Genomic DNA, 70,255 nt, shown 5'->3' with positions numbered 1-70,255 from the left:
GTGCACAGGTTCATGCCAGGAGGCTGGAGGGTGTGGTAGTTTTGTTTATATATGTTAACTCAGAGGTAAACTGAGTTATCTGTCTGAATGACATTTTTATGTTTATCTCCTATTTAAAATCCTGCTTTTGTCATTTTAAAAGATAAAAATGAAATAATAATGATGATAAATGTTATTTTGATTCCACAAACATGCTGTTGGCTGGATACAAGTGAGTCGGTAAAAGTCAGGTCTCAATATCATTGTAACAAAGACATTTTAAATGTCTAATTCCACAAAATTCTTCTTAAATAGGTAAGATTGTGAGTAATACAAATTTTCTCATTATTATTCTCTTTTTATGGACCGAAACCAACACTGTGCTTGCTGCTCATATTTTCATGTGTTTACAGAACAAACAGGATGTCGCTTCTGGAAGAAGAACCTTCCCACAAAACACGTCAAAGTCCACAATGTTTAATTTTTTGGTCACTGTAACAGCACAAGTTCTCTTTGCACACATTTGAATACAAACACAGTCTCGGTCTGACACATGGCAAACAGAGTCTTCTTAGCCGATAAATGTTTGGAAGGTGTGTGTGTGTGTGTGTGTGTGGGGGGGGGGGGGGGGGGGGGCTTGTATTTGTACCCTTGAAGACCGGATTTGGGATATTTACTAACCTTCTTACGGCCGATGGTCCTTGTTAGGACCAAAACCCGATCCTAATGCGGAGTTTTTGTTACTGATAACTTTAGGAAAACACTGGTTAGGGTTAGGGTTTGGGTTTGGGATAGGCATAGTGGACTCACTAAAATGAATGGAAGTCAATACGTCCTAACATGGGTACAAATACAAGAACGTGTGAGTGTGAATCTTTACTCGAAAGAAACAGACCAGACAAGTCTTTAGTTCTTCAAAACAGAAAATAACAAAGAGTTAGATTTATTCAAAGACTGACCTCACCAAGGATTTGGCTGTAGATGATGCTAATGTCATTATTTCTACTTTTATGTTTTTTTTATTGCTGTTTAACCCTCTGGAGGCAGGCTTTGCAGATTTGCAACTTTAAAACCTACGTACCTGGTTACTCAACATACGTATTTCTTTAGCATTTTTTAACTCAGAAGTATCCCTGAAGGACTTAGTTGCTCGTCCTTTTATCAAAATTTATTTAGAGCCTGAGAGAGTTAACTTTTTAGCTTATATTTAAAATTTGTGAATTTTGTCTCCTTGAATGGAATGTAAGTAGCTTTGCTCACAGATTAATCTCAGTTTTGACTCATTTATATGAACAGTACCTGATATTAATAGTAAAAGTACCTGAATAAGTAATAGTTTTCATGTCGTCGTTGTAGCTGTCTTCGTCTTCGTCTTCCTCCGCTTATCCGGGTCCGGGTCGCGGGGCAGCATCCCAACTAAGGAGCTCCAGACCGTCCTCTCCCCGGCCTCCTCCACCAGCTTCTCCGGCAGGACCCCAAAGCGTTCCCGGACCAGATTGGAGATGTAACCTCTCCAACGTGTCCTGGGTCGACCTGGGGGCCTCCTGCCGGCAGGACATGTCCGAAACACCTCCCCAGGGAGGCGTCCAGGAGGCATCCTGACCAGATGCCCAAACCACCTCAACTGACTCCTCTCGATCCAGAGGAGCAGTGGTTCTACTCCGAGTCCCTCCCGAATGTCCGAGCTCCTCACCCTATCTCTAAGGCCGAGCCCGGCCACCCTACAGAGGAAATTCATTTCGGCCGCTTGTATCCGTGATCTTGTTCTTTCGGTCATTACCCAAAGCTCATGACCATAGGTGAGGATTGGGATGTAGATCGACCGGTAAATCGAGAGCCTGGCTTTCTGGCTCAGCTCCCTCTTCACCACGACAGATAGGCTCAGCGTCCGCATTACTGCAGACGCCGGACCAATCAGCCTGTCGATCTCCCGATCCCTCCTACATTCACTCATGAACAAGACCCCAAGATACTTAAACTCCTCCACTTGAGGTAGGACCTCTCTCCCGACCCGGAGTTGGCAAGCCATCCTTTTCCGGTCGAGAACCATGGTCTCAGATTTGGAGGTGCTGATCCTCATCCCAGTCGCTTCACTCGGCCACGAACCTATCCAGCAAGAGCTGAAGGTCAGAGCTGGATGAAGCTAGGAGGACAACATCATCCGCAAAAAGCAGAGACGAGATTCTCCTGCCACCAAACTCGACACACTCCACACCACGGCTGCGCCTAGAAATTCTGTCCATAAAGGTAATGAACAGAACCGGTGACAAAGGGCAGCCCTGGCGGAGTCCAACCCTCACCGGTAACAGGTCCGACTTACTACCGGCAATGCGGACCAAATTCACGCTCCTCTGGTAAAGGGACTGAATGGCCCTTAACAGAAAGCCACCCACCCCATACTCCTGGAGCGTCCCCCACAGGGTGCCCCAGGGGACACGGTCATAAGCTTTCTCCAAATCCACAAAACACATGTAGATTGGTTGGGCAAACTCCCATGTCCCCTCCATCACCCTTGCAAGGGTATAGAGCAGGTCCACAGTTCCACGGCCAGGACGAAAACCACATTGCTCCTTCTCAATCTGAGATTCAACTATCGATCGGACCCTCCTCTCCAGTACCTTGGAGTAGACCTTTCCAGGTAGGCTGAGGTGTGCGATCCCCCTATAGTTGGAACACACCCTCAGGTCACCCTTCTTAAAGATGGGGACCACTACCCCAGACTGCCACTCCACAGGAACTGCCCCCAATGACCATGCAATTTTGCAGAGACGTGTCAACCACTACAGCCCTACATCATCCATAGCCTTGAGATACCCAGGACAAATCTCAACCACCCCCGGTGCTCCGCCGTTGTGTAGTTGTTTGACTACCTCAGCAACTTCTGCCTCCGAGATTGGACAGTCCATCCCCAGGTCTCCCGGCTCTGGTTCCTCCTCAGAATGTGCGTAGGTGGGATTGAGGAGCTCCTCAAAGTATTCCTTCCACCGTCCGACTATAGCCCCAGTTGACGTCAGCAGCTCCCCATCCCCACTGTAAACAGTGTGAGCGAGTTGCTGCCTCCCTCTCCTGAGGCACCGGACAGTTTGCCAGAACCTCTTTGGAGCCAATCGATAGTCTTTCTCCATTGCCTCACCAAACTCCTCCCACGCCCGAGATTTTGCCTCGGCAACTGCCACTGCTGCACCCCGCTTGGCTATCCGGTACCTGCCTGCTGCCTCCGGAGACCCACAGACCAGCCACGCCCTGTAGGCCTCCTTCTTCAGCCTGATGGCTCCCCGAACCTCTGGTGTCCACCAGCGGGTACGGGGGTTGCCACCACGACTGGCACTGGCCATCTTGCGACCACAGCTAGCAACAGCCGCCTCAACAATCGCAGAGTGGAACAAGGCTCACTCGGAGTCAATGTCCCCCACTGCTCTCGGGATGTGGTCAAAGCTCTGCCGGAGGTGGGATTTGAAGACAGTCTTGACAGGTTCTTCTGCCAGGCATTCCCAGCAGACCCTCACTATGCGTTTGGGTCTGCCAGGTCTACGCGGCATCTTCCCTTGCCATCTGATCCAACCAACCACCAGGTGGTGATCAGTTGACAGCGCCGCTCCTCTCTTCACTCGGGTGTCCAAAACATACAGCCGCAGGTCAGATGATACGACTACAAAGTCTATCATCGACCTGCGATCTAGGCTGCCCTGGTACCAAGTGTACCGATGGGCATCCTTATGTTCGAACATGGTGTTCGTTATGGCCAAATTGCGGCTTGCACAGAAGTCCAATAACGAAGCACCACTCGAGTTCAGATCAGGCGGGCCGTTCCTCCCAATCACACTCCTCCAGGTCATGCTGTCAATGCCCACGTGAGCATTGAAGTCCCCCAGCAGGACAATGGAGTCCCCTGATGGAGCACTATCTAGCACTCGTCCAGTGGCGGCTGGCCAGTAGAGGGCGATAGGGCGCCGCCCTCCCAGTTTCCCCAGTGTTTTTAATTTTTATTAAAATAAATAAATAAATAAAATTAACAATAATCACATATTCTAAGTTAATTGTGTGTTTTATAACAAAAATAAATCATATATATATATATATATATATATATATATATATATATATATATGTATATTTCTATATTGGTCTCTGCCGGTCTCTGCCGAGCTCTGCCGAGCGGTGGAGGCTGTGGGCTGTGTTTCAATCGCCCAAACGGGACGAGACCAGTCGTCCAATTGCTGACAAGAAAATCAAAGGGTAGGAATGGGAATGTATCCAATCAGCGTCGACATTGTTTCAGAAGCATGATGGGCGATAGAGCTACCGCCAAAGGCTTTCGTTAGTGCTCGGTAGAACTCGGAGATTCTCGACTCCAGCACGTTTTTGGTCGTGACTTGTGACGGTCGTGATGCAGACGTAATAGACATGGACGCCAGTGCGCCTACAACCAGCAGCAGCATGGATACCGGATCTCAGCAGCCACTGAATTCAGTTCGGTCTCTTCTCCAGTATCCGTTCGAGAGGAGAACTATGGTGGAAAAACTTAATGTCAAAGAGCTTGGACCAGATCAGCCCGACGTAAAGATAAGCCAGCAGGAGGAGGAGAGAGGTAAACTGTACACACGAGGCTTCTGGGAAGGCTTGGCTAGCTGGATGCAATCACGCTAATGCGTTATTTTGCTTTCCAAACGACTGTGACAGATGAGGCATGGATTGAGTCAGGAGTTAAGGACATGAAACATTTTTCTGAGAAGGTGAAGAAACATGAGTTATCCCGGGCGCACATGGACAACACGGTGAAGCTAGCTATGCTAGGCAGAGCTAACATTGCCATGCAGCTAGAGACGAGGGACGCAGGCTTGCAGTGAATAAACACAATGAAGAAGTGGATCAGAACCGGCACATTTTGTCCAAGAGAGAGATGTCAACACAGTGTATGAGCACAAGGATGACCTCCTCAGATTTTTCCAGCTGATCAGAGACTCGGATGACTTTGATCCAGTTACTGAGAGAGAGGCAGGAGGCTTTGTGAGAATGCTGGAGGAAGAAGATTTAGGCTTTCTGCAGGCATTGTGTCACAAGATCATGCCACATGTGGACATGCTGTTCAACCAGCTGCAGAAGAGGAACATTGACTCTGTCTCCATCACAGGGGTCATCCAGAGCTTCACCAACAGTGTGCAAAAGATCAGGTACATACTTGTTTATTTAATATTATTGTGATGAAATTCTCCAGTATGTTAGTTTCACAAACAGTAATGTGGATGTGGACCATATATGGTCATGTTATTTTATGTGCAATTTAATGCAGTATTTTTCAACCTTGGTCCGCAAGGCAGTGTGCCAATAGTCAGACACACGTGGATTAATCCCTTTGTCCAATAATGTAAGACAGGAAATAAAAGAGCTGTGCTTAATTCAGGAAATAGTGAAGTTGTGCACAAAGCTCAGAAAGCACAAGTTTGTTTAAAAAAAAAAATAGCACAGCCCCACCAAAAATTTTTTTCACCAGCCGCCACTGCACTCGTCCCAGGGAATCCAAAAAGGGTGGGTACTCTGAACTGATATTTGGCCCATAAGCACAAACAACAGTCAGGACCTGTTCCCTGACCCGAAGGCGCAGGGAAGCTACACTCTCGTCCCCCGGGGTAAACCCCAACACACAAGCTTAGAGTCTTGGGGCTAACAAAAATCCAACCCCAGCCCTCCACCTCTCACCCGGAGCAACTCCAGCAAAGGAGAATGTCCAACCCCTCTCAAGGACTTGGGTTCCAGAGCCAATGCTATGTGTCGAGGTGAGTCAGACTATATCTAGCCGGTACTGCTCAACCTCTGCCACAAGCTCCTGCTCCTTCCCCGCCAGCGAGGTGACGTTCCATGTCCCAAAAAATAGTTTCCTTGTCCGGGGATCGGACCGCCAAGGCTCCCGCCTCGGTCTGCCACCCGATCCACATTGTACCGGACCCTTCATGTTCCTCCTGTGGGTGGTGGGTCCACAGTTGGATGAGCCCATGGATCCAGTTCGGGCTGGGCCCGGCCATGGGCGAAATCCCGGCCACCAGGCACTCGCTCACGGGCCCCAACCCCAGGCCTGGCTCCAGGGTGGGACCCCGGTAACCCTCCTGGCCGGGTACTCAGACTCCTTGATTGTTCATCCATGAAAGATCTTCTGAACCGTTCTTGATCTCACCATTCACCTAAGACCAATTTGTCATGGGAGACCCTACCAGGGGCTCAAAGTGCCCCAGACAACATAGCTCCTAGGATCATTAGGACACTCAAACTCCTCCACCACGATAAGGTGACGGTTCAAGGAGGAGTTTTCATGTCTTTTGGAATATATTTTCCTCATTCTTCTTATTCTGTGGTGAAGACTGAAGTGCATGGTGACACGTTCCTGTCTAAAGTTTCTTACTTCTTTGATTTAATTCATATAACATTGAGACAACTTTAAAGGGAAACACATTTTATTTAACAGCGGTCCTCCCTTCATTCTCATGCCTTTCATCATGAATTAGTCCAACCTGTGTGTCTTCCCTGAATAAACACTTAGCTCTTCATGAGATAGAAACCTTCCTTCCTCATCCAGCTGGGTGAGGTCTAAACATATGTTTGCCTTTGGAGGTGCTAATTTTGCTTTCATAGCTTGTATTCACAGATATTTCAACAAACCCTCACATATATAATATGAAGCTTTGATAATAATGTTCTGCTGCAGCTGAGAAGCTGCATGCTCAACCAAAATCTCAACAACTTCACAAACCACATGAGAACTCAAGAACAAAAAACATAGTTGCTTTTGGTTTACTCATAAGCGATAGGTTTTATGCTCAATTGTTGTTCTTTCAATAAAATATCTTGTTGGATGCAGAAAAACATAATTGTGATGATTAAAGCCGGACTGTTTTGGTCTCTCTCTGATCAACAACGATCAAGTGATTTTTTTTCTCAATATGAACATGTATTTAAAGGGATACTGGGTACATTTTCATATTTTTAAGTCATTTTGTTGATCCAGTATGTGCTAGAATGACCCTTTACAGGGTTAATGAAATGTCACTCAGACCACCACCGCCCTTTGTGGCCAGAATACTGCATTTGCAACTTCAAAGTGCCGATCCAGTCAGTAGTATTTTGTGCTGCAGTCTGCAAAAAGTACTAAACACCTCTGGGAACTCCTTCAAGACGGTTGGAAAACCATTTCAGGTGACTACCTCTTGAAGCTCATCAAAAGAATGCCAAGAGTGTGCAAAGCAGTAATCAGAGCGAAGGGTGGCTTTTTAGAAGAAAATAGAATATAAAACAGGTTTTCAGTTATTTCACCTTTTTTGGTTAAGTACATACACCACATGTCTTCATTCATAGCTTTGATGCCTTCAGTGAGAATCTACCAATGTAAATGATCATGAAAATAAAGACAACACATTGAATTAGACCAGTGTATTACACTAATATTTCAATGAAAGTTTCCTTTGTGCTTTTACCACATTCTTCCTGTTAGTTTTGTTTGATGTCCGGGATTAACCCTTCCTGCAGGAGTTAAAGATTTGCTAATAGGACCTGAAAACCAATGATCGTCAGCCTACAGATGAGTTCCTCTCTGTCATTTATGTAGAAGCTCAAAATATTCATTGTTTTTACCAGGTGACAACGGTAATCTAGATATCTTTTTAAAATATTTGTTTCCTTTCAGTCGATTCATTAGGTACAACGAAGGTACTATGGGACATCACGCCCTCGTGCGGCCTGGCTAAAGACACATTTAATCACGCCTTGGCAAATGAGCGTGACGCTGGGTGATGGTCCCGCCCTCCACCTACAAGCCCCTCAGCGTCACCAGCATTTTTCAGTTCTTGTGCTCTTCACCTCACTGATAACACGTGAGTACAAATAAACTATTGTTAGCTATGCTATTGAAAAGTTAGCTTAACTGCTCGTTGGTGTTGCCCCAGGTGGGTGAAAGTTGCACTGGTTCAACAGTTTTGAACAATGTTTCATGAAGACTGCAGTTTGCACTCAAATGAATGTCAATTTGACGTGTCTGAATGCTGCATTTCAAACTGGTCACATAAGGCTGTGTCAGCCCGCTTTGCTGCCAACTAATAGCTTAATTTTCAACACAACTCCTTTCTGCAGACAACTTCAAACAAGGAAGGGGAGTCCGTTTTCTCTCATTTGGCTGGAAAACAGTGGCTCTACACTGTTTGCAGTCATTGAGCTCAGAATGTGTGTCATCAATCACGGTGCCAAGCCCTCTGCTAGAGGGCAACTGTGCCATCATGACACCTTTGAGCAGCCAGCTTATGGCAAAGCTTGCTCTGGCATGCATTGCGCGGTGTCCCCTTGGTTCAGTGCATAGTTGTCGTGGGTTACTGCCGGTTACAATTCCAGGTCTGACAACCCAGGTTTACTGCTGTTGCGTGCACTGTTGTGAATGCAGATGCAGTGGTCATGCTGAGAGAGGAAATTCAGGCTGTTATCAAAAGGAGCTGTTCGAGCAGTCCCCCTCAAGGAAACAAACAAGGGTTGGAATGACCATTACTCTGTTGTCCCCAAAAAGAGGAGGAGGGCATCGCCCTATTCTGGATCTGTGTATATTAAACAAGTATTTGTGCAGGTAGTTTTTTTTTCAAAATGCTAACGCTCAAGAAGTTGCCAAATGTCATCAGCGCTGGAGATCGGTTTGTTGCAATCAATCCCATGGATGCATATTTTAATGTGGGGATTCATCCCAATCACAGGAGTTCCTGTGCTTTGTGTTTGAAGGGAAAGCCGATAAATAATTGGTTCTCCCACTCAGATTAGCCCTAGCTCCCCACACCTTTTCCAAATGTGTGGAAGTTGTGCTAACACCTCTCAGAGAGGGGGGTATCTGCATTATTTTCTACTTCGATGATTGGGCTCTGGTAGAAAGTTCTCAGGTGCATGTGGAGGCTCACATTTCCAAAGTTCTTTCTCATGTGTGAGCCCTGGGCTTTCTTCGTAAATTACAAGATGAGCTCCCTAGATCCGAGCCAGAGGGTTTCGTTCCTCGAGCAAGAAATATGCTCTCAGTCGGCTAGAGCGTGCTTCTTGGATCACGGGATAGCCACATTTTGCAGCAACATGACCCATTTCCAGCTGGGAGCCAATCTAAAGCCCTTTTCAGATAGACATTCTGGAATATGTGTGGACAATTCAATCCAGTTTTTAACCGGAACTGTGTTTTCAGACACACCACTTTTGTACCGGAACTTGTCCTTTCGGTTGCCTTCACACAGCAGGGAAAAGTTCCAGATGTCTGCGCTCACAAAGATGCATAAGACACCTGGATGATGAAGCTCAATGGTTAAAGGAATCACTGAAGCGGTGTGAAGCGCTCCGTCGCACGTCTAGACGGTACCGTAGGAGGCGAGCTGCAATGGTTCGCCGCATGCTACAGCAGCGGGCTATCTAGGTGCGCACAGCGTCCCCCGGTCCCCTCCTTCTCCTCCTCCTCCCTGTCCAGAACTTGACCTCACCAGTCTGAAGCAGCCACCTTCTCCGTAACAGGTCCGGACCTGTTACTAGGGGCGTCGTCCGGTTAAATTACGGAAAACATTATCCGGATGTTTGTATTCAGACACAAAGGTCTTACGGACAGAGTCCGGAACATTTCCGTTTTTCATGGCCTGTCTGAAGGGGGCTTAACACTCCTAACAGCTTTAGAGCTGTTGGGCATAATGGCTTCCACTATAGCCATGGTGCCTCTCGGTTAGTTATAGGTGGGGTGCGACACTTCCAGCATTGGGTAGACTCCCTCGTGTCATCTTCACCGGGAGTTGTCCATTCTTAGGACCTGTGTAGTGGCTCTTCTCTGGAGAGAACCAGGTTGCTCCAGCAGGGTTCAATTGAGAGGGTGTCCTAAAGGTGCGGTGGTGCCCACAGATGCTTCCCTAAAAGGCTGGGGGGGCTCTGTGTGGGTTTATGACAGTGAGGTACATATGGTCCCTGACCCAATCGGGGTTTCGTATGTTTCTGGTCCTGAGGATTTTCAGTCATTACCTGTGAGGTCAGAATTTGCTAGTATGCACAGACAACACAACTGTTGAGTCATATCCCCAGTTGCATGACCTACAGGTTAGACCTGCTCTCCAGGGATGGTCCCTTGGCAAGGTAATGGAGACTTCCCCCTGTTCTGGTGTCTCAGACCTGGACATGGTCTGGCAGGATGGCGGTGGATCTGTTGCAGTCACACGCAAACACACACTGCTCTTTGTTCTTCTCCTTGACAGACCAGGCTGCTTCATTGGGGACAGACACTCTGGGCCCAACATTTTCCTCCACCCCCCCTACCCCCCACCCCCCGCGCCCAGTGGAGCTGGAGAGGGTGCACAGGATGAGCATCTCTATGATTATGGTGGCTTCTCAGTGGCCCAAAAGATCTTGGTATCCAGAAGTGATTGATCTGGAGGCGCTGCACCCTCAATCTCACTTGTGGGAACTGCAGGCCTGCAAGTCTTCCCCTGTCTGTGGTAAATGCTTTTCAGAGCTCGCACCGCTAAGGTTCTATATGCCTGTAAGTGGAAAATATTTGGGAGTTGTGTCAGAGTAGGTAAGTGGTTCCTTCGCAGTAATCCGCTGTGGACATTGTATATTTATGTTTAGACTTTCTGTCCAGAAGGTCCTGCGTTTTAGCCAGTTGAGTCGGTCAACATGAGGGTCCTGTCTTATAAGAAAGCCCTGCTCTTAGCCCTGGCATGGGCTAAGTCAGGCCTATGATTACTCCGTGTCCAAACGCTGTATATATGCCCAAGGTCATCCCGCTGACCTACGGTTCTATGACCATAGAGCTTCCGGAGTTTCAATTGTCCTCCTTTTGTCTCCCAAGAGCAGAGGAGGTTGCATTGTCTGTGCCCTGTTCATGCTCTACAGGTTTTTGTGGACTCAGATTTTCCACCTGTCAGACCAGCGGTTTGTGTGTTTCGCCAAAGCCTCCAGCTTTGTTTCCCTGTAGGTGCTTTTATAAGACACACCATCAAGGGCGTCAGTTTGTTTTCAGAATTGCTGGGGACAATAGCCATACACTTGAGTGGGGCTTAAAAATTGCTGGGGACAATAAAGTAGGCTAGCACAGGGGTCGGCAACCCGCGGCTCTGGAGCCGCATGCGGCTCTCGGTGCTTGTAAAATAATGAATGGATATTTAAATAAAATGCTTTATATTTTACTGCATTAATTTTACATCTGTATGCCAATTCTAAATGTAAAGATTGTCTGCGTAAACCTGAACAGGTCCAACCCGGTCTGTGAGACCGGGTTGACGCGTCACGCTTGTGCGTAATCATGCGCTTCTGAGCTGCTTTCCGACCTTCCCCACCTACAAAGTTTAATTACAACAATCAAACGTGACAGAGCCTGGATTTGTATTCTGAACAGTCTAAACATGTTTTAAAAAGAAACGTATGACAAAAGTGGCACCTGCTCAGTAAAACCACCAATAGGGTGAATATTGAAGGCAGAGACGGGCTACAGCTTCTGGATCCACTTTATTTAATCGTTTTATTGATTATCTTTTTATGAAAGATAACTTTGACGTACACGAGCGACCAGGCGCGTTGCAAGCTTTTCAAAAGTGTGGGGGATGTTGTCTGTGCCTAAAATAATTTCATGTTATTCATCCTGTTAGTTTAATTTCCATAATAGCGGAGCAGGTACGAATTTTAGACGCGTCACGCACGTCTCCGTTTTAAACATGTTTAAACTGTTCAGAATACAAATCCAGGCTCTGTCCCGTTAGATTGGTGTAACTAAAGTTTGTACTGAATGAAACTTTACATTAAACCATGTTGAAAAGAAAAGGATCCCATTAAATCGTTTCCCCCTCATTTACAGTCACGGACTACAGCGCAGTGTGCGTGGCTCTGGGGTTAATCAAGTTTAATTGTTTCTCGTTGCAACAATCTTCACAAGAAGGCAAAACAGTTAAATGACAGGTTACAGATATTTCCATTTGACTGTTTATTTTGACGGATAAACTCAAGGATGTTGGTTGATTTCCTCCCACTGAAGCGGTCTGGAAACTCGGTCTCTCTGAGGGATGTGTCACTTGGAAAAATGTTATTTTTATGAAATTATGAAAGTTTGGCTGAATAGCGCTTGTTCCCGTCTCTAATATGGAGACGCATGACGCATCCAGTCGCCTCTTCAGCTCAGAAAGCACCTGTAGAGACATTTGATCACGCACAAAGTTTATGTGGAGCAGAAGCGGTCGGGCTACGGCAGGTGAAATGTTCCTAGCCTACATGAAGTGAAACTGTTTAATTGTAACATTAATATGTTACTGGACACACTGGTCTGGTTGGTTAGACCAGTGTTGGAAGTGGAAAACACACACACACACACACACACCAATTAACATAATGCTGATAGCGTGGACTAGAAGACAGGTGATGGTTTACGTATTTAGATGATGATCAGGCTGCTGTAAAATGTAATCTCCATCCACATCCAGACAGAATTATCCTCTATTCTTTCTCTATTTGTTCTGCTCTTGTCTGGGCTGACAGCTGACGGTGCGCGCAGTGCGCCTAGTGGCTGTGATGCACATTTTACGCATTTGGAGAGGTGGGCTGGATGCTTTTCTTTCACTGGAAGATGGTCCACTTAACGCAGGGGTGTAGACTACATATTAATGACAAATGAATGAAAATTAAATTGTGAGTTTTTACTTCATATTTTAGAAATAAAAATGACGGGGGAAAACATTTATGACGTCTTTTTAAACGAAATTTTCTAGCGCGACCTGCCTGCTTCACTTAAGTCACTGCTTATTAAGGTCCGTCCAAAATTACCGTGGCCCACCCAAAAATGAAAACCTGGCGCTGCGCCAGTTATAAACCTCTGCAAATTATTGTTCTTCACTTGATCAAACTCAGACTTTGTACAGCTAATGTCAAGATGTAAAATTATGAATTCAGTCGAGCTCTAAGTCCCTCCCTCTCCTGCTCTCCTGGAAACCCGACATCAGCTGTCAGAAGCGGAGGTGAAGAAGGAGATGAGGCAAACAGAGTGAGTGCGACCTAAAGAAACCAGACTGGTGTGGAGGTGAGCAAAACAGAAGGAAAATTGTGGGTGTTGAATCCCCCACGGGTGCGACGCCCATGCGAGCGACCGGTACCGGCTGCTGTCACCTGGTTGTGAGCAGCTCTCTGCTGTCTGAGGGTAGGCCCTGCCCACAACGCTGCGGCTACTGCGGTGTTTTCTTTACTGTGGGAAAAGGGTAATAATGGCTCTTTGATGGGAACAGGTTGCCGACCCCTGGTATAAGATCTGAGCTGGTAAAACAAAAATCCTCATCAGCAGGCTTTTTTGAAAGTGGGGGGGACACAGCTGCCAATCACAAATTTTGCCGGGGACATGTCCCCGGCGTCCCCGGTTAAAATGACGCCTATGCACACCATGCCGGCAAATTGGTGTAATGTTACCGCAATGGTATGTCTATAAACGCGCCATGCCGACATGGCGTTGCGCAAATATTGCGGCATTCGTTCCGCCCGGTTCCGCCTCGCTTGGTAGTAATATTGCGTTAATGGTCTGTCGTATGCGCCCTGGCGCAACAGAGGCAGATGCCATGATGACGTAGAGAATTGATGCCGAGCTCCGGCCGATAACTATATTGAAAATGAAAGTAAACACAGGCTGTAAGTTTTGCTTTTTGAACAAAATCAGCTGACGTGACAAACTGGAGCGTCGCAGTGCTCCATGAGCCTCTCTGTTAGAGCTGAAGCTCAGATCACCAGAGACTGCACAGGGATTGATGGGGACAGACACCTTTAGGAGCTGCTTGTTAAAAAAACTTAACAATCACGGCTTCAATTGCAATAAAAAGCAAGTTATATCCAAGATTAACGTAAGTCTGCGGCAGCGCAGAGACAGCCCCCATACCCCCTTTATGCCGCCATCACCTAATCTTTTATAAAATCGCCACGATTGCGCCACATTACCGCCATGGTCTGATCTTATAAACGACCTTTTTCCTCCCCAGGGAGCCGCAGCAAATCCCGTTTTCAAAATGCTATGGTCCTATAAAAACAGCTTGTGTAACAGGGGTAATGTTTCTCAGCAGGCTGAAAAGATACGAGCGCACTCTATTAGAGGTTTGACTACTTCAAGGGTGCTGTTTTTAGGGTGCTTCATTTAATGACTTTTTCTCAGTTGCTAGCTGGGCTGCACCCCACACTTTTGTGGGATTACACCGTCTGGAATTCATGGCCCCTTCGGTGGCTCATGAAGTTTTTTCTGCTGGGTCTGAGTTGCCATCTTAGATGGCATTGTCGGCCCAGGTTTGACAGCTGCTTATGGGGCGTTTTTACAGTCTCATAGTACCTTTGTTGTACCGAATGAATCGACTGAAAGAGAACGTTAGGTTATGCATATAACCACTGTTCCCTGAAGGAGAGGAATGAGGTACAGTGCATGGTTGCCCCCTTTGCAGCCTCGGTGAAGAGCGGCTGTAGAACTGAAAAATGCCGGTGATGCGGGGGGCTTGTGTGTGGAGGGCGGGGCCACCACCAAGCGTCACGCTCTTTTGCCTTTACAAGCGTGATTAAATGTGTCTTCAGCCAGGCCACACGAGGACGCGATGTCCCATAGTACCTTAGTTGCACCTCGTTCCTCTTCTTCAGGGAACAGTGGTTATAACATTTCCCATCTCTCTGCTTGGACAGGTTGTGGAAGGATTCAGAAAAACTCTTTGAGTAACAACTATTTCTAACTGACCCCTCTTTTAGTTGACCCTATAGGGCCAACTAGAAGACCCAGGCTCCTTTGTTGACCTTCTCACAATGATGCTACATAATCTGGGCTTGTTAGTGAGACGTTAAAGCTAAAAGCAAACTAGTGTAAAACGTGATTAAGCCCATCGGCTCTGTCAGGTAATCCCAGCTTTTCAGTGATTGCTTACCAAGGACTTGTCCTTAATTTTCTGAAAAAGATTCTGTAAACACCCGGAATGTATTTAAAAAATTCTGTCTGTTTGGTGTAAATAAAAAAATAAAATAAATAAATAAATAAATAAATAAATAAATCTGGTTTTAAGACAGAGGTGTTCCAGGACATATTATTTAGCTCATTGATTTCAACCTAATTATCTCCAAAATATTACATCAGTATAGTTTAGCATACAAGACACTTTTCTGCTTTTGTCAAGTTTTATGTTTTAATATGATTTTTTTATATGAAAAACACTTTCCTGGCGTTGATCAGCTGTCTTTGAGAGCTGGAGGCAAAAGCCACATTTACCAGCTGCCATGTGGTTTGAAGGCAAACACAAAGTCATATCATCTGGAACATCTGTAAGAGCGTATGTGGCAGTGAACCTTTTGACGACACTGCCTGGGAGCTTTCTGGGAATGAGCTCAGTCATATTTCCACCTAAACCGGTTTCTGTTTGTTTTAGCAGAAACCTGGAGGCTCATCCCATTATCACATCAAAGGGATGATTTTGGGATTTGTAACGCTAACTTTTACACTGAATGCTGTCACATCCACATAACATGAGCCATCGTAGTTCTGAACATGTTTGCTCTCACAGGCTTTCAGATGTCACTGTGTTGCAGATTGAAATAAAATAAATCCTGGAAATCAAAATCTTTCAGATGACAGGCATGGTGCTACCTGCTAAGTAAACAACTGGTGACTTATTGATGAACTCATAAGTAAAGTTACAACTAGAGATAGATTTTAGTGTTGACTAAGAACATTTCTTTGTAGAACTATAAAATGGAGTAAAGGATCTGAATGAATAAGCATGGGTAAAAAGTCTAGGTGGGAGGAAGTTTCCAACTAAATAAACCATTTCTCTGCACTCACCACATAAGCAGAGCAATAAACTAACAGCTGACTCCCAAATCATTATGAGAGTGTTATGTTGTGACTGTGTCACTGTTAGCATCAAAACAACAGGTTTGATTGGTGCCATTTTGTTTTATTCCTCTTGAGATCGTCATTTACTTAAGAGCATTACAGACAGAATCAAAATGAGGTTTCTGTTCATAGTCAACAAAAAGTCATACATTTTACTCCTGATGTCTGTCCTAGACATCCAGCCTTTCTCAGAAATAATTACCCACACACTGATAGGATGTCTTGGCTCTAGGTTAGCTGGGACAAGCAACCATCAGTATGCTAGCTGCCTCTGAAACAACCCTGCTGGTAGAGAGTATTGTTTGGAGTTTAGCTATGGGTACTCTGTGTGTCACACCTTCAGTTGATGAGTCAGTCTCATCCTGGGCTATGAAATCCTCCTGGTGTCTAAATAGGTTCCTGCACACTTCTGCATTCAAACTTTTCTCTGATAAGCCTAAATCAGTTGTTGATGGTTTTTTCTCCACAAAGAACACAAGCCTGGAAAAGTTCTGCCACTTTGTGGAGTTGCTAATGCCAATGGTTAGCTTCTACTAGCTGAGGTGTTTTCTGCTGTTTCCAGGATGATTAAACAACAACAGCCTTCCTTGTTGCGAGCCAAGATGGGCGAGTCCATGAATGTTAAGTGACAGTGTGACGTAGATCTGTCAGACTTTTCTAATCCTGGAGTTTCACAGTCTATTTTCTATCAGAAGCTAATGCAGGAGATCGGTGTAGGAGACTATTTTCATGTTCAGCCGATTATACTCTGGAATTAGATTTAAAAAAATGGTTTTCCAGTGTTCCACATCTTTAAACAATATCAACCACTTTTAATTAAGTAATGTTTGCTTGGGTGCACCAAACCTTTGAGTAAATCATGACAAGAAATAGGACTGAATTGCATCTCTTTATTTGATCAGTTGATGAATACTTCATTTCAATGACAATTACCACATTAGATTACAAGATTATAAGAAACACTTTCAGCATCCGTTAATGAGCAGAAGAATTACATCACACCAAAGCCAAGCTTCGTTTTCTCCGTGTATGTTGTGCACCAGGAATGGTGCACTCTGTGTTTCCACAGCCACACTCCTCCACATGCATGTAGGTGTGGGGGACTGTTTCTCCATTCAGGCACATCAGATCAACGGTGCGATTGCTGAAACGTGCCTCCTTACAGCAGGAGCAGGAATGCTGCATCGCAGCTGCTGCTTCAGAGTACCTGAAAAAAGCAAAATAAATGATTAAGAATCTACATCAGCTGCACCTCAAAAGCTTTTCTGTCTCTCAAAACGTGTATAAAGCACATGTCACAGTGTCCTTACTTGGTGAAAGTGTTGCATGATCCTTCACAGAATGGCATATCCACCTCCTGCTCAGACTGACAGCCCTGATGTGTAATACGTGTTTTCATGGTCATTACCTTGCAGGCCCTCTCCTTCTCCACACCTTTGGAAAAAATACTTCTATTTAGCTCATCTTCATGTTTGAGCTGCAAGTTAAAATGAAGGTATCGTACTCACAGATTCTACAGCAGCCGTTTGCTGCTGTCTGAATTGTATTCTAGAAAGAGAAATACACATGAAATCTGTTTTACCTTTAATACACATGCTATTAATTCAAATTCACAGGTTAAAAGTGAAACTTACAGGCTGACAGTTGCTCTCATGGAATGGTGGGCAAACAACGTGTGAACTAAAGGTGGAAAACGTTTCACCACTTTTAACACAGGTGTAATGCTCACACCTATTGTGAGGCGGTGACCATGTTTCTCCTTCCTGGAGGTCACACACGCACGCACACACACACACACACACACACACACACACACACACACACACACACACACACACACACACACACACACACACACACACACACACACACACACACACACACACACAAGAATGAAAACACCAAGGTGTTTAAGAATGTTTAATATTACGTTATTGAGTCAAAAAAATCTCCTACTTACATTCAAGAGCTGTTTGGTACCATTTACATTCAGCACACACTGTCTCTGCTCACACTTCCCGCAGCATTCATCAAGGCTGGTTTCCACATATTCATATCCCTGAGACGGAACGAGAAGTTCCCGTCATCATGTCAAACTCAATCAGACAGGTCGTCTATAAGTCCCTCATGTCTTCCTTACCATGTCACATTTCTCCTCACAATGCTGAAATTCACAAGTTATTTTGAATAGACCCGAATTTTTGTCGACCTCGTTGCTGCAAACACAGTCCTGACATTCGTATGCAGGAACGGAAGAGCCAGGCTGATAAAGAAAGAAGTTTATAGAGTTCACTCTTTTAACAACACAATACAAGACCACATCCACCAGAATGTAAGAAAGGATCATGTTTTATTTATATGTGACAAATGTGTTTCCTTGTTTACCTGGTATTCAACATCCTTGTGAACACAAACCCGTTTAGGATCTAAAAGGTGAAAAATTAGAAACAAGACATATTACTTAAAATAGTTTTTCTTAGTTTGTTTATTTTAAATTCAGTTTGCATAAAAAACTCACCACATGTGTGTTCTGGGCAGCATTTTCCTTCAGGAACACTGACAACTGGTTTGTAACCAGTTGGACAGTTTAGGCTGCTAACTAGACACCTGCTGATCTGGCACTCTGTGGAGAATAATTCATTTCAGACTTCAACAACAAACAAAACTCTATCATGGTTAAAACAACATTGACGATAGATTGATCTTACGGCAAGCAAGAGCAAAGCAGCAGGTGTCATCTGGGTTTGTTTGGTTCACAAGAACAAACCCAGGACCGGTGCAGTTAGCAATGGGTGGTGCTGGGCAAGTTTTAGGCTTGCAAATCACGGTTTTGGTGAGTTCATCACAGATGCAGTCCTGACATTTGTACTCAAATCTCTCGTTGAACTGAAAATTTTAACCACAGTAGGGAGTTTATCTTCTAATCCAAGAAAAAAAAATTATCATTTCAAGCATGATTGAAAATGTGTCTCACCTCACGAGGATTTCCGTCAGGATCAAGACATCCTGTTAGAAAAAAAAAAAAAACCTTTAGATTTTTACACAATTTAGCTCAGCAGCAACTCTTGAGGGCATGCAATCTACTTACCACACTTTTCAACACATATTCTAGACTCTTTGTTGAATAGTTTCATTCCATCAGGACAAAAGCAACCCTCAGTGATGATATTTAAGGATGGTTCATTAGGACTATTAAGGTAAAAAAAATAATAAAATAAAACAGCTCATCGGTGTTGCAATGGCAAAAATATCACATTGTACTGCCACTTATTGTTTTGAAAGAATTTTCCATAAACATATAGTGAAGGTCAGTTTTAGTGCAAATATAACATACTCATCATCACAGGTTGGTTGTTCTGCAGGACCACAAGGCTTGTAGACTCTGTCTGATGGACAATCACCAGCTGTTGATGAAAGAAAGACCATATTTTATCATATTTGACAATCCCATCCATAGTTGGCAGATATAGAACAGCCAAACATTGAGTGATTAGCTTACAGCACAGTTTGGTGTGGTTCCTCCAGTGGATGCAAGCTCCAACCTGAGCACAGGCAGCAGCATATGTCTGCAGACTTGTGCACTCTACTACTGGATTGGAAACATGGCAACTGTCAAAAGCACAGCCTCTGTAAAAGTTCTCTGGAGAAATCAATGGATGGCATTCAGCAAAGACACTGTAAAAGACAAATGCAAGTAAAATGATTATTACTGTGTTTCATTTCTATCTATGAAGCAGCTGAGTGGAAGAAACAATATCTACCTGCTCTTAAGCAGGTCACAGATGGAGTCTGGGTTGCACGGTGTTGGTTCAAGTGGAAGTTCAGGTCTATTTGTGGGTAGTACAGATGGTGGTGGGCAGTTAGGTTGGTAAATGTCATTTGCTGGCCAGTAGTCAGCCATCACAGAGCAACTTTCCACCAGCTGACCACTTGGAAGCTTGCAGTCATCAGTCTGGTTGTTGTTGCAGGTTCCTACAAAAATAGTTAAAAGTTAAAATTGTGCCTCTAAACTAATGTTTTTTTTCGCATATCAGAAAAAGGCTCTTACCACAATGGCCCTGTGTGTTCCTGCCAAAGTGCTGATATGGAAGGAAAACACTGAAGCCAGTCATGCCAAATTTGATGACCACATTTAGGAGAGGGATCTCAAATACTAAGTTAATGCCTGTGCTTATGACTTTAATACCAGGCTCAATATGTGGTAGTTTCACACTTTTCCCATTTTTCAAAACCTAAAAGAAAAAAGAAAACTTAAATAGGAAAATACAGCATGTGATTACACTTTTCAAAATGGTAAATGGCCTGTATTTGAATAATGTAAACAGCAGTAAAATGGTTAACTTTAAGTAACTTAGGCCTTTTTTTAGAAAATGAAAGTCAACATTTGTAATTATACCTCACCTCCAGCTTTGGAGCTCCAATGAGGTTATGATTGATGAGCGTAAGAACTTGCGATCCATAAGCTATGATTATTGATCGTGGACAAGAAACATCTTCAGTGGGATCACAAAAGACGTTGTCAATATAAATCTTCAGCTGATGCCTTGGTGTAATCTCCTCCATCAAAACATAGGTGCAATTTCCTTGATAACTGTAGTATAATCCATCAAATGTTGTGTAATGAGGATCTCCCCAGCCTTCACACTCACCTAAAGCATTTGTGTAAATAAATATATAAGTCAGATGAAAGCTGAAAGCAAATAAAAATGCAAATAAAGCAATAATAAATAAATAAATGTTGAGAAGAACTTACAGTCACATGCATAATGTTGGCAGCAGTAGTACTCATCATACACAAGAACTGGTTTCTTTTCATTGAGACAAGTAATGTTCTGAAGTGGTGGACACTCATATGGAATTATCTCAATTGTGTTGTTTTCAATGCATCTGGCCATGGTACAGTTGCACAAGAAAAACGTCTCATTTTGCTTTAAAACACAAATGAAATATTTCAGAACAAAAGGTCCTAATTTGTAAAAAAATAAAATAAAAAAAGACACACAAGCTAATGTGTGGATTTAAATAAATTTTATGATTTGCATTTGTACTTTTATTGTGTTTAACATACAATGAAATAAGTAATAAAAGTCTTACCACAACATCCCATTCAGGACAAATGGGAATATACGGAGTGGTACTAGGTGGAGTTGTAGGTGGATGTGGGGTTGTTGGACAAGCATCAGTCTTGTTGTGGAGTTCACAAATATCAGAACATGTCATTGTGAGACAAATGCCTAATCCAATGTGGTGCATATGAAAAATGATCTCCCCTAAATACATGAAAAAACACTACGTTCAGAATCAAGAGTGAAAATGACTTTGTTTAAACAAAACAAAAAGATGTTATTTTATGTTGTTTATTTTTTAATTACCTGGACGATAATGCTTGCCATCAACAATACAGAAGCATTCTGTTGTTGATCCTGGTGTGGTTGTTGTTGTCTCTGGGGTCGTAGTGGGTGGGGTAGTTGTAGTAGTTGGCTTTGGGGTTGTAGTGGGTGGAGTTGTATATTTTGTTGTAGTAGTTGGCTCTGGGGTTGTAGTAGGTGGAGTTGTAGTTGTTGGCTTTGGTGTTGTAGTGTGTGGAGTTGTTGTAGTGGTTGTCTCTGGGGTTGTAGTGGGTGGAATTGATGTAGTTGTTGGCTTTGGTGTTGTAGTGGGTGGAGTTGTTGTAGTGGTTGTCTCTGGGGATCTAGTGGGTGGAGTTGTTGTGGTTGTTGGCTTTGGTGTTGTAGTGGGTGGAGTTGTTGTAGTGGTTGTCTCTGGGGTTGTAGTGGGTGGAGTTGTTGTGGTGGTTGTCTCTGGGGTTGTAGTAGGTGGAGTTGTATATTTTGTTGTAGTAGTTGGCTCTGGGGTTGTAGTAGGTGGAGTTGTAGTTGTTGGCTTTGGTGTTGTAGTGTGTGGAGTTGTTGTAGTGGTTGTCTCTGGGGTTGTAGTGGGTGGAGTTGTTGTGGTGGTTGTCTCTGGGGTTGTAGTAGGTGGAGTTGTATATTTTGTTGTAGTGGTTGTCTCTGGGGTTGTAGTGGGTGGAATTGATGTAGTTGTTGGCTTTGGTGTTGTAGTGGGTGGAGTTGTTGTAGTGGTTGTCTCTGGGGTTGTAGTGGGTGGAGTTGTTGTGGTTGTTGGCTTTGGTGTTGTAGTGGGTGGAGTTGTTGTGGTGGTTGTCTCTGGGGTTGTAGTGGGTGGAGCTGTAGTGGATGGCTTTGGTGTTGTAGTGGGTGGAGTTGTATATTTTGTTGTAGTAGTTGGCTCTGGGGTTGTAGTAGGTAGAGTTGTAGTTGTTGGCTTTGGTGTTGTAGTGTGTGGAGTTGTTGTAGTGGTTGGCTCTGGGGTTGTAGTGGGTGGATTTGTTGTGATGGTTGTCTCTGGGGTTGTAGTAGGTGGAGTTGTTGTGGTGGTTGGCTCTGGGGTTGTAGTTGGTGGAGTTGTATATTTTGTTGTGGGTGGAGTTGTTGCAGGGGTTGTCTCTGGGGTTATAGTGGGTGGAATTGATGTAGTGGTTGGCTTTGGTGTTGTAGTGGGTGGAGTTGTTGTAGTGGTTGTCTCTGGGGTTGTAGTGGGTGGAGTTGTTGTAGAGGTTGTCTCTGGGGTTGTAGTAGGTGGAGTTGTTGTGGTGGTTGGCTCTGGGGTTGTAGTTGGTGGAGTTGTATATTTAGTTGTGGTGGTTGGCTCTGGGGTTGTAGTGGGTGGAGTTGTTGTAGTGGTTGTCTCTGGGGTTGTAGTAGGTGGAGTTGTTGTGGTGGTTGGCTCTGGGGTTGTAGTTGGTGGAGTTGTATATTTAGTTGTGGTGGCTGGCTCTGGGGTTGTTGTGGGTGGAGTTGTTGTAGTGGTTGTCTCTGGGGTTGTAGTGGGTGGAATTGATGTAGTGGTTGGCTTTGGTGTTGTTGTGGGTGGAGTTGTTGTGGTGGTTGGCTCTAGGGTTGTAGTTGGTGGAGTTGTTGTAGTGCTAGGCTTTGGTGTTGTAGTGGGTGTTGTTGTTGTGGTGGTTGGCTCAGGGGTTGTTGTGGGTGGAGCTGTTGTAGTGGTTGGTTCTAGGGTTGTAGTTGGTGGAGTTGTTGTGGTGCTTGGTTCTGGGGTTGCTGTGGGTGGAGTTGTATATTTAGTTGTAGTAGTTGGCTCTGGTGTTGTAGTGGGTGGTGTTGTATATTTTGTTGTTGTGGTTGGTTCTGGGGTGGTGGCGGTTGTGGATGGTTCTGGTGTTGTAGAAGGAGGTGGAGTTCCTGGAGTTGTGGGCTCACAGATAACTGGACAACACACTCTGATCATGTAGTCAAAGCACTTCCCTGGACGTTTAGGCTGATCTTCCTTTTTACAGATCAAACCGACACCTATGTCACATGTAACAACTTGTTTGTTTTCTTCTATAAAATCATCAAAGTCCTGTTCTGGTACATCTGCTGACCTACATTCAAGCTCCGAGGGATTGTCACAAATATGTAGACCACTGTTTGTGATGTTTTCATAGGTTTCCCAGTCACTTTTGTCAGTTTTAGGATCATGCACATTATACCAATCTGACCACTCACAAGTTGGAACACAAGGGGTTGTGACTGGAGGTGTAGTAGTGGATTGTGTTGTTGTAGTGGTTGGCTTTGGGGTTGTAGTAGATGGAGTTGTATATTTTGTTGTAGTGGTTGGCTCTAGGGTTGTAGTTGGTGGCGTTGTTGTTGTGGTGGTTGGCTTTGGGGTTGTTGTGGGTGGAGTTGTTGTGGTAGTGGGCTCTGAGGTTGTAGTTGGTGGAGTTGTATATTTAGTTGTGGTGGTTGGCTCAAGGGTTGTAGTTGGTGGAGTTGTATATTTAGTTGTGGTGGTTGGCTTTTGGGTTGTTGTGGGTGGAGCAGTTGTAGTGGTTGGTTCTGGGGTTGTAGAGGGTGGAGTTGTTGTAGTGGTTGGCTCTGGGGTTGTTGTGGGTGGAGTTGTTGTGGTAGTGGGCTCTGAGGTTGTAGTTGGTGGAGTTGTATATTTTGTTGTGGTGGTTGGCTCAAGGGTTGTAGTTGGTGGAGTTGTATATTTAGTTGTGGTGGTTGGCTTTTGGGTTGTTGTGGGTGGAGCAGTTGTAGTGGTTGGTTCTGGGGTTGTAGAGGGTGGAGTTGTTGTAGTGGTTGGCTCTGAGGTTGTAGTTGGTGGAGTTGTATATTTAGTTGTGGTGGTTGGCTCAAGGGTTGTAGTTGGTGGAGTTGTATATTTAGTTGTGGTGGTTGGCTTTTGGGTTGTTGTGGGTGGAGCAGTTGTAGTGGTTGGCTCTGGGGTTGTAGTGGGTGGAGTTGTTGTGGTGGTTGGCTCTGGGGTTGTAGTTGGTGAAGCTGTATATTTAGTTGTGGTGGTTGGCTCTTGGGTTGTTGTGGGTGGAGATGTTGTAGTGGTTGGTTCTGGGGTTGTAGTGGGTGGAGTTGTTGTAGAGGTTGGTTCTGGGGTTGTAGTGGGTGGAGTTATATATTTAGTTGTGGTGCTTGGCTCTTGGGTTGTTGTGAGTGGAGATGTAGTGGTTGGTTCTGGGGTTGTAGTGGGTGGAGTTGTTGTAGTGGATGGTTCTGGAGTTGTAGTGAGTGGAGTTGTTGTAGTGGGTGGAGTTGTTGTGGTTGGTTCTGGGGTTGTAGTGGGTGGAGTTGTTGTGGTGGTTGGTTCTGGGGTTGTTGTGGGTGGAGTTGTTGTGGTGGTTGGTTCTGGGGTTGTAGTGGGTGGAGTTGTATATTTAGTTGTAGTAGTTGGCTCTGGTGTTGTAGTGGGTGGTGTTGTATATTTTGTTGTTGTGGTTGGTTCTGGGGTGGTGGCGGTTGTGGATGGTTCTGGTGTTGTAGAAGGAGGTGGAGTTCCTGGAGTTGTGGGCTCACAGATAACTGGACAACACACTCTGATCATGTAGTCAAAGCACTTCCCTGGACGTTTAGGCTGATCTTCCTTTTTACAGATCAAACCGACACCTATGTCACATGTAACAACTTGTTTGTTTTCTTCTATAAAATCATCAAAGTCCTGTTCTGGTACATCTGCTGACCTACATTCAATCTCCGAGGGATTGTCACAAATATGTAGACCACTGTTTGTGATGTTTTCATAGGTTTCCCAGTCACTTTTGTCAGTTTTAGGATCATGCACATTATACCAATCTGACCACTCACAAGTTGGAACACAAGGGGTTGTGACTGGAGGTGTAGTAGTAGATTGTGTTGTTGTAGTGGTTGGCTTTGGGGTTGTAGTAGGTGGAGTTGTATATTTTGTTGTAGTAGTTGGCTCTGGGGTTGTAGTAGGTGGAGTTGTTGTAGTGGTTGGCTCTGGGGTTGTTGTGGGTGGAGTTGTTGTAGTGGTTGGCTCTGAGGTTGTAGTGGGTGGAGTTGTTGTGGTGGTTGGCTCTGAGGTTGTCGTGGGTGGAGTTGTTGTAGTGGTTGGCTCTGAGGTTGTTGTGGGTGGAGTTGTTGTAGTGGTTGGCTCTGAGGTTGTAGTGGGTGGAGTTGTTGTGGTGGTTGGCTCTGAGGTTGTCGTGGGTGGAGTTGTTGTAGTGGTTGGCTCTGAGGTTGTCGTGGGTGGAGTTGTTGTAGTGGTTGGCTCTGAGGTTGTAGTGGGTGGAGTTGTTGTAGTGGTTGGCTCTGGGGTTGTTGTGGGTGGAGTTGTTGTGGTGGTTGGCTCTGAGGTTGTTGTGGGTGGAGTTGTTGTAGTGGTTGGCTCTGGAGTTGTTGTGGGTGGAGTTGTTGTAGTGGTTGGCTCTGGGGTTGTAGTGGGTGGAGTTGTTGTAGTGGTTGGCTCTGGAGTTGTTGTGGGTGGAGTTGTATATTTTGTTGTGGTTGGCTCTTGTGTAGTAGTTGAAGGTGAAGGTGTGGAGCAGGGTTCACTGCCTTCTATCACAGTTGAATTAATGCAGATTGCGTAGTAGCACATTCCCAAGTTGTCACTGACATTGTAAATAACTTCAAATTCATCATATATTGTCCCATTGTAAACACAATAAGGACATATGTCCACACAGGTTTGGTTTTTTTCATCAAATACAGGTTTATCTTCTGGACAAACAGGATAACATCCTGGAACAAATAAAAATACAGTATAATATTTTTAATGGGCCATTTTTGTAAAAAAAAGAAATGTGAAACAGCATGTTTTAAATTGAGTTACCCTCCAAGTTTGGTATTGGGTTGCTACAAGTTCCATTTGGAAATAAACAAGTCTTGTAGCAAGGTGTGTGGCAAGGGTTGTAGTGCCAGATGCAGTCTTCTGGATTGTTATAGTAATCACAAAATACAGCTGGAAGGAAACAAACAAACAACATGAGTCCTATTTTACATTACATTACAAAAAACTGCCAAACTTACAAAACCATGGCTAGCCAATTTAGACTTCTTTATATGATGATATGGTTTTATGTGGCAATAATATAGGTTATTGACATTGTTTAAATAGAGGTGTTGCATACATCTGTACATCCGTGCTATGAAGGGATATTGTATTTCATAACTAAACTCTCTTTAATACCAGAAAAAAGGTTTAAATAATACTATTAATAATTATTATTTTTTGTTCTAAGAGCAAAAAGGTTTACTTACGACAAATTTCTGGAGTTCTCCATGCAACACAAACATCAGCCTCATTACAAGCTTGAGCATAAGCTGCAACAGCTGAGCAGAAACACTCACAGTCTCCTCCGGTGTCACAGGCACATGAGTCTTTTACACAGTTATCATAAAACGGCTGAGGGTTAACCTTTTTAATCACAAAAACAAAATTTCTGATAGGGACATATCCATGCCTAAGAGTTGAATAAGAAAAGCAACTGAACATTTTTAAAGTCACTTTATCAGCATTCAGACCTTGTGGTGGCAGTCTTTGAATGTATTTCCTGTTATGATGCTGCACTTCAATTTTGCCCAGTGATGTCGTTGGGGAGCTATATCACAAGCATCGGTGCTCTCCTCCACATCTGGGCAAATGCTGGTTACTTTCCAGCTGTTTGCAAACTCTAAATGGTTGTTCACCACTAGCTGACCCTGAGTGGTGAAGTCATTCTGTCCATCGCCATCATAATTTCCACACAGGCCACACACCTCACCCTGCATGAACAAACATGACACAACTTTTATCATATTGTGCATAATATGCTCTAAAATATCTAAATGTGACATGAACACAATGATCACAACACAAACAGGTAAAGTGTATGAAAACTGATTTTTTTATGAGGAGTTGAACCGCTGTGACTTACGCTGTGCTGTGGTTGCAGGAGGATACGAACAGTTGTTTTGCGATCCCACATCACAGCCACACCGATGTTTGATTCTACCACCAGGTACAAGCCAACCCATCGTATTCTGTAGGGAATTTTAGCGCCACTTTCCAGATCATGCTCTTCATAATTACCCTTTGACAGTTTGATTTCGGTTCTCTGTGTTGTAAACGAGATTAATTAATATGTACTGACATGTAACATTTAAGTATACACATTATGCACCACATTCCTATCTGAACTCACCCCTAGCTGAACTCTGACTGTTTTGGAGCACGTTGTGCCCGTGGAGCCACACGGTACATTTTCTGTGATCACTCCAAAGTTGTTCTCAACAGTTTTGTTTCCACACTTATTCTAAAAAGAAAAAAATAAGAGATTATTGTTATAGAACATTTTAAAATAGACATCAAATACATTTCTGGAAAGAGCCATCACCTCGACTTTTATATCTGGTCTTTGGAACATTCTGGGTCGTGGACCTCAACCTTTTGCTGATTTCACAAATTTGCAAATGTATCCAGCTAATAACACCTTTGGAAATTCCTAAGTCAATCTAAGTTTACTATAATTTTATATTGTGGTGTGACACATATTATTAATGACACAAGCCAATAATGACTAACAAATACCCAAAATGTGAATTTAGTGCTCATTGTTGAGTTTATTCTTGATTATTTGGTTTGTGAAAAGGAGTAGGACGTCAGACACAATGGTTTTATTTACCCTGGTGGCAACATAAGCACAGTCGCCTTGAAACCCATAGGTTCGCTCATCAAATGTGTTGTAATGTCCTGTTCCATAGATAACACAAGTTCCTGGGCACTTCTTCTCTGTGCACTTCCATTTTCCACCTTTACAGGTGCTAGATTTGTAAAGGACAATAAATTATTAAGTTGTGTTAAATACTGAAGTAGAGCATGCAGGTTAAAACGTCTTCAAGGCGGCCATACCAAGTGTTGCACTGGTTTGGAATTGTTGCTCCAGGAGCAAAAAAACGTCCATCATGCTGACACGGACAATCGTTCTTCCTCACACAAGAACCTTTGCCATCATCAAGGAGCCCACCGGGACACCGACAACCAGACTCACATTCCGTGGATTCCTGAGAGGGAAAAGGATTTTAATGTGTGAAAACGGAAAGTTGATGTTCCCTTACAAAACTGTGTTCACACTGTGGAAAAGCAGATGCATGGGTTAGGGTTAGCAAAACGACTTACACAGTCACTTTCCAGATTTAAACAAGTCTGATCACACTGCAGTCCAACTTCTCGTGTTCCCATGGAGGAACAGTTAAAAAAGACCTTAGGGGAAGGACACGCTGCAACAACAGAAAAGAAAAACATTAGCAGTGCACACTAAATGTCCCACATGCATTCATTAAGGGAAAGGGGGGATAAACCAACCTGAAGAACGACTTCTCCAAGAATGACAATGAAGCTTTCCGTTGTTGCACACACTAGAAAGTTAAATGAAAGATCCAGAATGAGGCCACTGACTGATTTAATGATGAAAGCACACATAAAATAAGTTCTGAACTCACCAGTGTTCATTTTTGATGTTGATGGACTTTCCTGGTTTAATATAGACCCCGTTATGGTAACAGGAACATTTTGCCATTGGAACGCATGCGCCTTTCTCATTCAAATAGAGACCCTCGGCACAGGCGCAGCCATCCACAGGCACAAACTCAGAGGTGCAGCTCTGCTGCTCTGAGCTCAGAGAACTGCAGGTCAGCTGGCATCTCTGATGACTATATGAGAAGGTCTGCGATGCCGGGCAGCTTTTTATGTATTTATCTATTTTGTGAAGAATATTGAAATAAAAATCAACAACTTCATGACTTGCGAATAAGTGATCAAACTCCAGAAGTAAAAAAATAAAAAAAAACTTCTTACCACACACATTCTCTCTCCAGTCGGTCAGGATCACTCCTTTTGCTGCACAGGCTCGAGCATAGGAGGAGAAAACGGCGCATAAACAGGTCTCACTCTTCTCACAATTACAGCTGGAGTAAGTGCAGCGCTGCATTAAATCAAATCAAATCAAACTTTATTTATAGTACTTAATCATACAATGCATGCAACTCAAAGTGCTTAACAAATTAAAATGGGCCCGCATACCCACATTCCCCCCACCCCCAGAATTTTTAAAATAGTTTGAGAATAAAAGCCCCTTCACAACACTCATCCTCTGTTTCACACACACACACACACACACACACACACACACACACACACACACACACACACACACACACACACACACACACACACACACACACACACCATGAAGAAAACACAATGGACTGCAGGAAACAGCAAACACTTTCAAAAACGTATTGTTTGATTAAATTTAGTGAAAGGTAGAAGAATGCTTTTTTGTACCTTATAGTACATCTCAGGATCCACCACTGAGCGGCATTGTGCAAATGGACTGTGTGGAGTTAGGAGCAAGGCGCACCAGTGTTTGGCGTACCTCTCTGAGTATGAAACAACTCAAATTAGATTGGCTAAATCTGGACTGTCGACATCACTGACTTTAAAAAGTTTAAACGTACCATTTTCTACACTGAGTGAACAGGGATCGTCAAGCCTTTCCTCGGAGTCTGAGCACATTTGATTTGATTTCCAAGAGTTGCAGAACGTTGCTGCAGTTCCCTCAATGATACCCTGAGGAGTCTTCATGTCATCACTCAGGACCATGTTGAAGTTCCCACACAAGCCTGAAGACAGGAAATGATTAATTACTGGAACAAAACGCAACCAGCTGCAGTTGAACTAAGTTTAATGTAATCCTAAAGTGAAACCATACCACGTGTCTTAGCTTTGTAGCTCTTTTCCAGACTGATATAGACTTGCATCAGGGGAACATGTTGGATCTGAATTTGCAACCCAAAAGTTGTCTGAAGCACAATGTAGAAGGATGAAGGACGGAATATGTTGATTTCTCCTGTAATCAAGTACAGATAGAGAATTAAAAAGATAATTTTCCTGTGAACATAACTGGAAGCATGTTTATTTTAAGGGTTCTTATCATCGGACTCACCTGAATAATATGGCAAACTGACAGTCTGCATGCTCTGCTTCACGGTACCATCAGGGCTGAACGTTAAAACCTGGGTAAACACACACAGTCACCAAAATTCAGTAGAAATCAATGTGACTAAAACTACAAGTTTAGTGCTGAACTCACATTGTTTTTGTCATTGTTCAGCAGGATTTTAAGAGACTTCAAACATGTGTCAAACTGTTGATGTGCACATGGCTCCAACTGGGCCAGGATGATGAACTTTGGGTTTGAGCCACCCTGTAGCAAACACAAAATCAGAGCACAGCTATCAATCAGTACAGATGAGCTTGCACTGTATTTTCTACCACTGAATTGCATTCACCTTGCTTTCCACCTTGGCCAAAGTGTAGTAGCAATCTCCATGGAAGATGTAGGTTTTCCCATCAAAGGTGGTGAAATGTGAGCCTCCTTCAACAGCACACATAGCTGGTGTTTCAAGGCTGACACAGTCCCATATCCCTTTAAAGCATGTACTGAGATAAAAAAGGTAGTTCATATAGTTAAAATAGCTCTAAATCCACATTATTTCTATGTTGTGACATTTATGTATTCTGACATACCACTCCTCTCCGTCCTGTCGATAAACCTCTCCAGAATCATAGATTTTGTTGTGCTTGCACTGACATTCAGACTGAGGAACGCATCCTCTCATGGAGATGTCATCAAACACAGTTCCTGAAAAAAATACATGCATAGGTGTCATTTAAATAAAGATTAAGCAGTTTGGGTGTTTTATGTGAAGGAAACCTACCGGGTGGACAGAAACAACCATCGATTTTATGCTCCTCACACATTGAACTTGTGTCCAGATGTGTGCAGGTGTCCATGCAAGAAGAGCCGCTTTCTTCAAACACCATGTTGTAAGGGCACTGTTTAGCTGCAAAGACGAATGACGTAGCTGAGATCATTAAAATGACTGTGTTGCTAATATGAGTTCTTTAGCAGCAGATTTTAGACAATTAAATGTTTTGGGGGGGTTTTGTCTGCATGATTCAGTGGCGTGTCCAGGCCTTTTAAAATGGGGCACTTGTTTCATTCAGGGGTGGCACCAATATTTATGCTTTTTTCTTGGTTTATTACCACAGCCAACAGGAGTGGAGTGGACCTGGGGCTCTTTATACTATTTAGGTCAAAACGAAAACATTCTAAAGGTGTGTGTGTGTGTGTGTGTGTGTGTGTGTGTGTGTGTGTGTGTGTGTGTGTGTGCGATATTTGTTCTCCACATTTGTGGGAGCAGTGAGCTGCAGCCATAGCCGCGCTCGGGAACCTTTTGGTAGTTTAACCCCCCCAGTCCAACCCCTTAATGCTAAGTGTCAAGCGGGGAGGTATTGAGTTCCATTTGGTATGACCCGACCAGGATTTGAACACCGATATCCCATTCCCAGGGTGGACACTCATACCACTAGGCCACTGAGCTGATTTTAATAATGAAAACATTGAAAGGTTCTGTAGACCTGGGGCTAGAAGCCAGCATTAAAAGTGCATGCTGCTCCCTACAGTTTTGGGGTTTATAATCCCAAGCCTTTTGTGGACAATACAAAGTTAATTTTAATGGAACTCAGTGGGATGGCCAATCAGATTCCAAGGGTGGCATGTGCAAACCCCGGGTCACTCCCTGGACAAGCCCCTGGCATGCTTCAAACACCACAACACACTATTTGTTTGCCACACAAAAACTAAACGGACAACAAAACTTTACCACAGAAGTGAGGTTTCCTCCAGTTGGGAGGTTGTCCTCCTGCATGGGAACACTGTCTGGAAAATTCTGACAAGGTGCTGCAGACACAGAAATCGTCGGTGCTGTTGTTACAGCCACACATGTCCATCACACACGCCTGGATGTAAGCTTCAGCATCAATCAGCTGGGTGCACGAACTCCAGGACTCTGAGTGGAACCTTTCTTCACAGATGGTTTCCTGAAAAGAAAACAACCGATGAGAAAAGAGGCAAACTTACTGTTGACCTCAGCAAATTATATAATAAAGAAAGACTCACAAATCCCTTGCAGGAATCCAACACCGTCTCATCCTCGACAGGTTCATCTTCCTCTTCGTAGGGATCCTCGCAGTCTTCATTTGGACGATGGGCTTTGTGGCTGTTACCAAACTCAATAAGACTGATTCTACGACCTGCATTTTTAAAATATAGTGTCACATGCCAGAATCCTGATTAAATAATCCCAGTAAAGCACGCAACCATAGATTATACCATTTAAAATGAACTCATTGAAGACTGGAACACCATTGAAATCTCCACAAAGTCCACATGTACGGTTTGCAAAATCGTTATCAAGTTCCACCTAAAGAAACACAGAAACAGTCTTTAACATAACTTTGACACAGAACATAAGTAAGTAAGTAAAAGTTTATTTATATAGCGCCTTTCACAGATATAAATCACAAAGCGCTGTACAACATGATAAAGATCAGGTCAAATACCTCTAACCAATAAAAACATCACAAAAACAATAGCAGTGATAAACGTAGAAAATTAAATCATGAGTATAAACAAAGTGAAGTTGTGAACCCGAACAAAGCCATCTTTTTGAAACATTTAGGGAGGGAACGCCTGGATGAAAAGGTGAGTTTTTAGATGATTTTTAAAGACCTCTACAGTGTTAGAGAGACGGAGATTTGATAAGATTCTGTTTGTGTCTAAATGGCTTCACAAAACCTACTTTTTACAGATTATTATTCTGTAAGAAACAAATGAGCGACAGACCCATTCAGAAGTCTCATTCACTTCACTTTGTTTTCTGAAACAGTTTTTACCATGACAGCATCTTCGCCATTCCACATGACAGTGAACCCGACTTTAGACTGTAGCTTGATGTAAACTGCATTATTTTCCACCAGCACGCCTCCTTTGTAATATGGCAGGGTGACACTAGAAAAAAAAGTTAGTTTTATTTATTCAAATAGTGAAAAGCCACTGCTGGTTTCAGCTGTGTACATGTTTTTTTCTAACTTACGGCTGATAGTTGACAGTCACCCGATTCTTGCTGAGGTAAAACGAAAGCTCGTTGATGGTAACCAAAACGTAGCTGATGGTGGGATTTCCATCCTTCTCTGTCCTCTTCATGTGGACTGAAAATCCCTGATAGGACTCGTGGCAGTCTGACACCAGGTTGTACTCACACATACCAGGAAACTGAAACACATCTCCGTCAAAGGTCTTGTAGTGCTGCCTTCCCCACGTGCTGCAGATGTTGCTGACATGGTTACGAACTGGAGAAGATTTGTGAAAGTTCAAGTCTCTTAATTCAATTCCTAAACTCAAAAGTGGGAATTATGTGTTTTCAATATGAAAGTGGAAATAAAAATATAAAATCCGATCCTTACCCAGTCTGGCTCTGACCTCAGTTACACTGGCAACCAGTAAAATGAGAAAACACAACCACACAGATCTCCCCCCCATTGTGGCCCTGCTGTGGGATCACCGTGACCAGAGTTGACTTTAGTCACTTGGTTGTCCCTTTTATATTTGGCCTGCACTTTTTTTCCTCACACCCTTTCTCCAAGTGGGATATGAAGTTTTACAGCCAAGACAGAGCAAACATTTGCTGTTTCAATGTCTGACGCCTTTCACAAGTCTCATATAAATTATTCTTATATCATCCTTATCTCTTGATAAAACAACTATATGTATTTTATCTGAGAGACTTTACACATAGAGGAATGGGATGCTATAAAACACCCTTTTAACTGTAAATCCAAAACACCATCATTAGGATTTAAATGAATCATTTTAAGAGGTTTAGCCCAGACCTCAGAGCCAAAAATGAATAAAAAAATAAAATTACCAGCTGCAGTTATGGGTATTTTTTCATGCTAACAACTAACATTATAGTTTTCCTTTTTCTGTCGTAAACCTTTCACCTTGAGTTACCACATATAATATAATATAATATAATATAATATAATATAATATAATATAATATAATATAATATAATATAATATAACATAATATAACATAATATAACATAATATAATAATATAATATAATGCGCGGTGGCACAGTAGTTAGAGCTGTTGCCTTGTAGCAAGAAGGTCCTGGGTTCGCTCCCCGGCCTGGGGTCTTTCTGCATGGAGTTTGCATGTTCTCCCTGTGCTTGCATGGGTTCTCTCCAGCTTCCTCCCACAGTCCAAAAACAGGTTGATTGGCCTGTCCAAATTGTCCTTAGGTGTGTGTGTGTGTGTGTGCATGATTGTTGGTCCTGTGTGTCTCTGTGTTGCCCTGCGATGGACTGGCTCTCTGTCCAGGGTGTACCCCACCTGATTGCCCGTTGACCGCTGGAGATAGGCACCAGCCCCCCCCCCCCCCGCGACCCTGCGTGGTGTAGCATTAGGAAGTTTATAATGGTCTGCCCTTAACAGCTGCCCCTTCACACAGTAACACCGCCAAGGTCGGACGCTTGGTTCAGTATGTTTACATTCCAGGAGAAGAGACAGAAGAACAGAAGAAGAACGTTTTTCATTGATTAATCAAAGTACTTTATTTGTGATAAGCTAATCAAAGCATTTGTCGATCATTAATAATCAGGTGAATGATCTGTGAAATAAAGATGTCATGAGTTATGTGTTTAAATGAATAAACAGGGCTGCACCAGACACACTGATATGCATTACCATGGAAACGCATGATACATTGTTTTCAACCAATCAGAACTTTCGTCTGTGGTAGGGCAGAATCTGGTTTGTTTATGAAAGTAGTCCAATCCGGTTTACTAAGATTCTTAAACAACTGGGAGATATAAAAAGAAGGCAACGCCATTTTAAGTTCAGTTCCACGTGAAGTTCCAGGTTAAGCAGTTACATGTTAATCCATGCTTTCGTTCTTTCTTAAACACAGAAACAGTTTTGTTTACCTGTTTGTAGCTACAGTTTCGCCGACGGCTGCCGGCTTCTTCAGGCTGGCGCTGATGGTGGCGCGTCACTTCCTTCTCCGTTTATCTGCGGGCAGCAGAGGACGTTGTCGCCCTCTACTGCCCGCTCTCCCCTCTCCGACGATGCAGTCCCATGCGTGGTCCAGCGTGTAAACTCCGTCGTCCCTATTCATGGTCCCACATCCACGTCTCCTTATCTCGATTGCTTCCTTGATCCATCTTTTGTATTTTTGTTGTTCGGTGGTTATGATCCGTGTGCTGTCCCAGTCCATTATATGGTTTTCTCTTAAGCAATGATCTGTTACGGCTGACTTTTTTATTGTACTTTCTGCTTCTTCTTTTGCTGCTCTTGTGTGTTTTCGACTTGCCTCTTTCTCGCACTCCTTTCTGTGTTCTATTGTCCGTGTGTTGAGTTGGCGTCCGGTTTCTCCTATGTATGTTTTATTGCATATTTTGCATGGGATTTCGTAGATGACTCCACATTTTTGTCCAGCTGATATTTTGTCTTTTGGGTGTACTAGTCTATTTCTAACTGTTGTGTATGGCTTTGTTGGTGTGTTTATGTTGTGTTTTTTCATTGTTGCTCTTATTTTTTCCGTTATGCCTCTGATGTATGGTAGGGTTATCACTGGTTTTGGTTCTTGTCTTTCTGGGTTTCTGGTTCTTTTTTTGGGTTGTTCTTTGCTTTCTGTTTTTGTTTGTTGTTTTCCTTTGTTTATTGCCCATGTCGGGTATGCGCAGGTCTTTAAAGCGTATTGTATGTGTTTGTCCTCCTGTTTACGGTCTCTCTCTTCTGTTATTATGTTTGCTCGGTGATATAATGTTCTGATTACTGACATTTTGTGTATGGTGGGGTGTTCTGATGTCCATAATAAATATTGGTCTGTGTGTGTTGGTTTCCTGTATGTGTTTATGTTTAGGGTCCCGTCGGTCTGCTTGGTTATTTTCATATCCATAAATGCTATACTGCCGTCTGTCTCTAACTCATAAGTGAATTTTATGTTGCCCGTGTCGTCAATATTGTTTAAGTGTTGTGTTAGTGTTTCTGTTTGTCCTTTTGGTATGATTTCCAGTATGTCATCCACGTAGCGTTTCCATGTTTCTGTGTTTAAAAAAGAACGAAAGCATGGATTTAGAAAGACACAGCAAGAACACACCTAAAAAGAGTTACATGTTAACTTCAGCTCCAATACATTTGAGGTCCTAAGGATTTCCATCGTCATCATTAAGAAGTCACAGACTGGCTGAACTTAAAATGGCGTTGCCTTCTTTTTATATCTCCCAGTTGTTTAAGAATCTTAGTAAACCGGATTGGACTACTTTAATAAACAAACCAGATTCTGCCCTACCACAGACGAAAGTTCTGATTGGTTGAAAACAATGTGTCATGCATTTCCATGGTAATGCATATCAGTGTGTCTGGTGCAGCCCTGTTTATTCATTCAAACACATAACTCATGACATCTTTATTACACAGATCATTCACCTGATTATTAATGATCGACAAATGCTTTGATTAGCTTATCACAAATAAAGTACTTTGATTAATCAATGAAAAATGTTCTTCTTCTGTTCTTCTGTCTCTTCTCCTGGAATGTAAACATACTGAACCAAGCGTCCGACCTTGGCGGTGTTACTGTGTGAAGGGGCAGCTGTTAAGGGCAGACCATTATAAACTTCCTAACGCTACAGTGGACAAAGCGGGTTCAGAAAATGGATGGATAATATAATATAATATAATATAATATAATATAATATAATATAATATAATATAATATAATATAATATAATATAATAGGGACAATTACGAGTCATCAATTGAGCTCAAATGCCTGTATTTGGCCTGTGGAGAAAATCCATGCATGCGTGGAGAGAACATGCACCTGGGATATGACGCTGCAAACTTCTTGCTGCAAGGTGACAGTGCTACCACCTGCACTGCTATGCAGCCCTTTAGGCAAAACTGTGGACTTATTCTCTATAATTAACTGACTTTCTCTAAGTTGCAGTCCTGAAATTAGACCATAATACAATTTTGGCGTGGAAATGACGTCAGTACTGCTGTCAGCATCAAAATATCTGATTTGAAATCATGATAACTTATATATGAAAACAAAGTTTTACAAAGTTAGCATGAACCAAATCAAATCAGAAACTGCATCAGAGCTGCAGAAAAAGTGCTGTTTTTCATTTTTTGTACTTATTCAGAACATGAAATGTGTATTTATGTCACACTTGCATATGGTTGGAATGAATTATGAAGCATTAAACTATAAAAGTTAGAAACATTAAGAGCAACATTCTGAAACATTAGTCAAATCTTTGTACCTATAATTGTTTTTAATTTAACTGATTCATCCAAAATTGTTCAATTTGTGAAGTAAGTTCATCAGAAAACGAGCAGAACAGTCCTGGTCCTGTAGTGATCGTGAGATGTGGTTATTATTCCAATCATTTCTGGTTTAAAGGCATGATTGCTTTTAAACAATTCCCGAGTGCATCTAAGAGTTAGATGTGAACGTTTAGTTAAACCATTTCTCCACAGAATGTCCTGGATCTTTGACATCATAGAACTTGTTGGTCTGGGTGAGGTCCAAGGCAGCATTTCTATATCTCTGTCTCATTTTGCCAAACATTCATTTAGAAAAATGTCGTGCAAGATGATAAATGCGTGACTAGGAATTAATTCAGTGAACTGTAATGAAGTCAAATTCAACCAACAGCGAGACTTAATGAATATAATAAAATTATACCACCAAAGTATAATATTTGTTTTGATACAGTTAGAGTCCTGCAGTATCTTCATTGCATGTGGGTTGTATTTAGCACAGGATGGGCTACATCCTTGATCACCGTCACACACAGGAGTGCATGTCAGGTCGAGGTCTTACACTTTGATTCCTGTTTTAATGGAGAATGCACTTCGCTTGAAATAAGCCTATACCTAATAAAAATCTTAAAGACATGTGAATATTATGAAACTAAGTGAAATATTATTTTCTCACTTAGTTATTACCTTAATATCATCTTTGTTTTTCTTTTTATATTATCAGTTTAACTAAAATGATGACCATTATTGCCCTAAGTACTATTTTAAAAAGAGAGAAATGAATTTAGCTTGTTTTAATGATGAGGATTGTGTACTTTTTTTTAAGGAAACTGTAACCAGGCAGTGCATAGAGTGTGTGTTATTTTAGCAGGATGTTTGTGATGTATTAGTTAGACCCCTTCATACTTTTGTGTTTTACATCACAATAATGTTTAATCGTTAAAACTGGTTCAGCTTTACCTTTCTGATGCATGCCCATCTTTTCCACTTAATAAAAGCTTATTAGTCATTTGCACCATCTGTGATTATATCTTGAAAGCAAACACAATAGCTGCTCGTCACACAGCCGTAAGCTCCTCCAAGTGCAAACAGGGCTTTGAACCACTCCCACAGAGGCACAGCTGCAGGATGAGAATGGTACAAAGTTATTACAGTTATGTTGGTTGAAGGAGGACAGAACACTCTGAAAATGATTTTAATGCACTATGTATAATAGGAAGAGCTTTTAAATGTGTGCATTGACTGCTGGCAACAGTACCTGTCAACATTTGCTATGAATGAATGTGTGTGAAAACTCAACTAAGCCATCAGAACAACTCAACACGAGCAGAACATCTATTTTAGTTTTATGGGACATATTTAATCATATGAATCTTTTACACAGTAAATATCAGGGTCTAAATAAAGGATTTATAACATGACGTTTTATAAGACAACTAAAAAAAACTCATAATAAGAGTTGGCCAAAAGTTTTAAAACAAGCTGACAAAGATCAGTTTCATAATTTGGGTCAAAGGTCAATTGGTCTCTGCAGGGCTGTGACACACCGAACGACAGGCTAGCTTATCAAAGCATGACCAAAAACTACACAGAAAATTAAACCCTTCTCTGTAACAGAAGCAACACCCAAACTGCAGCTTAAACTTTAAATCAAACAGCCACACATAAGTACTGCACCGCCTGCTCTTGCATGGCCCGAGGCCAACAGCACACGCAGCTTAGAAAGACAAATCCAAAGATTAATACTAGTAACAAAATAAAGGAAATAGAAATGCAAACATTAACTATAGGTGATGATTTCTGCAATCACCACTGCTGAGAACTAAACAGTGCATTCAATTCTCAGTAATGTAACATCAAACATTACTGGTATTAACAAACCGTCACCCTGACCTCATCACTAAACACTCAGAAATAATTTGTATAACAGGTTTTATATTTGAACATGTCTCATTCTGTGTGAGAGAGCAGAACTGCACAGCAGCATTATTACTTGGAAACAGCATAAGACTACAGAAATAACTCAGAATAAGCCTCTTAGGAGGAGACAGGGCCAGGGAGAACCGTCTTTATCGACTGTATTTCCCGCTGTACATGCCACCTCCCTCTGCTCCTCCGCTCATCCAATCCTGGGATAATATCATTCAAGATATAAGTATAAACTCTATCAAATGAAGTTTTAAACCTAGTCTTAAAAGTAGACAAAGTGTCTGCCCCCCTGACTGACGCTGTGAGCTGGTTCCACAGGAGAAGGGAATGATATGTGTAAGCCCTGCCCCTTATTGTAATATTTAGAAATTCTAGGAACCAACCGGAGGTCTGAAAGCAAAGTGCTGTTAGGAACATATGGAACAATTTCTTGTGCGATGAAGCTGGATTGTTGAGATCGTATGAGAAGGAAGATCTTTGAATCTATTCTGAATTTAATTCTGAAAGTTTAACTATTTTGACAGTATATTTATGTATGGAACTCTCTCTCTCTCTCTCTCTCTCTCTCTCTCTCTCTCTCTCTCTTTATTATTATTTGTTTCAAATAATTTTATGTTTGAGGTGGGTGAGGGTCTGTATAATGTATACTGTATATGTACAGTCTATGGTGAGGGTTTATTTAACAGATAAAAAGGCCTACAGAACATGCAATTCCTCATCAATCCTGTAGAAGGCGGTGTCATTTTTACAGCCAGATGGTCGACCACAACAAGATGGTTTGCGCATGCGCAGCTTGGGGGGGTTTTCTGAATGGACACTTTCAGAATTTAGCTTTGCGGTAGTTTAAACGACCCAAAACAGTAATTTGGACTTTTACCTACAAGCTACTTTGGTCAAAAACGGTCGACATGGGTGAGTTTAAATGTATAAAGCTTATATATGACAGCTAACCTGTATCAGTGGCACAAACGGCTACTAGCTTACTTCGTACATTTAACCCACCGAGGCAGTTTTACTAAACAGAACATCAGAACTTAGTGCATTTTTGTTTAGATGTGTATCTATTTGTTGAAACGATGAATTTTGATATTATAGCTAAACAATAATAAGAGGATGAATTTGCAGTGGATTTTGGGAAGTTTTGTGGGTGTGCTACACAAAAGCAGCTGTTATAAAGGACTAGATGGGAAGTTTATTCTCTGTTTATTTTCCCAGACAGTAGCGTTGATGGTGCTGAGCATGAAGAAGCGGACAGATCCTCACCTTTGTCTGGGACACGGTCTCCTGTGATGGACCGTAACCCATCACCACCTCCAGAGAAAGCTGTGGGAGAGGATGATGATCTCGATGCCATTGGAGAAACTATTTACAGCAAGCACTGGATTTTCAGCACCCTGACTCGCCTTATTAATGTAGGCAGACATCTTCTTGCCAAATTATTCACTTTTAAAACACTTAATAAAGATCAATGTTCATGAGTTAATTGGGTCAGTTGGATAGGAAGATTAATGCCCTGTAATGGTCTATATTTTATAGCGCCTTTTTAGGACTATACAACCCCCCAAGGCACTTCACAACACAATCAGTCATCCACCCATTCACACACACATTCACACTCTGGTGGGGATGAGCTACGATGTAGTCACATCTTCCCTGGGATGCACTGACAGAAGCAAGGCATGCCTTGCCCAAGGACACAACAGCAGAATTCTCTGGTGGGAGCCAGGATCAAACATGCAACCTTCCGATAGCTGGATCACCGGCTCTACCTCCTAAGCTACTGCTATTACTGTCAAGTTTGAAATCATAATGACAGTCTTACAGTACTCACAGATGCTATTTTCTGTCCATAATAAAAGTGAAGTTTTTAATCCATCTAGTGCTCACTGATTCTCATGCACAGTTACAGGTAACTATCTGAATGTGCAAATTTGTGTTGTCTTGCAGATGGTTTCGGAGCATTCACAGGATAACTCTGATGGTCAGATGCAGCTCTCTGATGATGATGAGGAAGATCTCTGTAAAGTCTGGGATATGGCAATGGATAAGGTGCAATTCTTCACCTGTATCTCTCCATCTTGTTTGATTTGTCATTCTCTGCCAGATTTGAAAGTAGCTTTTATTTTAATAATTAAGTTTGTGAGGTAAATCTAATAAAAGGCAATTTTTTTTAAATAGCTTGAGCTGGACATATGCTTTCCATAATCATCACATTTATTAGGCTGTTTTAAAATAAACATGATCTTGCTAAGGTGGCACGCACACATTGTTTCCTCAATTTTCTACGAAATCATTCTATTGAAATAGATTTATTAACAGTCAGATATTTGTTTGCTTTGTGCCATGTCCATGCAGGATGTAGCAGGCTTTCTGCAGGAGTTCAAAGCTGCTGATATTCTCCTCGGAGTCATCACCAAATCTCAATGTCCACGTCTTACAGTGAGTGAACGCCTTTTCAGCTCGTATGAGCCACAATGTAATCTTGTGGTATTATATTGATTTATTTTTAAATTTTTGAATATTTCTTCAACTTTCTCCTTCATTAGGAAATCTGTGTGGGAATCCTTGGGAACATTGCTTGTTTTCCTGAAACATGTGTCACCCTCAGCCAAAACGAAGATTTAGGGTGAGTCGAAACCACCGGCTCCCAATTTAGTCAAATAAACAAATAATTGATACTTTTGTGTTTATCAATGCATTTCCCTGTGTATCCACAGAGCTGTGCTGTTGCTTCTTCTTGAAGATGCTGATCCCCCAACACTTTTGGAAACCAGCAGGTAATTTTATTTTCTTCAGATTTGTTGATTGAAAAGTATTTTAAAATGAAAAATCATCTTATCAGGTGATGTTTTCAGGTTGCTGCTCACCTGTTTGTCTCAGAAAGACGTCTGTTCTCTTTGGCTCCAGCGAATCCGACAGCAGACATCTTTGTGCTCCAACCTCTGTTTCATCATGTCCAGTTCTACCAAAAGTACTTTATGTTTAATTAATACTTTACAATAATAATCCAATTTGTGCTTTTGTGGGAAAATGGGGTGTTTTGATGTTTTATGATGACTTTAGAGTCTTTATCTGGATTATATACATGTAAAATATTTTCTTGGTTGTAAAATGTTTAATTTATGTACATTTTTCACATTTGCAGCGGACCTGCTTGAGAAGGTGGGCGAGCTGGTGGACAAGCTGTTTGACCTTGATGAAGAGTTGATGAGGAGTTGGATCACATCCTCGTCGTGTGAGAACAAGGAGGATGATGATGAAAACCAACTGGATGTAACATTTTGTCTCCTTGAAGCAGCTAAACAGCTGAGGTAGGAACCGAGAGAAACATACGTATGAAGTGGAAGGTCCTGTGCTCAAGGGAGTAGGTCACAATATATATTAAGTGGTTTTTAGTTTCAGACCTAATTGCAGGCTGTTTGTCGAGCTGTCAGAGAAATGTAATTAATGTTTTTTTAAATTAATTTCTGTATGTTTTCCCCTCTGGCGCCTCGGGGTTGTTGCAGAAAGCTGCTCTCAAGTCAGACTTGTTTTAATTTAGGAGAATTCAGGACGTTTGTATTTCTTAAACTTGCAGACTGTTTTAGGAATACTGTGCTCTGGCATATTTCATGACTTATGTGTAGCCGCTTACTGAGAGGTTGGTTTGTAGAAGCAGATTGATGGCCCCATGTTGTTGTTCTTTTTAAAACACAGAAACAGTTTTGTTTACCTGTTTTGTCGCTACGTTTCGCCGGCAGCTGCAGGCTTCTTCAGGCTGACGCTGATGGTGGTGCGTCACTTCCTTCTCCGTTTATCTGCGGGCAGCAGAGGACGTTGTCGCCCTCTACTGCCCGCTCTCCCCTCTCCGACGATGCAGTCCCATGCGCGGTGTAACGTGTACACTCCGTCGTCCCTGTTCATGGTCCCACATCCACGTCTCCTGCAGCTGCCGGCGAAACGTAGCGACAAAACAGGTAAACAAAACTGTTTCTGTGTTTTAAAAAGAACGACAACATGGAATTAGAACGACACAGCAAGAACACACCTAAGATGTTCAAAGATTGATGGCCCATTCAGCCTGCTCCTGAGCTGCATCAGAAATATTAATGATTAGTGTACTACCAGTTTTCTTCATAAAGAAGTAGGCAGCCGACTGATGATTAGTTAATAATTACATTTAAAATGTTTTCTAACTACACGATAACACAACTTGACACATCCTACAGTTTCAGAAACTAAACAGTGATATCAGCAGAAGCAACAGATACGATTTTGCTGCTGTTTGCTGCTTATTACGGGCAAAAAAAACCTAAAATCATGATTCTTGTAGATCTGAGAGTCCAAATGGCGTAGAGATTTACCTTCACATCCTCCAGCTCCTCACCACTATAGAGGAAGGCCTTCAGCTTTTTGGTAAGAGCATTCCTTCTAATTTCATTAAATCAATTAAAGTTGTTTCATGCAGCCGCAACAGGAGAGAAGGTGAAAGGAAGGTCTTAACAAATGAGTATTATTGTTTACTTCAGCTGCTCCTGACGGACCTGGCGCATCGGTGCGGGACTTTGTCTGTGACGTGTGTGAGGACCTCTGTCAGACAGATGATCTTCCAGTTGTCTTGCATGAGCGGAAGAGTGTCTTGGTTCAGGCTTTTTCTGTGCTTCAGGCTCTTTACAGATGTCAGGATCAGTGGCGCAGCAGAAGTGACTCAAGTAAGTTTCCTCTGCATTTCTCTGTAATACAGCAGGTGTTTTTAGTTTTTCTTAATAGTGAGTAAAGCAAATGCAATCAAATTATTTGGTTAATAATTATGTGATTTGTTTTTGTCTGTAGTTGTGCCCCTAATTGGTAATGTCCTCCGAGTGTGCCAGTACCACAGGGAGTGTAAGCATGAAGCCACAAGTAAGGGCGGTGCTGAAGATGGACAGCTGGAGACGCTTGCAGAGATCACAGCAGAGTTTTTAGCTGATCTTTGTCTTGATATTTCTAAGGTAACATTAGGAAGAGTTGTCTTCATTTTTTTATGGTTTAATCACATCATTAGAAGATCTTAATTAGGAAATGATTCATTCAGGATTCGGTGTGTTTTTCTGTGTAGGATACGGTTGCAGACTTGATGAATAAAGGTTACCTGACAGAGAAGACTTGTCTCGCTGCTGCTTCCTGTTTACATCATAAATTTGAGACTGCAGTAAGTTCTCCCCCCCCCCCCCCTCTCTCTCTCTCTGATTCTTATATAGATACTGCATTCCATTGGGAAGTAAACAATCTGCCTCTTTATGTTTCTCATGAGCATTAGGAGCTTGTTTTTCTTCCCACTCCACAGACATTAATCACCTACACCTACCAAACAGCACGCTGAGATAGTTTACAAACCAGCTGTAAGTGTTAATGATCTGAGGAGTCAAGATTGACTTTGATGGTTTAATAATTAACCCGATATTGTCCTTTCTTCTTTCTTTCTCTCTATATTTGCTATATAATAAAGGGCCTTGTAGACAGAGATGGTTTACAAAACAAAGTTTCTGAGTTCCCTCATAATTATGTGTGGAAACTTTAATATGCTGAGGTGTTGTTGGTTTTTGTTTTGAATAAGATGCTTTTATATTTTAACCAGAGGTATAACAAGGTTGTTTGTAGTTAATCACCTCAGAACCAAATTTATCATTAATTCCTGAGTTTGTATCTGACTGGAACACACACACACACACACACACACACACCACAGTGCTCTCTGGAAGATAAAATGTGATTTCTATTCTCTCCCTTTTCTACTCTTGTTCAGTTTCAGCACCTACAAGCCGAATTGTCAGAGGCTGATCCTAATTTGGCAGAAGTGATGAGGACACAGTTTCCTGTCTGAGCTGATCCCAGTTCAGCTTTCATTCAGCCTCCCTCGGCTGCTTTTTATAGCTGCTAGCATTTCCCCTCCGAAGATCCTGCTTTGTGTCTGAATATTTGCTTTTCCACTGGATGGACACCACCAGTAATAGACTTCATCCTCTCTTTTAATAGTTCACTATTAATAACCAGACTATTTTTGTACAGTGATCAACAGATTTTTTTTTAAAATAAAAACATGTTTTTGAAGCTCCTATCGAATCATTGTTATTTAATTGAAGCAAACAAAAAATGTCTCAATAGCTAATGTCATGAAAAAATATTGCAGTTTAAAAACATTTTTGCGATTTTCTTAACGAAGATCAACTTAAAGATGCCCCAGCAGCACCAAAAAGAGTTATTTTTCCCATCAAATTTCCCTGTAAGTTTCTTTATGAAGGTTTTCTTGTTGTAGGTAGTTCCTGAACCGTTTTTTTTTTTTTATTTTTGGGGGTGGAGAAATGGAGATGTCTTTACTGATCAGCTAATGGCCAGTCTGAGTGTAGCCAAGTTCAAAGTGTTCTGCTGCCATCTTAAAACTGCTCCAATCTTAAATAATTCACTTCAGTTCATGTGAAAGATAATAATAATAGAATAGAGTACTTTGTCAATTTCTTCGAATGTGCTTGCCATACAAAGGAATTGAAATTACGTTTCACAGTGTCCCATGCGTAGACATTAGCATGAAGTGCAGATGCACAACAATAACAAAAACAAAAAATATCCCTAACAAGATAATATTAAACAGGTAAATATTGCTAATAATATACAAAACATATAGCAGCAGCATAATAATAATAATAATTAGAGATCGAGTGAGAAGCTCGGTCATCTGGGAGGGGCTCAGAGTAGATCCGCTCCTTCACATCGAGAGGAGCCAGTTGAGGTGGCTCCGGCATCTAGTTAGGATGTCTCACTGGTGAGGTTTTCTGGACACATCCAACCGGTAGGAGACGCTGGAGGGACTATTGTCTCTCAGCTGGTCAAGGAGCTACTTGGGGTTCCCCTAGAAGAGCTGACCTAAGTGGCTATTTTAAGATTACAGCAATACACTTCTGTTTAGTTGTGTTCAGATTAGCTGTTAGCAAATCAATCCTGTAGATCAATATTTCTCTATATTTCTAAAGAAAGTAATTCCAAAGGGTAAGAAGGGATTTGGGGGTAAAATGCACTTTCTGGTTATTCTCCATCTGGCTGAAATTTGTAACCATAACATCTATTTAGCTGCTTTGTTTTTACAGCAATAATGTTTTCTGGTTGTATTAAGTATAATTTCCACATGAGAATAGTGCTGAGTCACCCTTTAAGCATATGAGTAATGATGCTAAAGCTGATTGCAACATCAAGTGTTTACAAAGGGTGACAGTCACTCAGTAAGGACCAAATAAAATCAGATGAAAGGCTCCGAGCCTGGAAACAATAAACTCATTTGGTTTCCAAATGCGGCATTTCACCCACTCAGGAGAAAAACCTGCGCGCTTCCAGCTGGCTTACGAAGGCAGCGTGAATATAGCAGCTTTTTAATTAAAGCTTGGATTGATATGCAGAACACTCTTTCTAATGGAAATCCCAAGGTGCCGCGGTCGTACGTGGCGGACGGACATCATTCTTTGGGGGAGGGACGCGTCTCTTTTAAGTGTGCTCTTTCTAGACACGGGTTGACCCTTTTGCTGTGATGCTTGTGAGTTTGTTTGTGAGCTCTTCCATGTTTGTGTGTGTTGGCTGCTGCTGGCCCTGCTGCTGGGTGAGTTATGTCACAGAAATCAGCGTGAAGCCCAGATGTTTCCAGCTGCCCTGTCAGATTTCATCTTTAGACTGTCAGTTAAGAAATGCCTGAAGCATCCTGACTTTATGAACACAACACAGCTGTGTCATAGTGGTGTGTTCACTTTAGTGCAGGATCCTCTGCAGATCACTCTCAGGTCTGATGTTAAAGGTCATTTATGAAGGTTTTACTAAATCTTCCCAGATCAGTCAGTGCTCCTTTGGGGGCAGCAGCAGCTCAACAGGTTGAGCGGGTTGTCCAGTAATCGGAAGGTTGCAGGTTCGATCCCGGCTCCGGAAAAAGAATTCTGCTGTTGTGTTCTTGGGCAAGACACTTAACTCACCTTGCCTGCTGTTGGTGGTCGGAGGGACTGGTGGCGCCAAGTGTGTGATCGCTTCTGTCAGTGCGCCCCAGGGCAGCTGTGTCTACATCGTAGCTCATCACCATCAGTGTGTGAATGGGTGTGTGAATGGATGAATGATACACTGTAGTGTAAAGCGCTTTGGAGTCCTTACTCTGAGAGGCGCTATACAAGTGCGGGTCATTTATCACTTCTGTAACAAAATATAAGGATTATGGAAAATAGATAAAGGTTTTCATTTGAATACTTTGAGATAAAATTCAACAAGTAATTTTTCCTTGGAAGTATTCTTGCAGCTGCACAAACATGTGGGCAGACTTTAAGTATAAAGCAAACTAAACTGAGCTAATAAATAAAGGCATTTGTTAGATATGTCATGTGTTAAAAAACATAAATTACTGAACTTCAATAACTTAATGAAACCTAAAAGAGTCTGTTTAATATATAAAGTCTTACACTCCCTTGCGCCACCACCACTAAAGCAGTTCATTAGGCATAAAGAAAGCTCAAACAGGTCTACACGAGCTACGATTCGAGGAGAATTGTTTATACCACATAGACGGACAGCTTTTGGGCAGAATGTCCTCTCTGTCAAGGGTGGCCATCTGTGGAACAGTCTTCCTCAACCCATTAGAGAATGCTCGACTTTCAATTTGTTTAAGGCAAAGGTTAAAAACTGGTTATGGACAAATCAAGTGTGTGAGCATGTATGAGTTGTATAGTTTTAATGTTTTATTTGTGAATAGAATGGTGTGCATGTGTAAGTTTGGTGATGGAGTTTTTATTATGAATGAATGATGAATTTTTATGAATTATGTCTTTTTATGTCTGAAGACAACAGATGGAAATTAGCCTTTGGCTATAATCTGGCATGTTTACATTCATGTAAGCTGCTTTTACATTTATGTTCATTAACATGCACTGTCCTAAATAAATAAATATATTGTTGAGTGCATACATGTGCAGTCCCACGCAGCATCTCTGGATTTCTGGCTCATTGAGCGCCATCTGCTCCAGGCAGGTTAACGAAAACACATCAGACAGTTGCTGGTCAAATCAAAGCTCCGTTCAGCTCGTTTTCCAAGTTCCCTGTCCTTCGTTTCCTTGTCTCACAATCAAATAATGTGTTTATGTAACTCCCAAACATCCCAGAGCTTTCCCACATGTGAATGAGTGAACACAACTTCCTCTAATAGGAGAAAGTAAAAAATAATAATCTAGGAATATAATTCACCTTGATGTAAATTGATCTGTTCTCTGTTTGTTTACAAACTGATTTATGTATTTAAAAAATCATTTTTTGTGATTATGTGCGAATGTAAAAATGCCTTGATTTTGCTAATATATCTGACAGGATCAGCTGAGAGAAAAGTTTCCAGATAAATACGGTTTAGCGTGTTTTCCTGGGGGCAGGTGTTGTCCGTCACCACGCAGCATTATGCTGCTGTTTGCTCTGCAATGAAAGCCTCTGCACTAATTAAGGAGCCACAGGAAGTGTGCGTAAGCAGACCATTCACTGTTCTGATTAGTTAGTTGTTCAAACAGAGCTCAGGATCAGAAAGACTGGAAAACCGTGGATGAGGTGCTTTCAGAAGACCTTGAAGTTCTGGAAATTCAAACACCCGTGTGATAGTTGATGGTGGAATGGGGAGACCAGATGTCCCACTGGAGCAGAACACATAGTGTTTCTGTTTTTAATTTAAAAAAATGCATTTTTGAACAAGTTGATATTTAATGTAAACCGTTTATAAAAGCACAATCCAATCAGTTACGGGTTATCATGAAGAAGATGTGCAGAAAAAGTATTTTGACTGTTTTTTTTAATTAAACATACATTAGAATATAAAACTAACATTTATAGGGCAACCCAGATTAATGAAAATGTTCAACCCTGTAAATGTGCCTTTTGTCCACTGATTAACCCGCCCATTAACCCACTGGTAAAGCACATCCATCCATTCATTTTTGGATGCTTATCTCGAGCATCTAGTTAGAATGCTTCCTGGACGCCTCCCTGGTGAGGTTTTCCAGGCACGTTCAACCAGCAGAAGACCTAAAGGAAGACTCAGGACACACTGGAGGGACAATGTTTCTCGTCTGGCCAGGGCACGCCTTGGGACTCGCCCAGCGGAGATGACCCAAGTGGCTGGGGAGAGGGAAGTCTGGGCCTCCCTGCTTAAGCTGCTGCCCCTGTGACCCGACCCAGAATAAGCTGCTGAAAACGAATGGATGGATTATTACAAACCTAATCACTAATAAAATTCAATGCATCCATTTAATAAAAACTCATGTTTTTTTTGTTTTTCTGTGGGTCTAAACAAAACCTCTGACTTATCTTTTATTAGTATTTTAAAGCTTGAAAATATGAAAAACATATATTGTTAAAAAATAGTTAAAATAGTTTTTTTTCCAAGAAAAAGGATCCTGTACCCGTAACAAGTATCTGTCATGTAAATTCAGTGATTATTTGCTTATTTTCTATAATATTTATTGTAAATGTTGATGTTTAAAATTTGTATTATAAGCCTTGTTGTCATTTCTGACATTTTTACACAATAAAAAATCACGTCACTTATGACATCATACGATAACTTTTCCTTTCGCAGCGGTTTAGGTAGAAATTTGTGTTGATAAAAAATGTGTTGCTAAATTTGAGCTCAGCACTTTTTATTGTCATTATGTTTAAAGTGATTTCAAGAAAGATTCACTAAGATGTCAGCAGGTGTGTACTGATCATCTTCCCACTATCTAATACTGGTTTAATGAATTCTTTATCGTTTACCTCCAAAATGAGATGTATTTCCATCTTGGGTTTGACTACAGCTAAAGCTCCACTTGATTAGTTTGTCAGTATCACGATGAGATTAGCCAGCAGATCTCTAGCAGCTTGACGCTCAGACGCTGTGAGTAAATCCCTCTGATTGGAGTGAACAGAACTGGGACAGACAGGCCAGAGCGAAGCTTGAACACACACACACACACACACACACACACACACACACACACACACACACACACACACACACACACACACACACACACACACACAAGCCTTCCTGGGTTATGCTACAAAGGTGACTGTTGAGTACAATCTGACTTCAGAAGAAAACTATCAGCTTCATTAGGATCTGATTCCATTTTCTGGTGCTTCACTATAAATAGAGCGTGTTTTTATCTTTTTGCTGACATGCTTCGGCTCCCACTGTTGCCTTCGTCAGAGCATCGCAGATGTTGCTGGCGTCACTTCTGCCTCCGTCCACAGGGGTAGCCAAAACATGTCAGCAAAAAGGTAAAAAAACAAGCTCTGTGAAGAACCTGAAAATAGAATCAGATGAGGAACACAGATCAGACGTAACAAAGATCATCAGGATCTGTTAGAAATCTGTATTTGGGCTGAATATTTATGTATGAATATATAGTTCTAAGCAGATGTGAGTAGAGATGTTGATAAAAAGGCAGATTTTTAATCTAATATGATTAAAACATTTATAAACAGGGAAAATGAGGAAAAAAAGCAGGATTTATACACTTCTCAACAGCTGCAGCTAGTCTTCATCTAATTAAACTAATGATACGGTGAACTTAAGACAGACAGGTCATGGAGTGGAAAGCATCTTAAAGCATCCTAAAGGACTCGCAACGATTACCTTCTGAGTTCTGGAGCAAGGTTGATTAATTATAATGGTATTTAGACAAACTAAATTACAAATATTATAAAGGTAGATGTACGATTCCTGGAATGACAAGTTCTATTTATATTAAATGCAGCATAATTTTCAGAAAACCTCTGACTTAAATGAGGGAGATCAGATCCAGAAGCTGTCAAAACCAGAGGAGATGAAAGCCACAGCCCCGGCTTCTGCATCATGCAAGTGACATTGTGAAAATCAAGTTAGAAGTGAATCTGAGTGTGTTTCATCCCCCGCTGGCTGGGATCCGTGAAAGTCACAGATTATCCAAAAATGATCACATTTATTCAGCTTCATCCTTGATTTTCTGTCTTATTGACAAATCACAGAAACCATAGAAACAAGGATATGGCCTAAGCTACAGTTATATCTGTAACATCAAGTCAACAACAACTCGTGGATCTGGCTTCGGAACACCTTGGATTCCCACGGAGGAGCTGGCCCAAGTAGCTGGGAAGAGGAAAGTCTGGGCATCTCTGCTTAGGCTGTTGCCCCCGCAACCCAACTCCGGATGAGCGGCTGAAGACGGACGGATGGATGGATGGATGGATGGATGGCAGTAACATCAAGTCAAGAATGTCTGGAAATGTATTTTACTGGATCATAGACAGCTGCGAGAAGAAAAACCTTTACCTGCTCTGATTTTTTATCAATAATGGAATCATTTTATGTGTTTGAATCAGAGCCAAGTTGTGAGAAGCCCACAAAGCATCCTGGATGCTGCAATGGCACAGATGAACTGTTACTCCTCATAATTAAGAGACCAACAGTAAAAATAAACTGTGACATTTTGTCAGAAGAAAAAGAAAAATCTGACCACATGACAGACCACCAGACATGAAACCGTGAATGAGTTTGTGATTACATTAAACTCCACATCTGTTGCTGGTTTCCACAGGAATGCCCTTCATGTAATTGTTGTTAGGTCTGAAATTAATACTAAATTTTACTGGAATTAATTTCACATTAAACGTTTAATATTATGTAAATTATATCATGCATGATTAGAAAATCTCGCTTTATTTAAACATTTTCTAAAAATAGAGCTAAATGTACGGTGTTCTTCTAGGACTTCTCACGGGTGATTAAATCATGTTTTATTAATATGACACAAAATATGCACTAGTATGGACAAAATGATCATCTGCTTAACAGAGATCATGCTGATAGGCCTTTTCCTATTTTCTAAACATCAATTTTACAGAATTAATCTAAAATTACTCCTCAAATTTAAACAATGCTTACGTTTAGCTAACAGCATTGTACTAAAATGAAAATACAGTTTTTTCTTTTAACAGTTTACTTTTATTAGATTTTTCTACAACGGGCTAAAATAAAACAAGAAGATAAATATGTCTCCTCTGATGTAAAATAGGGATTTTGTTCCAAAAACCCGCAGAAACATCACATTAATGCATTTACTCTTGAATTTCCCGAAGGCGTGTTAAAAGGAGTGGTGAACACAAACTATGGAATGAACTTTATCTAGTGATGAAACAGTCCACTTTACTTTCTATTTTCAAGTCACATCCGAAGACGCACTTTTTTAATCTAGATTTTAATATTCTGCTAACAAAGGTATCTTAGTTCTGGATTTATTGATGTCTTGAATGGAAATCTGGGTTTGAGTTTATTTCTTAGACTTGCGACTGTTTTTATAGCCTGAATATTGTCCTTTATGTGGAGTGATTGCTTTGTTCATGCTGTTTTATAAGTGATTTATAAATAAACTGAACTTGACTTAAAAAGCAGAACACTCATGTTTTGGATTTAAGTTTGTTTTTATTAGCTAAACCAATAAACAGAATAGAATGAATCCTCAAATTATTAGAGAGGGGAGAGAGAGAGAGAGAGAGAGAGAGAGAGAGAGAGAGAGAGAGAGAGAGAGAAGGGCAGGAAGTTCTCCTCACTGCCTCCTGGATTGTGTATACCATCAGTTCATGTCACGAGTGACGCAGGTCCACCTGAGACAATGTTTCACTACATGTGACCCCAAGAGAGGCTCCACACACACACACACACACACACACACACACACACACACACACACACACACACACACACACACACACACACACACACACACACACACACACCTGATGTCTGCTTAAATTAATGAGAGACTCACTGAAACCCTTTTCCACTGATTGTTTTGATCTTATTAAAAGCTGAAGGAAACACACAGATTAGGAGTATTGTTGCATTCATTAGAGGTCAAAGAAGCTTATGAAGCAGAGGAATGGACTTTTAAAACACTTGAATCCTCTTAAATCTGACCCTTTCTTCAGTCTAAAGGTAACAATAATTTTCTGCTTGTGCAATGAAAAAAACCCGAGCACACAATTAAAACAGAAAAATATCAAATGAACACAATATTTTGGATTAAATAAATATTTTCTTTAAGTAAAAGCATCAGTTTAAAAATATATAAAAATCATAAACCCGCCATATTTACGTGCACACTTTATTATTTTCCTAATATGCTGTTACCCCAATGAAGCTCTTTTATCTGAGGGAAAAGCATATTTTTTTATAATGACGTGGGAGGTGCTGCTCTTTTTTCATTTGCTGCTGTGGCGCAGATTATGGCCCCCGCCTGTTTCCCTGTGTGGATAAATAGCAAAGCCCGCAGCTTCTCGGGGTAGAAGTGCCCCCTTTAAGGTAGAAGCTTTAGACAATCCAGGAAGTAGATTAAAAACTCTTGAGAAAGTGGAGCAGTTTAGCATGTACTCAAATAAACAGGAAGGGCCACGCTGCAGTAGAGGAAGATCTTTTGACTCCATGAACATTGGCTTTGAGGATAAACTACTGAACAATGAGGTAAGCTCAACTAAAAACGGATCTTATTCTGACACAAATGTGGAGCAGGGTCTTTTATTTACTAGATTATTCGAGTAACTAGGGGGAGATTGCGATCTTATAAACTCCCACTTTGTCGTGATTACCTACACATTAATTGAAGCTGTGATATAGTGCAATTTACCTTAAAAGTATTATGCTGGTTATTTTTTTTTTTTTTTTCAAATTTGATGTGATGAAAGACTCGATATTTCCTGTCTGGGATGGAGAGAGGAGATAAAAGATAAACCGATCAGCCTGCAGTGTCTGATGTCTCCGGTTGGCACGTGGAGGGGACGATGGCTCACGGAGGATGAAGATAATAGGACTGAGATTTAGAAGTGCTTCAAATTAAAATCTGTTACTGTAGAAAAACACCACATCAGATGTGGATAAGTGCACGTGTGCTTTCAGAGATTCAAATTTTGTTCATGCAATTTTTTTTCAGTTACGTTTTCGTGAGAAAAATACATTAAGTCTGCACTTTGTTCTCCTATTACACACACACTCGCACACGTGCACACGCACACTCACAACACACACGTTTTATATATATATATATATATATATATATATATATATATATATATATATATATATATATATATATATATATATATATATGTGTGTGTGTGTGTGTGTGTGTGTGTGTGTGTGTGTGTGCGTGTGTGTGTGTGTGTGTACAACTGCGTTAGCATCTTCGCTGATCTGAACGTGTTTGTCATGGTAATTAAAAGTCTGAGTCGAGCTAATAATAGGCTTCCCCGCTCTCTAAATGAGATTGCTATAAGGCGATTCTTTGAGACAGACAAGTTCATCTTCGTTATACCGAGACGCGAAGAGTTTGACCCCAGGGAGCGTCCTGATCCAGTCTCCATGCTTTCAGGGACATTACCGACCATGGTTCACCGAAAACTGCTCTGCCGCGCCGTCTACGCGATGTTAAAAGGGCAAAACATGGTAGGACGGTAGCAAACTAATTTAACACAATATTTGGAGTTGATCTTTAATATTTCTAACTGTGAGATTAAATATTCGTGTTTTCTCTTAACAGTTAAGTGTCCAAGTCGGACCAAAATAGATACTTTTCTTGATGCTGCTGTTGTTTATGTTTTATTTGCTCCCAGATTTGGGATTAGATGAATTTCCCTTCCCTGGCGTGAGCGCTGTCCTTGGTGCTGAAACCTGATGAGCTACAAGATCCGTAGCTTCATTTGCATATACACAACAACAAAACCTTCACTTTTACTGCTCCAAAACACCAAAACAAATATTTTCCTTTTTTCAAAGTTTGACTCTTACTCTCATTACTCACCCCCCGATGTGAGAGATGCGCACGTAAGACAAGATGTTCAAAGGATTTCTGGATCTCTAGATGCTCTTAAGTGATTATAAGTTGTTCATGCACGTCATTATGTGCACTAAGCTTTGGTTCAGGAAGGCATGGTGTGAATGTGATGATTCAGGGGCAACAATCTCTGATTTTCTCCCCCTAGATAAACAAATCGACCTTCACAAAAATTGAGGAAAACACAGAGAAGAAGAACACATCAGAGAAAGAAAGAGCAACGATCATCTTCTCCCTGAAGAATGAAGTGGGAGGACTTGTGAAGGCACTCAAACTTTTCCAAGTACGATCAAATTGTTAACATTTTCTTATTTTTGTTAAATTCTGTGTCTGTGTGAGGTTTTTGTTTGTATTGCTGCCATGTTCGGTGATCAAACAGCTTTTTGAATTTTGCAGGAAAATCATGTCAACCTTGTGCACATTGAGTCCAGAAAATCCAAAAGACGCAACTCTGAGTTTGAAATTTTCGTGGACTGTGACAGCAACCACGAACAACTGAATGAGATCATCCACCTGCTCCGGAAGCATGTGAATGTGGTGGACATGGACCCTCCAGATAATTCCTGTCTACACGAGGAAGGTGAGACAACAGGAAATCAAAACTTCAAATGATGTTTTAAATAAAATGAAGATCTTAGTAACAGAAAACAACTTTTTATGATTTTTTTCAGACATGTATGATGTTCCTTGGTTCCCAAAGAAAATCTCAGACTTGGACAAATGTGCTAATCGTGTACTGATGTACGGATCGGAGCTGGATGCAGACCATCCGGTAAATATTTGACTGATGATTTACTTAATTTAAAAAAAAAAGACTCACTTGCATATGTGTTTGTTCATTTTTATCAGGGTTTCAAAGACAATGTCTACAGGAAAAGACGAAAGTATTTTGCTGATCTAGCAATGGCCTACAAACAGTATGTTTCTGCATTTTTAAGTATTAGTTTAGAAAATGTGCAACGTATTTTCTGCTCACTACTTAATTTTTAAAGAAAAAAAACATTTTTTTTTTTCCCAGTGGAGATCCCATCCCTCGCATCGAGTTCACACAGGAGGAAGTGAAGACTTGGGGTGTTGTGTACAGAGAGCTCAACAAGTTGTATCCCACTCACGCCTGCCGGGAGTACTTGAAGAATCTGCCTCTGCTGTCCAAATTCTGTGAATGTCGTGAGGACAACATCCCTCAACTTGAAGATGTCTCACGCTTCCTAAAAGGTGGGGTTTCATTTCCAGATTGAATTATTTATCTTTACTGTTGAATACTCTTGAATTGTAAATGTCTTTTCAGAGCGAAGTGGATTCACCATCAGACCAGTGGCAGGTTACCTGTCCCCTCGTGACTTCCTTGCTGGTTTGGCCTTCCGTGTTTTCCACTGCACCCAGTACGTCCGGCACAGCACCGACCCATTATACACCCCAGAACCGTGAGTGAGATTCACTGTTTGATCTAGATGTATGTTTGTTTCAATACAGTCATGTTAAGCTAACTATTCTGTCCTTCTTCTTTAAAAGGGACACATGCCATGAGCTGCTAGGTCATGTCCCACTTCTGGCAGAACCAAGTTTTGCCCAGTTCTCTCAAGAGATTGGCCTTGCTTCATTAGGAGCCTCGGATGACTCGGTTCAGAAACTGGCCACTGTGAGTGTCACAGTTTCAGACTAATAAAATGCCATTAACACAGTAGTTGTTTTAACTGCTTGTATTTGTTCAAATTTGTGTTGCAGTGCTATTTCTTCACTGTGGAGTTTGGATTATGCAAACAAGAAGGGAGGCTGCGAGCTTACGGAGCTGGCCTGCTGTCATCCATCAGCGAGCTGAAGGTAAAACCAGTGATCACCGAGATGCATTTTCTAGTTCTGAAATTGTAAATCTAATATTGTAACCCTTTCTTGTAAAAATGATCAGAAAGTGTGCAGCTGTGTTGCCTTTGTGAACCATGTCTGTCATGTTTTTGTCTTGCAGCATGCTCTCTCTGGTAATGCAAGAATAATGCCTTTTGATCCAAAAGTTACATGCAAGCAGGAATGCATCATTACAACATTCCAGGATGTCTACTTTGTGTCAGACAGTTTTGAGGAAGCCAAAGTTAAAATGAGGTGTGATTTTGTGTTGATCTAAAATAAATAACAGTAGAATTAGCATAAACAATCTCCAGAACGCGAATTTCACGTTAGTAAAACATCTAATAGTTCTCATTTTTCTAGGGAGTTTGCCAAGACCATCAAGCGCCCCTTCACAGTTCGATACAACCCCTACACCCAGAGTGTGGATGTGCTAAAAGACACCCCCAGCATCAACAGTGTGGTGGAGGAGCTCCGACACGAGCTCGACATCGTGGGAGATGCTCTCAATCGGCTCAACAAGCAGCTGGGCGTCTGACGCCCCACAGTTCAGTCAAAATCAGGTGTTCAGGCTCATCCTGTGGTCCTCAGCTTTGGTGTAGAGATGTCACTTCTGTCATTTTTTTTTTATTATTATTATTTTGCAGTAATGAATGTTCACAGCCATTTGACTAAATGTCCGGATGTCTTCGTTATACAGCTCATGATATTAACAGCTGTGTGGTATGCTTTGCTTTTGATGTCAGCACACCCAACAGACCCAAAGAGCTGCTTAATCTGAGGCTGAGGCACTACTTTTGCTTCCATCTTGGATTATTCTGGATTCTGTGTTGCAAACAACCAACATGCTTTCACCATCCCTCAGCCAATACCCCTCCCTGCTGTTACAAACACTCATTCTTCCTGTTAACTCTGTTGCTGTGTTTGATCATGTGGTTTTCTTTCATTTTTGTAATTTAATTATTCTCTCTTTCATGTCATCGATAAAATGTTTGTATTCTCTTGGTGTACATAGCCTGGTCCTTGTGCGCTGTTAAAGGAAATTATGAAAGCTTAAACTAGCCAGTGTTATAAGAATACTTTCATGATTGATTATGGCAGACTTGACCTTTTCTATGTTTGGTTGACTCTACAGTGATGCTTTTATCTTTTCATCTAGTGGATGTAACCGTAGTGTTCAGTGTATTAAAATGTTATTTTTCTACTGTAAAATATATTCGTTAGAAATAGATTGTGCATCAAACTAAAAATAATAATAAAAATCACTTTGTGTCTTAAAATAACTTGTTTAAATCTGTAGTATATATGATTCAAATTGTTTACCATATAACAAAACTTGAAACAGAAATCAGAGCAACAGCCATCATATTGGTTTCATGCCATCCTTGAGATCTGTATTACTGTTCATAACAAATTTATTGATAACTCCCTAGTAGTTTGTCTCTGTGTGCTTCAGTTTACCTCCAGCATCATTCCCCCCATAATGAAAACAAGACAATAAAGAGTTAACTTAAAAATTCTTAAAGTGACTTGAGAAACCTGCTGACCAACATGCAAATTTAACATAGATATTTGTATTTTTATGAGAAACGGAATAACAAAAACCTTGTAAAGCAGTCTAAGTATTGCTGAGCTATTAACATTTTGGCTTTTTGTATCATACCAAAACAAAAGCATGTCTATTTGGAAAATAATCCCAGTTAATAAAGTCAACTGGATTTCCTGTAAAATTTATGAAAATAAGTCCAGTTGCCTCCTTTTCTACAAGGAAGAAAACATTTTTTTTTTCTTTCTAGGAAATAGAGGGGCGAATATACTACACACAAAACAGGTGCATGTTATTTTGCACATGTGCAAAAAATTTTTTTTCTCATTAATATGTGGTTTGCACCCCTTAAAACCCAAACAATCCATTTTTACAGCAGAAAACTAGACATTTTATTTACTGAAGTGCTTTCAATCACGCGTGTGAAGGCTTGTTGTGAAGGGCTTTACGACAGTGTCGCAAATAATACCCGTTTCCTTCACTTGGTGTTCCATGGAAACACGGCGTGAGTTTTGTTTACATACTTGGGTAAGTTTGTTGCCTGTATTTTTAAACCGTATAACTGATGTTTTTCCTGCCATCTGGTTATAATATATTAAACTCTGACTTCATGCAAAGTTGTGCAATTATTCTGAATTTACTGTAGCTCTTTTGCTAACTTTAGCTTAACTAGCTGATGCTAAAATGTATGAATTACAGCTGAAACCCTCAGACTGGCTGTTTGTCTCCTGTGTGTAATAAGTACGTGTCGTTTTTGTTAGGGGGCTAATAGCTACGGACAGCTGGGACAGGGACATGTGGAGGACATGCGTGTCCCCCGGCTGTCTGACAGCTCAGTTCTACAGAACCGAGCAGTCCGGACTCTGAGTGGTGGAGGGGGGCACTCCGTGGTCATCACTGGTATCTCTTTGCTTTTAATAAACATTTTAACTCTTCAGGTTATCTATTTTTTCTTTTCACGACTACGTAAGTCATATTAGCTGGATAAATCAAATGTAATAATAGAAGATATGGTTTGATTTGGTGGAAATAATTGCAAAACACAAGATTTTTTAAATCACACATTGCATTTTTTTGCAGTTTCTTCAAATAGATCTATTCTTATAGTTCAAAGTGCACATATCTGTCATCCCAGTTAATAATCTAAGCAATTTTTTAAATAAAATGTTCATAGTTATTTGTGTTACTTATATGTTTTTAAACAATGGCTTTTTGGTGCATCTTGTGTTGGACAGAGAGCGGTGAGTTGTTTGTGTGCGGACAGAATAACAAAGGCCAGCTGGGACTTGGCCACAACGCTGACACCTCAGCTTTTCAGCTGTGCCCCATTTTAAACCAGAGGGTCAGAAGTGTTTCCTGTGGTTGGGATTTTTCTCTTCTCCTCACTGGTGAGCACTTGTCATCATTTACCAGGCCTCACTTACAAAAACACACGTTTAACATATGCTTGAACAATATAGGGACTGATGTTATAGCTGCTTCTGCTAAAATGAATGATTTCACTCATAAAGATATTATTAATTGCTGGGCTTGATATAAGGGTTTATAGAAAACATCAGGGGCCTCATTTATCAAGCTTGCTTATGCACAAAACATGGTCGGAAAACTGCGTAAGCAACTTTCCACGCAAACTTTGGGATTTATGAAAGAAAATTTAGCGGAAAAATTTGTGCAACTTTAAGTTGACTAAGGACCTTGCTTACGCACACTTTGGACATGGAGAGCACCTGCAGTGCTGCTGCTGAGAAGGATACAATTATGAAATCCTGCAGCATTATCACTTATACTGCTTCGTTTTCACACAGAACAAGACCCCTCACACGCACACACACACACGCGTGCGTGCACACACACGCACACACACGCACACACACACACACACACACACACACACACACACACACACACACACACACACACACACACACACACACACATACAGCCTGAAGCGCAGAATACGGAATGCAGAATATCAGCAGGGGGACAGATTGAGACAGAATGTCATGCGTCTTTGACAGTGTGTGTCCTGTCACTGTGACCCGATTGATCATGCGCCCTGGCTATTTGTACAGGGGAGATCTCCGTTTGGGTGACTGGTTAGCGCGCGTGACTTTCACCTGTGAGTCTTGGGATCGAATCCCGGTTGGACCATTTTTTTTATATCCGCCACAGATCTCTCTGAAGAACTCAGCATTGACGGCTTCAGCAAAGCTGTGCCACTCCGTGGATTTTCATTATTTGTTTTGCAAAAGCACTTCCTTTCATTCCTCCACCTCAGCCACAGGTACCTGAATTTCTGCTTCTGTGAAATTGTGCTTCCTTGATCTGCCTTGATCTACGGTCGCCATCGTCATTGGCAGAGCGCTGCAACAGCTGGCTTATGTATGTGCATGAGATCCACAAGGCACTTTGCATTGACTATTTATGGCAGTAAGTGGGCGTGGTGAGGGCAGGATGTGACTAAAATGCAGCTGAGAAACATTCTCGTTAGTCTCCGATTTATGAAGCGGAGATTGCGTGCAGCTGTACGTACTCCATGTTTGATAGATCACAAACCTACTTGGCGTAAGTACATTTTTTTTGCTGAACTTAAGTACGGTTTTAGTAAGGATTCTATGCAATGTTTGATAAATGAGACCCCTGGACAGGTTTTTACAGTTGTGACAAAATTTATATAAAAAGATATTCATGATTGTTTTATAAATGAGGTTTCAGCAGGTGGTTACTGTAGTTGTTCCTATGGGGATCATACGAGTTTTTTTTTCTTTTAATTTTTAATTGTCTAATGACAGATCTGTTTTGCTCTGATTTCCTACATCTTCTGCACACCTATAGGCTTTATAAATGAACATAATCAGAATATCACAGTCATGTCACAAGTATTTTATTTAAAAGTTGAATATACTTTATTTTAATCATCTAAACACATTTTTATTGTAACACTGGCAGATTGTGGTCAGCTACTTGCATGTGGCTCTAATGCATTTGGACAGTTGGGTGTTGGAGAAAAAATCAAGCAGACTGCTGATTTTCTGGCTGTTGAGGTAAATGCATGTAGTTTATTTGTTTTTAAAGTAACACTTTTTTACTTTTTTTATGTGTTTTAAATGTGGTCACCTCACTTTTGTTTCTTCTCAGACACTAAAGGAACCAGTACTGAGTGTTGCAGCAGGACTTAGACACTCTCTTGTAGTTTGTGGTAAGATAACATCATACATTATCACATCCTCTCCTTTTTTTCTATTTAGCAGCTAATTAATAAATTATTTCTCCCTGTTTAATTTCCAGACTCAGGCTCTGTGTATCAATGGGGAACTGGCCTTTTTAGTCATGCTAAAAGAACACTCAGTCCACGCCCTGTCCCATCATATCTGTGTGCTAAGGTTCCTTGTCTAGTTCCAGGTAAGGCGTACTGGAGCAGAAATAACAGTGACACAATGAGGCTGTTTGTTTTTCCACTGGTGATTGAAAGGTGTGTTTGTGGTGTGCAGGTCTCAGTCAGAGGACACCACACTCTGTAGTAGCAGGCTCAACTCACTGTGTGTGCCTTACAGGTAAAACAAACAAACACAAACTAAACAAATGCGTTAAACCGCACAAAGGCTTCAGAACAGAGTCTGGTCCAAATATAGCAGATAAGAGAAGCATAAATGTGGTATAATTTTAATGCTCATATGTTTAGTCTGGTCTGTGTTGTAGTTGGCTCACTCTTGATTATTGGTTTGCTGGAAAGAAATATTTATTTCTTTTTGCAGGAGAAGGCGATTTATTTATGTGGGGAAGCAACAAGCATGGCCAGCTAACCACATCAGAACCCTTTCTGCCCTCTCCCACTCTCCTGAAGCCATCACTGTTTAATGGAGAGAAAGTTATAAGTGTTTGGAGTGGCTGGACTCATGTGGTCGCTCAAACAGGTACACAGGTGCAACTGTACCGTGTATGTTTGAGATGCTTCTTTGTTTAGATGTAATTGTTTAAAACATAGTGTCTCTTTCTGAATTGGTTCTAGAGAGTGGTCGAGTATTCACATGGGGTAGAGGAGATTATGGACAACTGGGCCGAAGAGCCTCAATCAACCAGAAAACAGAGCAGCACTCAGCTGATTCTGTATCAGAAGGTGGCCACAAAGCCAGTGAGGCTTGCTTTCCTGAAGAGGTTAAAGTCCTTCATGGAGCAACACAGGTAAGACACAATAAGGCCTAGTCCACACGTAGCCGGGTTTTTAAAAAAACGAATATCCGCCCCTCCAAAAACTTGCATCCACACCACCTCGTTAAAAAAAAAAACTCTGTCCACACGTACCCGGATAAATACGTTGTTAAGGACATGCCAGACCTGTAGGCGGCAGTACTTCCCCCGTTCTTAACCTCGTCCTTCGTCTGTGGTCTTCCGCAAGGAGCAGTAATTCCGCTTGCAAAAACAAACAAGCAAAAAGCGCTTGGACAATTGGTAAAGCGAGCGCAGCTCTGAGGGCATCCATGCTGTCGGCTAGTGTAAACACAGGTCGCACACGTGATGTCAGCATTTTTTTGTTGCGGAAAGTGACGTTGCGGACCTTAAAACTCCGGTTTTGTCCGTCCACACGCAGACACCCAAAACGGAGAAAACGCAGATCTTCACTTTGGCCGGAGTTTTTAAAAAGATCAGTTTTCGTGTGAAAAAACTCAGTTTTCGTGTGGATGACAGGCCAAAACGTAGAAAAATATCTATGTTTTGGCAGATCCCCGGCTACGTGTGGACAGGGCCTAAGTCACCTCTGTTGAGAAAATGACATTTCTACAGGTAATAATTGTTCTCCCTGTTGACATGTGTTCATCAGTCCAGCAGAGGGCGCTAGGCAACCAAAGATACTTAGTGAGGAGAGAAACATGAAGCTTCCTGAAAAGAAGCTTCTTAATGTTTTGTTTCTCCTTGCCCTACAAACAATCGTGTCATTATTTATGCAGCAGAAACAGAGACACTCTCTAGGGAATACTTTTCTCCTGTCAGGGTAATTCTTTGTGAGCATCACTGCTGCTGTCAACCCGTGTTCTTTACTGCAAGTGCATGGTTTGAAAACCATCATCAATAAAGTGGATGTCAGGGACGAGCAAGGGCAAGTTCTGGATCACTATTCCACTGAGGACAGATCGGTGCAGAAGCACTGGCCTATGTCAAAGTCTAATCACTGTGCTTGTGTGTGTGTTTGAGTTTGGGTCGAAGCCAAGAAGCAAGATGAATTAGCTGAGTGGGCTATAAATCTCTGAGCCCATTTTAGTCTTTCAAATGCTATTTAAGCAGGGTTAGGGTTCCAGAGGAGCAACTTATAACCCTAACCCGTGTAATCATTTCCAGAGGAGCAACTTATAATGTTCAGCAAGCCAAGAATCAGTAGGTGTTTTTTATTTACTGATTTCCTGAATTCATCTAAAACCTGCCTTGTTGAGGCTGTTCAAACCCTGATAGGAAATGTAAACCCTTCTTTATGTATCTGCAGTGGTTTCCGCTTGTTGTTATGGAGCAGGGGGACTAATCTGACTCATTTACAGAATAAATTGGCTCTAGTGTCGACAGCAATTGTGCATCCTAATGAAATTAAGGTCCAATTAATTTAGCAAATGTGATTATATTTTATTTTTAGTGGAGCATTCCCCCCCCCCCCCATTTTGTTTTCCATATATGTTTCTTATCCAGGATTATAATCCTTGTTTATCACCATTTTCATGATTTTTGTATTCTTTGTATTTTAAGCTCTTTGTCTCCTATTTTTATAATACAGGTTTCTTGTGGCTCTGAACACAACCTTGCCATTGTAGGTAAGTGTATCCTCTTCACTCATCTTTTTTTTTCATTGTTTGTCTCTTTAAACGTCTCACTCGGTTTTCCAGTACATTTGCTGTATAAATGATTAAAAGCTGTTTTCTGGGGGGGGAAGTAAAAATAAAAGCTTTACCGGGCTGCGCAGTGTTTAGAGCTGTTGCCTTGCAGCGAGAAGGTCCTGGGTTCGCTTCCCTGCCTGGGATCTTTCTGCATGGAGTTTGCATGTTCTCCCTGTGTATGCGTGGGTTCTCTCCGGGTGCTCCGGCTTCCTCCCACAGTCGAAAAACATGACTGTTAGGTTGATTGGTCTGTCTAAATTGTCCTTAGGTGTGTGTGTGTGTGCATGGTTGTTTGTCCTGTGTGTCTCTGTGTTGCCCTGCGATGGACTGGCTCTCTGTCCAGGGTGTACCCCGCCTAATTGCCCGTTGACTGCTGGAGATAGGCGCCAGCCCCCCCGCGACCCTGCGTGGACAAAGCAGGTTCGGAAGATGGATAAAAGCTTTACCATTCTTTTCTTCATGGGGAAGAAGTTTGTCAGTGGTGCTGGGCGGGCGCACAAAACGGAAGGCTTATGAGTCTTATTAATATTCATGACATGCAAATGTGTCACCTCTAAAATGGCTAAATCAGACAGTGATGATGACTTCACAAACACAGATTTAATGTACAACCGTTATTTCTAACTGCAACAACTGAAAATTAAATTATTGAAATTGTTAATTGTGAAAATAAAAAGTCTACTCATTGTAATGACCTTGATATGGCTATAATTAAAAAAAAGTAATAATCAAAATAGCAAAACTCTTAACCCATACTGTATCTGCAATATATATTTTCTAAGTGGGGAGTTTCCCAATCTGTTAAACTGCAAAGGTTAGCTCCAATCTTAAAGGTGGTGAGAAACATCAACTATCAACCAATCTCTATACTTCCTCAGTAGCTGTCTGTAACTCGCCTGAATGCTTTTATTGAAAAACTTAATTTACTTAATAATAGTCAATTTGGTTTCAGACACAATAGGTCAACTACTCTTGCATTGTTTGATCTTATCAAGGAGGTAACTAATAAAATGGATAATAAAATGATTTTTGTGCCTTTGACACAATAGACCATATTTATTTCTTTACTGTGGCTAAAACAGCCAATTGTAGACAGTTTTCATGTTCAACTTGCAACTCAGAATGACTGTTTGCATTTCACGAACAACAAATTTTACAGTTTGACAGAAATGACAATAAAATGCATTTAGGGGAATCGTGTCAAACTGGGTGAAATATGTACAGATGGATGAGCACATGGTCATGATTGAGAAACATAAATTGTGGAGTCCCCCAAGGTTTCGTTTTAGGACCAAATTTGTTCTATAAATGACCTATGTAATGTATCACCACAATTGAAATTTATTTTATTTGCTGATGACCCCACAATATTATGCTCAGGCAATGACCCACAACTACTTGTGGCATAATTAGAGAAATTTAAGGATTGGTTTAAGAAAAACAAACTAGCTCTAAATAAGCTGGATGCTCCAGTGTACAAAAGAAATTGGCAAAGAATATTGCTATTATGAGACAACGTAGATACCTTTTGGACCATAAAGCACTACTCAGATTGTACTATTCACTTCCATATATTAGTTACTGTGTGGAGGTCTGGGAAAACACATATAGAACTCATTAGGAAACATTATTTAGAATTTTTTTTAAAAAGCTGTTAGGATTGTGCATAATGTTGGGTTCAGGGACCACACTAATACAATTTTCATAAAATCAAAACTTTTAAAAAGTCGATGATCTAGTGGACCTAAAATCACTGCTAATCTTGTATAGAGCAAGGAAGAACCACAGCTTCCAAGCATTATTCAGATACTCTTTAGTAATAGTGAAGGTGGATATGATCTGAGGGGAGCTTTTAATTTAAAGGTGCAGTGTACTCACACCACCCTCAAGTACCAGTGTGAAAAAATGTGAAGGTATGGAATGGATTAGATGATTACTTTAATACACTCCACTTCAAAAAGCCATATAAGCAGGGGTGCACGTAATATTTTTGGGTTGGCACTCAGGGGAGAACCTATGGTTGTTGCTTGGTCCTCACGTTTTTTTAATGCACTTAATTCTTAACCCAACTCACAATAGGAACACAACAGAGTAACGAGTTGATGATGCAACATATTTTAATTTTGACTGAAAACAATAAGTACAACAGGTACATATTGCCAGCTTAACTTAAACCTTCTAATTTTCAAACATGACTGAATTGTCTGAATGTAAACCACAATGTGTAAACAGCTGCTTTTGTGATAACAAAAATAAAATAAAATGAATTTTAAAGCCCTTAACAAAATTACTATTTCAGAGCACTAAAGTTTTTAAAATGGCACAAATGCCGTTTTTATTTCTACAGACTCTCATCATTCTCATCATCATCCTCCTCACTATCCTGACTGGCTTCCTCCAGTTCACACACAGCAGAGGACAACTTTCTGATGTTCTCTGCTGTTAGTATGTTTATCAAACGCTGGATGATTGAAGTTTTCAGTGCCTATGTAAAAGGCGCTGTTTTTGTCAGCCAGGGAGGGATTTTCACAGCATAATCTGCTCCACATCTATGTGCGTTCATTGTTTGTTTGAAGCCAGCCGACCTCCTGCAGCCACTTCTCCGCGAATACTCTTTTCTTTTGCGGTTCCAACTCTGATGTTTTTTTGGAGGAACACCAAAATAATTACTTAATTGCTTGCTTCTTGGACATGCTCCAGAAATGTCTTTCTTCCTCCACAAAATTTTAGGTGTGCAAATGCGTGCTGTAGCTTTTTTTCAGGTGCGCATTGTTTATTTTGACAGCGCATGCGCACCTGCGGACCACTTATGTGCACACCTGCATATAAGATGATTGTTGTTACGAAATATTTTAAAGAAATGTGAAAAGTAGCTCCATGGTTTCATTCAGTCCATTTGTTTTATTACAAAGGAAAATTATAAATAAACTCATACCTCAGGATAGTGAGGTAAATACCCAAACTGATTCATACAAGTAATAATAAATATATTTAAAGGTATATTAAATGCTAATAATATTCCCATAGATTCATAAACTGTGAATTGTGTGTTGTAATTCTGGATATGGAATGAGGGGTAGGTGAACGTAAGCTTCCCTGCTTCAGCCTACACCTTTTGAGCTCTGTTGTTGTAATGTTGTGAACTATGTAAGAGTAAGAATATAACTGCTCAAATAAATAAATAAAAATCATCTTTCATTGGCTAACAGCAACCCGACTCTTCCGCCTTTGTTAACAAATCACAATACATATTTTATTGAGTAAAAATGCAACTTTGGCATTTCATCTCCACAAATAACACAAGCCTGAACATGTTCTGTCATGTTGTGGAGTTGCTAATGCTAGCAGTTTGCTTCGACTAGCAAGACATACTCTGCTCTTTCCCTGTCACGAAATCAACAACAGGCTTTCACAGTCGCCAGTAAGGTGGGTGAGTCCATGAATAGAAATTCTCTATAACGTAGAAGAGACTTCTTATTTCTGATCCTACTGTTATATTTATTCCTTTGCTGTGGCTAAAACAGATGGTAGGGGTTCATAGACAGTTTTCATGTTCAACTTGCAACTCAGAATGTTTGCATTTCAGAAAAAACAAATTTTACACAGTTTGTCAGTAAATGAAACCTTTAAAACTAATCTTTTTGATTTTGTTATTGTTGTAAAGCACTACCGCATCATGGTGCAGCCACCCCTGTGCTTCAATGAAAGGTTGTACATTCTTGTCCATCAGCCCTTCTGCTTGGACTTCTTTTTAAACACGTTTTCTTTTGTATTTACCTTTAATGCATAATTCATAACTTCACCAGAATGATAAATGAAGGAGGGGATTTAGTATGGTGGTGGTAGTAATAATAATAATAATAATAATAATTATATAAATTTTAACAATGATTGTTCATTTAACCTAAATGTAGAGCTGGTTGATTATCCATCCATCCATCCATCCATCCATTTTCATCCGCTTATCCGGAGTCTGGTCGCAGGGGCAGTAGCCTAAAGTGAGAGGCCCAGACTTCCCTCTCCCCAGCCACTTGGGCCAGCTCCTCTGGGGGAATCCCAAGGCGTTCTCTGGCCAGGTGAGTGACATAGTCCCTCCACCGTGTCCTGAGTCTACCTTTAGGTCTCCTCCCGGTTGGACGTGCCCGGAAACCCTCACCAGGGAGCCATCCAGGAGCCATCCTGACCAGATGCCCAAGCCACCTCAACTGGCTCCTCTCTGTTAGGGAGCAGCGGGTCTACTCCGAGCCCCTCCCGAATGACCAAGCTTCTCACCGTATCTCTAAGGGAGAACCCAGCCACTCTTCGGAGAAAACTCATTTTGGCCGCTTTTATCTGCAATCTCGTTCTTTCGGTCACTACCCAAAGCTCATGACCATAGGTGAGGGTAGGATCGTTGATCGACCGGTAAATCGAGAGCTTCGCCTTCTGACTCGGCTCTCTCTTCACCACGACAGACTGGTACAACGCCCGCATCACTGCAGATGCAGCACCAATCCACCTATCGATCTCACGCTCCAGTTTTCCCTCACTCGTGAACAAGACCCCAAGGTACATAAACTCCTCCACTTGAGGCAGGACCTCATCCCTGACCTGGAGAAGGCATTCTAGCCTTTTCCGAATCAAGAACATGGTCTCATATTTAGAGGAGCTGATTCTCATCTCAGCTGCTTCACACTCGGCTGTGAACCGCTCCAGCGAAAGCTGAAGATCACGTTCTGATGAAGCCAACAGGACCACATCATCTGCAAAAAGCAGAGACCTGATCCTCAGGCCACCAAAACAGATGCCCTCCACACCTTTGCTGTGCCTAGAAATCCTGTCAATATAGGTTATGAACCGAATCGGTGACAAAGGGCAGCCTTGGCGGAGTCCAACTCTCACTGGGAACGAGCCCAACTTACTGTTGGCAATGCGGACCAAGCTCTGACACCGGTCATACAGGGACCTAACAGCCCGTATCAGAGGGCCTGGTACCCCATACTCCAAGAGTACCCAACCACACCTCTCCAGGTCTCACTGTCGTTGCCCACTTGAGCGTTAAAGTCCCCCCAGCAGAATGAGGGAATCACCGAAAGGAGCGCTTTCCAGCACCCCCTCCAAGGTCTCCAAAATGGGTGGGTAGTCTGAACTGTAGTTTGGTGCATAAGCACAGACCACAGTCAGAACCCATCCCCCCACATGGAGGTGGAGGGAGGCTACCCTCTCATTCACTGGGGTAAACCCCAACGTACAGGCATCAAGATGGGGGGCAACTAGTACGCCCACCCTTGCTCTGTGCCTCTCAGTGGGAGCAACTCCAGAGTGGTAGAAAGTCCAACCCCTCTCAAGGAAACTGGTTCCAAAGCCAGAGCCATGCGTTGAGGTGAGTCCGACTATATCTAGTCGGAACCTCTAAACCTCACACACCAACTCAGGCTCCTTCCCCACCAGAGAGATGACATTCCATGTGCCAAGAGCCAGCTTCTGTAGCCGAGGATCAGACCGCCATGGTCCCCTCCCTCGACTATCACCTGTCACACACTGCACCCGACCCCTTTGGCCCCTCCCACGATGGTGAGCCCATGGGAATAATAATAATAATAATAATAATAATAATAATAATAATAATAATTAATGTTATTTTTTTAAACAATGATTGATCATTTAACCTAAATGTAGAGCTGGTTGATTAATCAAATTTTAATCCCAATGTGATATGGGTTTTGAACGATTAACAAAAGGATCCACTTATTTGCTCACCCTTTGTGAGTTATTTTTCCCAAAAGTGCCTAGCGAACAATTTAGTGATATTTCTGAGGACCCATAGCTACTTTCTGTAAAACTTTGTCATCTAAATTCCATGTGGATTAGCTAACAACACATCCTGTGCTACAGACTGTC

General features: G+C 41.6%; 4 protein-coding genes across 7 annotated transcripts in view; 3 read left to right on the top strand and 1 right to left on the bottom strand.

The window, feature by feature from the left end:
• Positions 1-16,717: 16,717 nt before the first annotated feature.
• muc2.1 (mucin 2.1) lies at positions 16,718-33,596 on the bottom strand. Its single transcript, XM_054732994.2, has 44 exons — positions 33,467-33,596; positions 33,097-33,352; positions 32,897-33,011; positions 32,334-32,424; positions 32,121-32,254; positions 31,825-32,041; positions 30,877-31,002; positions 30,686-30,800; positions 30,448-30,598; positions 30,249-30,362; positions 30,102-30,171; positions 29,868-30,005; positions 29,614-29,778; positions 29,441-29,535; positions 28,952-29,078; positions 28,597-28,852; positions 28,460-28,512; positions 28,274-28,374; positions 28,007-28,158; positions 27,780-27,918; positions 27,300-27,410; positions 27,033-27,212; positions 26,641-26,880; positions 26,377-26,533; positions 25,949-26,077; positions 21,214-25,857; positions 20,936-21,111; positions 20,595-20,769; positions 20,243-20,490; positions 19,890-20,073; positions 19,603-19,813; positions 19,341-19,516; positions 19,176-19,245; positions 18,930-19,030; positions 18,816-18,847; positions 18,550-18,727; positions 18,360-18,464; positions 18,227-18,267; positions 17,982-18,104; positions 17,802-17,900; positions 17,476-17,604; positions 17,350-17,389; positions 17,152-17,275; positions 16,718-17,048 (listed from the first exon to the last, which is right to left on the bottom strand). The coding sequence occupies exons 1-44, from the start codon at positions 33,540-33,542 to the stop codon at positions 16,838-16,840; spliced, it is 10,575 nt and encodes a 3,524-aa protein (XP_054588969.1). The 5' UTR covers positions 33,543-33,596; the 3' UTR covers positions 16,718-16,837.
• Positions 33,597-40,044: 6,448 nt separating this feature from the next.
• On the top strand, positions 40,045-45,343 carry saal1 (serum amyloid A-like 1). 2 transcript variants are annotated; one of them, XM_015964281.2, is made up of 13 exons: positions 40,045-40,181; positions 40,485-40,681; positions 41,217-41,318; positions 41,625-41,708; positions 41,816-41,895; positions 41,987-42,046; positions 42,125-42,240; positions 42,415-42,580; positions 43,582-43,664; positions 43,778-43,960; positions 44,082-44,239; positions 44,347-44,439; positions 45,034-45,343. In XM_015964281.2, exons 1-13 carry the CDS (start codon positions 40,178-40,180, stop codon positions 45,109-45,111), a joined length of 1,404 nt encoding a protein of 467 aa, XP_015819767.1. In that variant the 5' UTR covers positions 40,045-40,177; the 3' UTR covers positions 45,112-45,343. The 2 variants fall into 2 exon arrangements, with proteins under 2 accessions (XP_015819767.1, XP_054588968.1); XM_054732993.2 differs by having other exon boundaries at positions 40,052-40,181; positions 40,489-40,681.
• Positions 45,344-53,567: 8,224 nt separating this feature from the next.
• On the top strand, positions 53,568-57,660 carry tph1a (tryptophan hydroxylase 1 (tryptophan 5-monooxygenase) a). Its single transcript, XM_015964278.3, has 11 exons — positions 53,568-53,763; positions 55,278-55,412; positions 55,526-55,709; positions 55,801-55,901; positions 55,979-56,046; positions 56,148-56,344; positions 56,418-56,553; positions 56,642-56,768; positions 56,855-56,950; positions 57,093-57,226; positions 57,335-57,660. Exons 1-11 carry the CDS (start codon positions 53,668-53,670, stop codon positions 57,507-57,509), a joined length of 1,449 nt encoding a protein of 482 aa, XP_015819764.1. The 5' UTR covers positions 53,568-53,667; the 3' UTR covers positions 57,510-57,660.
• Positions 57,661-58,933: 1,273 nt separating this feature from the next.
• sergef (secretion regulating guanine nucleotide exchange factor) overlaps positions 58,934-70,255 on the top strand; it is a 15,610-nt gene continuing 4,288 nt past the window's right edge. The window contains exons 1-11 of one of the 3 annotated variants that reach the window (XM_054732992.2): positions 58,934-59,045; positions 59,279-59,417; positions 59,753-59,905; positions 61,467-61,561; positions 61,656-61,716; positions 61,806-61,919; positions 62,009-62,071; positions 62,273-62,431; positions 62,527-62,699; positions 64,276-64,312; positions 66,723-66,936. In XM_054732992.2, coding sequence (XP_054588967.1) covers positions 59,010-59,045; positions 59,279-59,417; positions 59,753-59,905; positions 61,467-61,561; positions 61,656-61,716; positions 61,806-61,919; positions 62,009-62,071; positions 62,273-62,431; positions 62,527-62,699; positions 64,276-64,312; positions 66,723-66,805 — 1,113 coding nt within the window. In that variant the 5' untranslated portion in view covers positions 58,934-59,009 and the 3' untranslated portion in view covers positions 66,806-66,936. Of the gene's footprint in view, positions 59,046-59,278; positions 59,418-59,752; positions 59,906-61,466; positions 61,562-61,655; positions 61,717-61,805; positions 61,920-62,008; positions 62,072-62,272; positions 62,432-62,526; positions 62,700-64,275; positions 64,313-66,722; positions 66,937-70,255 lie in introns of those variants that run through there. The other 2 variants (XM_015964280.3, XM_015964279.3) reach the window with 2 other exon arrangements.

Source organism: Nothobranchius furzeri, chromosome 4 (genome assembly GCF_043380555.1).
Source record: "Nothobranchius furzeri strain GRZ-AD chromosome 4, NfurGRZ-RIMD1, whole genome shotgun sequence".
Taxonomy (NCBI): domain Eukaryota; kingdom Metazoa; phylum Chordata; class Actinopteri; order Cyprinodontiformes; family Nothobranchiidae; genus Nothobranchius; species Nothobranchius furzeri.
The sequence above is the reverse complement of the archived record's forward strand: the minus strand, read 5'-3'. Positions and strand labels throughout refer to the sequence as shown.

Bases quoted from the DNA above. Each gene is read 5' to 3' on its own strand.
- saal1 (XM_015964281.2), top strand. The intron at 41,709-41,815 runs GTGAGTGAACGC...CTCCTTCATTAG, and splicing joins CTCAATGTCCACGTCTTACA to GAAATCTGTGTGGGAATCCT. The intron at 42,047-42,124 runs GTAATTTTATTT...TGATGTTTTCAG, and splicing joins ACACTTTTGGAAACCAGCAG to GTTGCTGCTCACCTGTTTGT.
- muc2.1 (XM_054732994.2), bottom strand. From the start codon at position 33,542: ATGGGGGGGAGATCTGTGTGGTTGTGTTTTCTCATTTTACTGGTTGCC. The intron at 30,801-30,876 runs GTAGGTTTCCTT...TATTTTTTTCAG, and splicing joins TGGTTGTTTCTGTCCACCCG to GAACTGTGTTTGATGACATC. The intron at 26,881-27,032 runs GTAAGTCACAGC...TTGTTCATGCAG, and splicing joins TCCTGCAACCACAGCACAGC to GGTGAGGTGTGTGGCCTGTG.
- tph1a (XM_015964278.3), top strand. From the start codon at position 53,668: ATGTACTCAAATAAACAGGAAGGGCCACGCTGCAGTAGAGGAAGATCT. The intron at 55,710-55,800 runs GTGAGACAACAG...GATTTTTTTCAG, and splicing joins TTCCTGTCTACACGAGGAAG to ACATGTATGATGTTCCTTGG. The intron at 56,345-56,417 runs GTGGGGTTTCAT...ATGTCTTTTCAG, and splicing joins TGTCTCACGCTTCCTAAAAG to AGCGAAGTGGATTCACCATC.